General features: G+C 42.8%; 3 protein-coding genes across 5 annotated transcripts; 1 reads left to right on the top strand and 2 right to left on the bottom strand.

Annotated features, from left to right (window-relative positions):
- Positions 1-16,525: 16,525 nt before the first annotated feature.
- nptxra (neuronal pentraxin receptor a) lies at positions 16,526-24,282 on the bottom strand (the record flags this gene model as incomplete). Its single annotated transcript, XM_079177092.1, has 5 exons — positions 16,526-16,756; positions 17,229-17,408; positions 18,497-18,738; positions 19,136-19,418; positions 23,569-24,282. 5 exons carry the CDS (start codon positions 24,280-24,282, stop codon positions 16,526-16,528), a joined length of 1,650 nt encoding a protein of 549 aa, XP_079033218.1.
- A 5,124-nt stretch (positions 24,283-29,406) lies between these two features.
- On the top strand, positions 29,407-42,324 carry baiap2l2a (BAR/IMD domain containing adaptor protein 2 like 2a). Of its 3 annotated transcripts, none has more exons than XM_079177776.1 (14): positions 29,407-29,607; positions 30,116-30,191; positions 31,789-31,875; positions 33,759-33,817; positions 33,927-33,998; positions 34,217-34,297; positions 34,430-34,561; positions 35,666-35,764; positions 36,766-36,835; positions 37,520-37,703; positions 38,405-38,470; positions 39,655-39,841; positions 41,349-41,389; positions 41,775-42,324. In XM_079177776.1, exons 1-14 carry the CDS (start codon positions 29,554-29,556, stop codon positions 41,854-41,856), a joined length of 1,290 nt encoding a protein of 429 aa, XP_079033902.1. In that variant the 5' UTR covers positions 29,407-29,553; the 3' UTR covers positions 41,857-42,324. The 3 variants fall into 3 exon arrangements, with proteins under 3 accessions (XP_079033902.1, XP_079033901.1, XP_079033900.1); XM_079177775.1 differs by having other exon boundaries at positions 33,756-33,817; positions 39,658-39,841; XM_079177774.1 differs by having other exon boundaries at positions 29,408-29,607; positions 33,756-33,817.
- A 1,209-nt stretch (positions 42,325-43,533) lies between these two features.
- On the bottom strand, positions 43,534-52,798 carry pvalb6 (parvalbumin 6). Its single transcript, XM_079177169.1, has 5 exons — positions 52,739-52,798; positions 45,638-45,703; positions 45,070-45,202; positions 44,844-44,953; positions 43,534-44,291 (listed from the first exon to the last, which is right to left on the bottom strand). Exons 2-5 carry the CDS (start codon positions 45,696-45,698, stop codon positions 44,266-44,268), a joined length of 330 nt encoding a protein of 109 aa, XP_079033295.1. The 5' UTR covers positions 45,699-45,703; positions 52,739-52,798; the 3' UTR covers positions 43,534-44,265.
- Positions 52,799-72,089: the final 19,291 nt, after the last annotated feature.

The following is a 72,089-nucleotide window of genomic DNA, read 5'->3' as shown; positions in this document are numbered from 1 at the left end:
ACCCTTCAATCGTGATCATGATGAAACATTTTCTGGTCATTGCCTTCCACTCACACAGACATACAGGAGTGGACAGAATAAGAAACATACCACTTTGAAGTCACTCAATTGCTCTCAAAGGCAGCAGTATAAAAGTAAATTCCAATTGATGATTTTCAGACACATTTGGTAAGCGGAACAGAGCCATGCTAGCAGCCCTGTGAGACTGAACATGAGCTTACTGCTTCAGCATGCTAACATGCTAACATGTTATAGCATGTATAATGTTAGCCAACTCAGTGAGGCCCTGCTCAGACAGAGCAGGTTTTAGGCAGCTTTTTGTTTTGCTGAGTGCCTCGCGTTTTACACGAGTGTTGAAAAGTTCATGGTTTCTGTTGCGCTAACACCTGTTATCAGTTGCCAAGAAACATTTTTTTGTAAAAGACGCAGCAAGCTGCAAAGAAACGCTCTGTTTGATCAGGTGCCTCGTGTTTTCCACCTGCAAAATGCTCACTGTCTGAACAGGGCCTTGGCATGCTAACATTTATTTAATACAAATAACGGCTGAGGCTGTTGGGAATGTCGCCAGTTTTAAACAAATAACCTGATAATGACGTTACATGAAAGTTAAGGGATCACCAAACTTTTGGACCAAAGTGGTGGTCAGACCGACCAACCGACAGACAGACACTGAGCTTTGCTGCTAGCATAAAACTTCAAAACCACAGAATAAACATTCACAACCTTTGTGACACAGTCCTAACAAGCTGTCTTTGTTGAACATCCGTGGAAAAGAATGTGGGGCGCATGGTATTGTAAATTTCTTATGGAATGCAAGATTTGAAAGTCAGCGAGATCCAAATGGTGCATGTGAAGATCACTAGCTGTTTTCAGTGCTTAAAAACGTTTAGCATGGTAGCCACGTTAGTGCTTAGCTCACTAAATGTGTGGATGGGTGTTTACAGTAACAGTTATAACACGCTAGCTCCGTTCACAAAACCCAATGACGCGAAGGTTGTGGTGCGAACGCAGCTCCCACGCTGCCACAGTTACATCCCACTTTTAAAGAAATTCAGCGGCACTTAAACATCTGCTATGCCCCCTCAGTTTAAACATAGGCTAATGGAGACTTTATGGGATGTTTAGGAACACAAATGTTAAGTTCAATTCTGCATCCTTTATTCCTCAGTAAACTGGAGGTATGTCTCTAGAGGTAACTCTACAAGAATGGATCACCCTAATTAATCTATAACTGCAGCTGTTCGTATAGTTGCCCTTCACTTTATCATCTTTATTTTACACATACATCATATTATGTGTTGAAAGGCAGTTATTCTCTGCTAAACTCTCCCCACCCTGTACCAAAGGCAAACACACACACACACACAAACGCACTCAGGAGCAAACATTTAGAGGATTTAACTCTCCACTGATTTATTTACATGGTCAGACAGACAGGCACCCATACATTCACACTGCACAGATTAAGCCAAAAAAGAAGAAAAAAACTGTAAGATAACCATTTACATCAAATCCTCTAAAGAAAGAAAAGATCATTAAGAAAATCAATACATTAATGAACAACTCACTGGTCCGCGTGGACCATCAGGCTGGATTACTTACATCTCTCTCTTTTCTTCTTCTCCCCCTCTCTATTCTGCTCCTCTTCCTCTGTTAATGAGGTAGATATCCAGAGTTCGGTGACATTTCTACCCCTTTTTTTTTATCCTGTTCTTTCCCAGGAAGAGCTTTATTGTGCGGCCACTGCAATCCAAACAGCAGTAACAGGACTGGCGCGTTGCGGTTGCAGTGACCTGTGTGTCGACGTGACCCACAGTTAAGAGGAATGGAATCACAACACAGTGCCAAATGATCTTTTAGTCTGCCTGGATCAATGCAGGGTGGGTGATCATGGCGGTGCTACACAGCAGTGTGCAAAGGGCTGACACAGTATCACTGACTCACAAGAGTAATATCAGCACAGGTGTGGTAGGGTCAATGGAGTAGCCCTGGGAAAAGAAATGCTTAACTTTGAATTTCACCTTTAACATCCTATCTCTAAAGCAACAGTTTGACATTTTGGGAAATATTCTGAGCAAGCCAAGAGTTTGAGGATGTTTGACATGAAGCTATACTGTTAGCAACTGGTTAGCTTAGCTTAGAATAAAGACAGCAAGCCAGGCTCTGTCCAAAGCAAACACAATTCACCTCACAGCACTTTTAAAGCTCACAAGCTGTTTGTAGATCGGCTGAAAATTCACCACCGCAGGCAATCACATCAAAATATAATCAAACACATAAACAGTTGATTCAACAAATGTAATGGAGCTAAACACTGCTTGTATCTGGTTTCACTTGGTTACAAACTGCTACAATTATGTAACAAATAAAGGAGCTACTTTAGTCCGGGACCCCACTGACTCTCTTACATCCCCGCACAACTCTTCACTTCAAATATACACATGACACTTTAATAACTGACTCATTTTAACATGTTAACTTGATTGCTAGTTTAATCTATTGTACATTTTCATATTAAAATTGTTTAAATATGTCTTATACTGTTTGCACTGTGTTTATTGTTATGCACCAATCACAAAGCCAAATTCCTTATAATGTACTTGATTGATTCAGATTCTTAATCTAGTGAGACCACAAGGTCAGCACCAAGGCCTAAATACCATGAGAGGCTCGTGGTTTCCCTCTGGTTTGTATTCGTTATGCTAAGCTAAGATAACTTGTTGTCATAGTAGCTTCATGTTTACAGTACAGACATGAGTGTGGAATCCATCTTCTGATGTAAATCCCAGTAAGAGAGCAAAATGTCAAACGATTCCTTTGTTGTCCACATTTTGTTCTCCTTTAGCCTCGTGTTGTGTTCATTGAGACTCTTTTTCATTGAGCACAATGGATTCCTTTGATAGTCTCGACTGCTCTACTCAATGAAAATGTAGCTGATGTCGAAAGCAGTGAGCTGGCTCGCATTAACACAGAGAAACATGCAGAGTAATGAATTCATATTCTAAAGGAGCACAGATTAAATCTAATATTCATCTCTTTCAGACAGTCTGTCTTTTTCAACCTGTCCCCTCTTCTTTTCTCTCTCATTGGTTATACCTCCTGCTATGACTTTAAATCCTTCTCTCTGACATGCAGTGCTTTCTGTCCTCTTAGGGTTGTTTGGCATACGGCTAATTAACCAACTATAGGTTTCTGTTAATTAGCTAGCTTTACTTCAAGAGAGAATGCATTATGTATGTTTTGCAGCAGGTCCCAGTAGAGCAGGCTGATGTTTTTCAAAACTGGGGCAATATGCTGTGGTATTGTATGCAGCCTCAGAAAGTGTTTCATTACATGTAAACAACTGTTGAATGTCACAAGTGAGGTAATAACATACAGCAAATTTGGATAAATCTAAATGCATGACAACAGACAATTTATTGTAATTATTCATCATGAATGATATTACCCTTGCAATCATAAATCGGAATAGTGTAACTGGGACTGTATAGTTCAGGGTTATGAATCACTAAACTCAGGGTCTGATACGTCACAGTGGTGTCATTGTTCAATACAGCAAATCAATGTATTTGGATGTATTACATTGTATTGTGTTTGGAATAGAGTTTTGCATATTGTGTGTACTGTATATTGTATAATATCGTATGATATTAGGCAGTGATGTACAATAGTACAAGACTACAGCCACGCTTGGTCCAGAGACTGTTTAAAACATGGACATCGTCTCTGTGTAATCACCCATCAGGTTTCTGAAGAGCTCAAAGTGGGTGAAGTCCGCCGTCGCTGCATCTTCACAGTGACCGCAGTCTTACTCTGGATGTGGGCAAAGAGGTGTATCATCTGTGAAGCCGAGGCAGGCATATCACATATGACATATTTCTTTTATTGTCGAGAAATCCCATGAAGCCACCAAAAACCAACTGGTGTGTTAGTCTGTCAACACGTACTGGTTTCCCTACTCTGTCTCTCAGCACCAAGCCCACTGGTTCCTACTGCACATCTAAATCTGTCAAAACATGCTACAAATAGCTTCATCTTTGGAAAAGAATAATTCCCCAAATCAGCTGGGGCACTGTAGTTTTCAGCCAAGTTCACACAAATTGGAGTAAATAGTGTACTTGCTGGGGACTTTTTTTCAGCTGTGGACTGATATGAATTAGTGAGTATTTACAGCAGCAGGGGCTGTGAGAGGACTGACCCAAAATAAAAAGGTAATGGAGGGAATATGTCACAGTCACCTTTTGACTTTAAAAACCATGGGAGGATGAGCAGTGCCAGCAAAGAGCATTTAACAGGCCTCAGCTAAGTGACAGGCATCAACAGTTGGTCTGTAATACTGAGTGGATGACATAGGGTTACATATAGGGCACTGGCATAATGAGAGCTCACATAGAGTAGTGCATCAGTGCAAGATATACAGTATGATTAACTGTAGCGTTATGTAATGGTCGCCGTCTCTTTACTGGTTTCTTCCTCCAGAGGGAGATCCGATGTCACTTTGGGGTCAGCTGCTCAACAACAGGAAGGATCAATGAAGGCACAATCCTACTGTACATCCAGTGAATCTGCTATCTCAGTGCTCTGATCACACACACACACACACACACACACACACACACACACACACACGCATCAAACATGCTCAGCCACTTGCATTCAAACGGCGAAAAACATCCTTCAAAAGCTTTGAAGCCTTGTTTCCCTCACAGCAGTTGCAGCTTAATGTAGGTTGCTTGGAAACAACCCAGAATTTTTGGCGCCTAATTGGAGCGTGCGTGTGCTTTATCCAGCAGGCAGGCGGATGGCGACCCTGATGTGCAAACTCAGGATAAAAGACAAAGTGAATTTAGGACCACATCTGCCACATTAGAGGGCGAACGAGCCGCAGAGGGCCTATCGGATCATGTGGCGGGTTGACCGCCGAAAGCCTCGGAGGCTCTAATGTGCGTGTGTCTGCATGCATTGCGCTTGTTTAGAGAGCGAGTGTGTGTGTGTGTGTGTGTGTGTGTGTGTTCTGTCCTGAACATGTCGTTTGTGCGCGCTTGTGCCTGGATGTAAAAATTGCTTAAACAGCCTTATGAGCACCCACGGGTGTTAGTTCTTTTTTTTTTTGGCGCGTGCGAGTGTGGAATACAAAGAGAGCGACGTGTTTAATCGTGTCGGCTGATGTTTGAAGGGCTGGAGGCGCCGTATCTCGGTGGTTTTCTTTCTCTTTGTGTTTAACCTACAGTATGTGTCTGCAGGTGTGTGTGTGTGTGTGTGTGTAAATGTGTAGGTGTGTGTGTGTGGGAAAGAGAGAAATGCACAAGGAGCGTTTCATCATGTGTTGCCTGGTGTTTGATGTGATGGAGGGGCTCACTGGTCTCTCACTCATCTCCCTCTTCCTCCTCCTCTTCCATTCTCACTCCATCACAGCTCATCTCTCCATTCCTTTCTCTCACCTGCTCTCTTCTGCCTCCACCTCCTCGCTCGTTTTCCTCCCACTTCCTCTAGTCCTCCCCCACAACCTCTCTCTCTCTCTCTCTCTCTCTCTCTGAAAGGCCTGAAGTCTTTGAAAGCATTGACTCCTGTGGCTCCTGCTGCTGCTGCTGCAGCGGCTGCTGCTGCTGCTATCCCCGTATAGATGGGCATGAATATTTCATCTAGAGAGAGAGAGCGAGGAGAGAAATAAGTGGGAGACGAAAGAGAAAGTAAAGAGGGTTAGACAGAAGTGATGGAACGTAACAGGTGAGAGGAACAAATAAAGGCAAAGAGGAACAATTGCAAATGGTGGTGAGGGGGGAGAGATGTGGAGACTGTGAGGAGAGAACTTGCATGGAATACACACTACAGTTAGAGAAACAATGTGTAAGATACACAGTTTATATTAGGGTGACACATTTACTCCTCTGTGAACACACACACTGCATAACTCACAAAACACATATACAAGTAGAAAATCATAAACATTTGCCTCTGCAAACCAGCCCTCTTGTATTCATAGTAGAGTCGTTTTAATCTTTCCCTTGGTCTATACATTCCTTCACTCCATCCATCTTTCATAACCTTGTGTATCTCTCTCTCTCTCTCTCTCTCTCTCTCTCTCTCTGGTCGTAAATTTCAAAAGGTGACAGCTTGTGGGATAATCTAATCAAGCGTCTCTACTCATGGAACAATCATTCATCGGCCGTGGACCTGTGTTGTATATACGTGCGTGTGCGCGGGGCATTTAGGAAAGAAGGGCAGAGAGAAAGAAGAAGAATGAAAGAGTACAACCCCAGCATGACTTCGGACTAAGACTAAGACACACAAATTACGTTAAGACTATTCATTTACGTACAATTTTGACAAGAAACGTCTTGTGCACCGGTGTAGATGTGTGATACAGTAATGTGTGATGGTTGTGGCTGATAAGCAGCGCTCCACACAAATATGGTGAATTCATAAACTAGCCAGCCGTGATGCTGAAATAACTGTTTGAATGATTTATAAGGTGTTGGGTCCGTACATATATGCTGTTCCTGTACGGGGAGGCCTACATATTTTCATATTAGTGTACACGTTTTATCGTTTTCACTAAGCCAAATGTGGAGAGGCGATATGAAAGTAACACTTTTCAGATCAACTTCATTTTAAGAGACAACATTACCGACAGAAACACGCTTTTTGTTGTGATCGACAGCTCACGTGTGTGTTCTGTCAATACCAGGTGTTGTTATTTGGCGTTATTTGACTTTTAACGTACGTTGACATTTTTACTTTCGACCCCGTCACTCTGAATGAAAGTTACACAACAGCAAAACAGCTTGAATTGTCATTAATTCAGCTACGTATACACTGGAAGCCAGTGGGTCCAGAAAGTTCCTGCTATGAAGTAAAGCCCAGAAATCCAGCGACATTATATCGCTCTGCTTTCACTGCCACTTCAAGAGTCCAAGCTGTTAAAGAGTGCTGCCAGACCTAATGGTTTTCTTCTGTAATGTACTCCAAGCTGCAACATATTACGCAATCACAAACTCAATTTGAATGCACCTTTCGCTTAGATCTGTGCTGTTTTATCTTTACAGGTGCTTTTAATGGCGTCAGTCTGCCCGTGTGCCTCAGCGAACCAGCTCACATGCTAACTGCGCCGTGCTTGACTGAACCTGCGGTATTAGATTAGTGCCATTACAGCTGCTCCAAGTGCGGCATCTCTTTCGTTCTATTGCATTCTGTCTCAAATGTCACTTAATGTCAGGACGAATACACAGCCGAGCTCCGGTCCTGGGGGCTTGTTTCCCAGCAGAGCGCTGTGGGGTTGTATTGAGATTAATTCCACAGAGAGGTCAGAGGTCATCACAGCTTACAAACACCAGCATCAGGTGGTTTGTGATGAAGCAGCGCGTATGACTTTGAGGTGGACGGCTTACAGCAGCACGACACAGTTAGTATGAGGATGGCACTGGGACACGGCATCCCACGCTGGTAATGACTCTTTTCTACTTCACACAGCCGTCAGCCGTGATTGTTTACTACACACTCGCCTTGAATACCGTCTCAGAAATGTGATGACAGCTCTTTCAACTTTACAACGTGTGGAGGGAGAGAGACAGAAAACAAAACACACTCGTCAGGAGTGACTCAGAGAGCTGCGCCACGGTCGTGCTGCTGATACACGCTCGTGGTTCTTAATTGATGAGTTTCATTCAGTGATTGCGTGGGGAGGAGGATTCATTACTCACGCAGTCAGACTGAAGACGTGGGGTGTTGGTTTATTTGCCTGACTGGCGTTATTAAATACTGGAGAGGAGAGAGCTGAGGGGATACATGGAGAGAGAGAGAGAGAGAGAGAGAGAGAGAGAGAGACCTTGATTTTCTCCAGATAAGGTTGTCAGCAAAAATCCAAGATTGTAAATTGTGTGTAAGTGTAGGGGTGTGTGTGTGTGTGTGTGTGTGTGTGTGTGTGTGTGTGTGTGTGTGTGTGTGTGTGTCTTTCTCCCCAGCAGAAAATTGATTTCCAGCAGATTGCATGAAAAGCCCTCCGAGGACACGAGTGTGCGCTCGCTCAGGAAATATTTGAAGGACAAAACACAAAGACGAGTGCCTTTTTGAACAGTCCATTCAGACGAACACATGCTGCACGTTGAAATGCAGCAGGGAGATTGGAGGGTGACAGAGTGCACAACACACTTCTACGTTTTAGTTCTCGTCAGCTGCTCGTGCACACTGATCACTGTGTTGTTTGCATACACAGCTAACAGGTTGATGGCAGTCTACTGCACACATGCTCATTGTTATGTTCTAATGATACTGCACTTATAGAGACGGGCTCACAAACAGATTTGATTTGCTGTTAATAGTTTCAACTTCCCTCTTCGTTCCTCCTTATTCTTTGTGTGCGTGTGAACGATTGTTATGAAATTGGACACTATCGACAGTCGCATAGTTGTTCTGCTCCTCTCACCCTTCATCATGCCCACCCTCCTCTCAGATTCTCACATTTGTTTACCTTCACAACACACTTTTACTCTCCAATTCCTTCCTTTTATTGTGGTTTATGCAGAAAAGAATGTCTCTCACGAACGAAAAGAGCGAAAAAGGTGTGGACGTTGAATATAAATGCTATAGATTGATTGATTTGCACAGTGCATCAGCTCCAAACATTGAACTGTTTATCATGAAGATAAAAACAAATACCGGACAGCTTCCTTCCTTTTAGTTCAAAATCCATATCATTTGGGATAATGTGTTTCATAGATGAATGAAGACACAAAGGGACAGCCATGACCAAGAACCAAGCATGCTGCGTTTGCACAGCCTTACACACACACACACACACACACACACACACACACACACACACACACACACACACACACACACACACACACACACACACACACACACACACTAGCCAAAGCCCTCTCTGAACTGAACTGTGCTTCAGTAATTACCATGCATCTCTTCAACCCAGCACAGAGGAATTGGAAGAAGTGAGAGACGAAAAGGTTGAGAACGCTACAGAGATGTAAATTAGACACCATTAGAGGAAGTGAATGAGGGAGATTTGGAGGGAAACGTCAGGATGAGATTAATGGGGCAATAAGGGATCCAGATGTTGTCTGCTTATTAAACATATCAAACACATTCTAACTAATGTTTTGATGAAGCAGGTGTACAGTATGCAGAGTGAGGTTGCCACTATGCAACATTTGTATCAGAAAGACTGCATGTGTGTTGGTGTGTAAATTAGTGTAGAGGCTGTTGTATAAACTTTAATAAATTATAGATGGATAAATATAATGACATTATATGTTAGTTGTTCAGTCTTTTTGCAACCTAATGTGTCCCACGTCGTCATAATAACAAAGACTGTGAACGTTCATACTATGTGTAACCTACACTACACTATTTCTTTGTAAGTTATGTGAAACAGGAATGGTTCCAGGTATTGCATGCACGACCTAATTCAGTTTTAATGTCAAAATAAGATTATCAACGAAATGAAAATGCATTCACAATATTTATTCATGCAGCAGTATTGTCACCCAAAACATGACTATTCCCTCATGGACCGTGGGAAAACGTGTGAACTAAAGCTTTTTTTTTTCCAAAATGTAACAAAATCCTGACTGAGAAACATGGCTTACACAGCCACAGGTGAGTCAAGACTGCTGCAATATTAGTTTTACCAATATACGGCATCATCCCATGAAACAAAGCCACATCACACCAAATAACCAGAACCTCTGTGATTTTCTGAAACAAACAATTTGGTTTATTTATCACCAAATATGCCCTTTGGGGTGAAGCTCTCAAGTACCATGAGTGTATACATTTTTAACACAAGCGGTCTCAGAGGAAGCTAAACCATTGATGTTATTTTCTATTACAGCTTTGCCTTGTCCAGGGAGTTACACAAGGCCACCTACCTTCACTTGAAAGAATATTGTATGAAACCAGGGAGGATCAGCGAGGGTGGGAGGGAGGGATACGAGATGCAAAGTGGGAGACAAAGACGGAGGATGAGCAAAGCGTGTTCCTGTCCAGATGGAGCCTCAGTGGGGATTTTGGACCGTGTGTGTGTTTGTGTGTGTGTTTCTGTGTGTGTGTTTGTGTGTGCGTGTGTGTAGGAGTGTGTGTGTGTGGGTGTATGAAGTGTAATGATTCTGGTACACCGCCATGTAGAGGCTGAGTAGGTGGATTACCTGCTCTGGTTCAAAAGGGAAAGTGATGAGTGGGTGGATTTAAGGATTTTTTAGAAGGGAGTTATCTCACTGACCGCAAAGTGCCAAAAGGCCTCCGCTTGGTGTGAAAACCAATGACCCAAATATTAAAGTTACAAGCCGTCAGATTTTTAACAATGAACATTGACAGTATTTACATTCTGTATTTACCACTGGCGGAGTCCGCCATTCCTGTGCAGGATTCAAATGAACTTTGTGGAAAAAGACATGGGACGATGCATGTGATTCAGTATTGATTTTCACACGTGTTGTTAACCAGCAGTAACCACGGGTGTCACCAAATCAACAATGGCTAAAATCTTGAGGACCACAGCTTTAAAGAGTAAGTTAACAGCACCCACTGAAAGCCTTGTTTCTGCTGAGCTCCACTCACTTTGCTGCTTCGTAAGTGTCCTCCAGTACCCGGTGACATCACTGTGTGTTGTAGAAATTGTATATAGTACATTTTTTAAAGATTCAATATACCAGTATTTGATTTACAATGAAAAAGCAGCATATATCTTATTGAGCATTTAAAACCCAATGAGTTTCATTTACACAGCTTTGAGTCATAAAATCCCTCATACCCAGAGAAGAGCCAACCCATTTGGTCTCTAATCCACCGTCAAGGAAGCTTGAACACACACTTTAACAGCCAAGGACAGCCAGGACAGCAAGGACACTTTCAGTGACATAATAAACTGTGGACTAATGGACTGTGAGAGATCATTTAGTATGAGGCAAACTCTCCGTTTGATGGGCCATCCGATTCATGGATTACATGGGATTAAAATCTGTCCATTCCTAGATGGAATAATATGGATTAGATCGGGATTGATAATCCAGCAGGGAATATCCTCCCATGGCTGTGGGTGATATGTGTTGAAGGTGGTCAGCCTGGTGGTCAGAGAGGTTTAACTCCTGCTACAGTATCAGAGCGTCCTCCAACGGAGCTGCAGGCTGTTGAGTGAGGAATACAAAGATGCCAATTCCCATATCTTTGTTTGAGGCGCTAACACTGAAAAGAATAATCTGAGAAGAGATTTGATTTCATGTGTACGAATCACACATTGAATTTGTGCCTCCTCCCACGTCTCCGTGCCGCTTGCTGCCTCAGAGAAGCGTTGAGAGCGCAGAGAAATGCATTAACACCCGACAGGCTGCCACGAGCCGTTACAAGCCAGCGGTGGCAGGCAATCCTGTTAAAGCCACAGCACCATAGCAGGTGGGAGACATGAAGCAAAAACAACAAAAAAAGCCTGTAAGCCTGTTGCATATTGCATATGTGAACACTGTTCAGATATGTCAGCAAGATGCTCCACAGCCACGCAACTTGAATGCCTTTTGTATTGGAACAAGTTTTAGCCTCTTCAGCCTCAACAGGTAGATCCATCACAACATGCATAGAGACAGTTTCATATTTCACTCAATAAAAATAACTTGTAATGTCAGCGTTCAAGGGGTTAAAACTCTGCCAACATCAGTTTCTCACACACAGCATGGCTTCACCAACCCGGTAACGAGATTAAGGGGACTTTGGCTCGGTTTAGATGTAAATTGTGTGACACCAGCGGGCTGAGTGTGACTCTCTTGCACGAGCAGCAGAGTGACGGACTTAAGCTGTAAGTCCGTGAGCAAAAGTGAGGAGTGCACGAGCAAGCAACGCTCAGTGGCGTGTTATCCACTGGAACGGTTGAACAGATTGACTCATTCCAATTAAGGGATTGCAGATATTGCTGTAGCGTAGCATCTGTTAGCTGCTGGCATCGTGCTCGTTTGCGTTTCAGTGAAAAAGTTTCACTATTAGCCACGTAACGGTTTATCACATCATATTGTGTTTGTAGCCTGCACAGGCCCAAGAGAAAATCAAGAACGTCTTGCATGATTTATGCCTTGAGGTGTAGAGGTGTATATAAATGTATTTGCTCCCTACTCATACAGATGCGTTTTTACAAATCTCTTGTATGCTTGCTCTCTCCAATTTCCCAAGATATCTGTTAAAATGACAGTTTTGTGACAGAGGATACGACTGTGTCTCTCTTTTGTTTTTGTCAGCAGACTGGCGCAGGATATTTTGGCAGAAGAAGAAATGGGACATGAGGAATGCAGAGACTGAGCAAAGAGCAGGCGGCAGGCGACAGAGAGCAAAAGAGGACGCCGGGTCCACTGGGAGGCGGAGAGGGGGAGGTGAGGATGAAGGATGATAGAGAGGTGGGGAGAATAATTGCAGAGTGAGAATTGAAAATGTGTTTTTTGATATATACAAAATGGAGACATGGAGATTGAGCACTAGTGGCATGAAGGGATACTATAACCTGTAGGATTCAGTAAGATAGACCTGCAGGTTTTCTAAGCGTATGTGTTTTGATGGTATGGGAGCTCAAGTAAGACAAACATTTTTAAAGGGATAGTCCAACATTTTGGGGAACATCCCTAATCGCTTTCTTGCCATGACTTAGGTGAGAAGTCTGATACGATTCTCATATCTGTTCCTTTAGATATAAGGCGTTGGCTAAAGCAGCCAGTTAGCTTAGCTTAGCATAAAGACTGGAAATAGAGGGAAACAGCTAGCCTGGCTGTGTTCGAAGATTAAAATAAGTAAGCGAGGAGAGGATATAGGCTGTTTGTCAACAATGATGGCGTACGTAATTGGGCGCCCAAAGTTTGGCAACGTAAGTACGGCAGAGCGCAATGGCTTGTCAAGCTGTGCAAGGTCATTACCCACTTAAAGATTGCTAACGCAACCAAAACAAACTGACTATATCAGCAAGTGGCCCAGTATTTAGTGGCCTGATATTTACATGTATTGCTGGAGAAACCTAGCGTGTAATGTTACATCAACGAGAAATTAAGAGCATACAAGTCACTAGATGCTACCACCTTTATCTACGGTCATGTACAGAACGTCAAATACCATGACATAGACTGTCTTCATTCAGTTTTCAAATATGGGCGCCACACAGACAAGCATCTGTTCAGTGGTAGTCGCCACGTTTAATAGCTTACATAGCAGCCATGGAGGTGTTTCGGTTTAATTAGTGACCGTTTTAACTGGCGACTCTCAGCCCGAACATGCGTTAGAGTTGCTAAGCTAAGCTAACCGGCTGTTGACTGAAGCTCTCAGCAAGAAAGCGAAAAAGAGTATTTCAAAAAATGTCAAACTATTTGTTGAAATAGTTTTTGTCAAAAACTGTTTCTATTAGGCTATGTCTTGAATGAATGACTTGACTGCATAAATAATAAATACATATACAGTCACTGTTTATGTGCAGAATATTGTCTATGTACCGTGTGCTTCATGTGTGCTGTCCATTTTAGACTTTCACTGAATGTGAGGTCTTGAACCCATTATGCCTTTATAAAATGCATGGCTACTGAAATAGAACATCTAGATGTGTAGTTCTCAGAAACAACAGATGAGTCACTGGGTCTCCCAAATCCTAAATTTACTCTTAACTCACATCTGTACCTGCTGCTCCCAAGGGAGATGGCTCTGGGCTTTTCTCTTTAAAACTCTCGCCTTTAATTCGCCTGGGAGGAGAATGAACAAGGAGAGCAAAGAAATATATGGTTTTTTTCCGTCAAGTATTTTTCCTGTGGAGCCTGGCGTCGGAGGCTCTCACAGCCGCTGCCCTTGAATCACAAGTGTGTGCGCGCGTCCTTGGATAAGAGAGCTGACAGAATCACTTATAGACTTAATCAACTTCACTCCTTTTCTGAAGTGGACATGATATATGATACTGTGAGAATAATGACATTCTTTTGATCTGAAAAGTAGGACTTTAATAAAGATTTTGAGGTTTGTACACAGCAAATATGCAGAACAATACAACACCATACAAGACGTGGACATACAGTATTTATACAAACTACAACATGAAAATAGACAAATACCAATGCATACAGTGGAAAGAAAATGATTTCATGTAAGAAAAACATTGCCAATAGAGTTAAAAAGTGTTCAATTCCAATAACTGTAAAGAGAATAATGCCACATCACCATCAAAAAGCCTAAAAAATAAAAGAAGCTCTGAAACAAGCTGAACAGACACCAGGCATAATAATATTAATAACACAGCAGACTGAGAGGCATCATCAAAGACACTATTAGGCACAGTAAGATGATTTTGACCTGATTTAGCATCAGTTTGGCGGAACTGCAAAAAAGTTCTGGGTTTTCAAATGTTTTATCAAACCTCTTAAATCTTAAAAATCCACCAGGGAGTTCACAGAAACACTGATGCTTAATTAGCTCAAAATACCTCGCAGTGTGAATCTTCCATCAGGACGTTAAATTACATGATTTGTTTACATGGGTTCGAACACCCGGACAGGCACTTTCCACTAAGGATATTTTTTTTATGCTATAGGGAGAGCCAGTTTTTTATAGAAATGGTGAAATGGACAATCTGCATTTAACATCGCGTCTCACACAACAGTGACGAATAACCATCAAAGAGATCAGAGATGGATCTTCAGAAACATGGATGCACCGAGGCATATAACAAACATACAGTACAACTCATGCATGGAATGTCGGAAGGTTGGAAGAGTTGGAGGTTGCAGGTTGTTAATTCATCAAACCACATTATTGAGTGGCTGCGTGTATAAAATGGCAAAGAAGAAACAGTCAGCATCCAGGAATGTTAAAATGACTGTGAGTGCATAATGTAAATCTGAATGTTGTGTCTTTTTTTTTAAAAAGAACTAAAAGAGTGCAAGCTGAAGCACCGACACATGACATAAATGGGGCAAAGGCTTTTCAGAAATATATATAAAATGCCCCTCCCCAACAAAGAGTAACATTCTGCTAGCGGTGGTGAGTTCCTTCGGGAATACGACTTTATTTAGAGACCCTTGGGCCTTAATAGACAAAGACAGCCACCTAGCAGCCATGGATGCAGGAGGCACTGTGCAGTGGCAAGACATCACAGGTATATGAATACATCATGCAGAGGTGAAAACAATGTGGCATCACGTCTTAAAAGTGCCCAATCCCCCCCCCTTCTCCTTTCCCTTCTCTTTCATCATCCATCCCTTGGTGCCATCTACTACTTAATATTCCCGCCACTTTCTCCACCACTTTTCATCACCTTACCTTGACTCCCTCCTCTAAAGCTGTCACAGCTCTTAATTAACTCCACCCAGACCCAGGCTGCACTCATGGAGGGATCTCAGAGGTTTTACACGAGGTCTGGCCGCCTTAGTGGAGGTCAACAACTCTCATTCTACAGCAGCTGTGAACGACCCGTTGAAGTTCTCCCAGCTCGGCCGTCTCAAAGGAATAAAATAGATAGTGGGCATGTTTGCACAGTTTTCTCAGCTCCTCTAATCTGATTCAACATTTCTGTTCAACATTTCGGGAAGTACACTTATTTGCGTTCTTGAGAGTCTTTCTTGAGCGTTTGGTCAGAAGAGTCACTCACATGCAGCTATGCACGCCAGCAGGAAGCCACCAGCAGCAGCAGCAGCAGGCTAACTGTGCTTAGCATAAAGACTGGTAACAGGTGGGAAAAGCTAGCATGGCTTTGTCCAAACGTAACACATTTCGCCTAAAGCTCACAAATGAACGTGTTTGTGCGAAACGACAAAGTCTTAAAACGACTAATTTTAATAAATATTTGTGCTGATTAAACAAACAAACTATAACGTGTTAATTGGTGAGCTTTAGAGATGCTGGTAGGTAGATCTCGTTACTTTTGGACGGAGCCAGGCGAACATTTCCGCCCTTTTTTTTTTAGTCTTCATCCTAAGCTAAGTTAGCTGGCTGCTGATTTACTGTACAGACATGAGCAAGAAAGCAAATAGGCATATTTTCCAGAACGTTCACAATTCCTTTAAAAGGTTAAAAAACAGTTTGTTACCTAATCAAACTACCTTCGGTCAGCTGAGCATCACTGTGTCGTTGCTTTTCCATTTTCTCACAAATGAATAACCAGCAGAAGGTTCAATTGCGTCCTAGTATTCACGTAGTTAACGTTGACATTAGTTGCTTACATTAGCTTGGACCAATGACAAAATAGTTTAGTGTGGCCTGAATCTGGACATGAATCTAATAAGCTTTATTTATGAGGAATCTCATCTTGTATTGCACAATTTTCCAGTGGGCCCCCATTGATTACTAGACGTGTGGTAGAGTAACTGCAAACCGTCTTCTACTCACGTCATATAGATATGCATACCATACATTTTCAATTTTTTACAAACTTGTCAGTCCATGCCACACATAGATGTTTAAAAAATGTTGTAGCAGTGCTATTAATGTGCAGAATCCTACTTTCTTGAAAGGGCTACAACTTTACCCCTCCCTTCTTTCTGTCCCTTCCCCTTTGCCCCATCGGTCATTGAGAACTCCTGTTGTGTTTACTACAAGGCTCTCCCGGGTCCTTGGTTGCTCCACCGTAAACCTCAACTCCGTTCTCGGTCCAGGGGGCCACACTGCCCTGGGTCACCCTGCCACAGCGGGCCAAGCTGGCCACCTGGTTAGCAGACAGGACCCGGTCCCAAAGACCCACCTGGGACAACTCCCCAACCAGGGCCTGGGATGAGTCAAACCCTCCGCCCAGAGAATCCTGGAGAAAAAGAAGAGTCACGTTACAGAGAGAGGTGTGATTGAAGACAGAAACACTTCTACTTAAAAACAGACAAAGGCTCAGCTTAGACTGTTCTGCTGCCTTGGGCATGAATGTGGACTTGCTTGTGAGCAAGATGAAGGAATTGTGATAAAAAAACCCCACAACTGAACAAATACGCCATGCGAGAGGGGTTCTCCTGGATCTGGATGAGGGCCCCCTATAGGCTGTTAACCGTGATGCTTCGGACCATTATGCAGACACACAACCTTATCCACCCAACACTACAACAGCACACCTCTTTGTTTCGCAGTATACTCCAAACCAAACTGAAATTAGCTTGCAGCGCTGTAGTCAGCAGAAGCCTGAAGGGCATTCTAAACTAGATTTATTTTGGAGTAAGCATTACCTGCATCCATGCACTGAATACGTCATTCATTCAGTCTTTCACTCCCTCATTTCATGCACTCACCTGCTCCTGCCCCAGTATGAGCACTCCTCCAGGTCGGACGTGATGTCCGGCTGCCAGCCCGTGGCCCTCGCCCCGCAGCTTTCCCCCCTGGTAGGCCTGCCAGGCTCCTCCCCTCTGGCTCCAGCTCACGCAGATGTGCTGCCAGCTGCCCCTGGAGAGGTTTAGAGGCAACTGCGCCACCTAGCAACGGGGGAGAGCAAGAGGGCAGCTCAGGAGAAGTCTCCCCCATTTGGAGGTGAGACAGGAAGTAGCTGTATAGCTGTGTGACGTCCCTCTGTTATCTTATGTCTCTCCTGTTTCCTCTGTTGCCTGTTGTGCAGTATTCCCTAAGTCCCAAAGACACCCGGCTACCTCCAAGGACACAAAACCTTCCCCCAGGGCATCGATTACCATAATGACTTCATTGAATTATACTAGTCACTGCACTGCACTACACCACCCTGCAGTGCTGTCAATGTGGTGCATTAATGTGTCATTTAAACACATGAATGAGGCTGTTTAGCTTGTCTGCTAAATTGGCTCTGCCGTTTGATGTGTTCCACTCATTTGCATGCTAGTACCGTGCACTACTTCTTCTGTAGGAGACATTAAAGATTCTAATCAAGACTATAATGCTGTTTATATACAGCGCAGTGATGCTGGTAACATTCCAAAAAGTGGGTGAGCCGAGTAGAAAGCAGTAGTGGGTGATAGTGGGGGGGATCCAGTTACTAACAGGCAAAGCTATTAACAGGTAGTGTTCTCTGTTTGAAATTAGTTTTTTTATCCTTTATGTTTTTTATTCAAAAGGCACGGACATATTATTAAAGAAAACCTGTGTATGTTAAAATCGGTATTTGTTTGGATAGAGTACGCCACATATGTTTACTAAGTAATAGGTAGTAATGCATGCACACTTCATGTCAATCTTAATCTATTTATCTCGCAACAATTGAGCAATTTATCCTGGCACTATGGTGTTTAATATATTATAAAATGATTGTCAATAATTACGGTAATATATGTTTATGTCGGTGTATGCAGTTTCTATATCCCTTTGCATTCATTGAAATAAAGTTCTGCAGAAAATGGACTCATAATGATGTGCTCTCTACAGACTGTAGAGGGTTTGTGTCGACTTAATAATACTTATATCAATCAATACATAGTTTGAAACATTACCCACTAACCGTGACATAAATCTCCTCGGGAAAATGAATTGCTGTCAAGCAGTGGACAGGTCAGTTCAGATATACAGCGGAGGCTCAGCCTCTTGACCGATGGCGTACCTTGTCGTTGATGAGCAGCTCAGTGGGGGTATGCAGGCCTTGCAGCAGCACCAGTTCGTTGGGTTGCTCGGAAACAGCGTAAGACAGAGGCGTCCCGATGCCTCCCTCCGCGGGCCGCAGCCACAGGCAGACGGTGAAGGCCCGCAGCGCCGGGATGGAGTGTTTCACAACAGCGTACATGTAGTTTGTCCGGGTTGGGAAGGACAGCCTGTAGCCCTCTGGGAAGGAATGCCCTGACACACCTGAGAGTACGGATACAACATAGAGAAATCAATTTAATCATCTATCTGGGAAAATAGATTTCCTGCTAATCTCATAGACTCCACTCCTTCATGTGATCTGAAAATGTTAGGCAGGGCATGGATTTGATAGTCTTTTAGATTTTCTTTCCCTATTTTTCCAGCAGTTAAACATCATTTATTTATCAAATAGAAACCCTGATTTGGCCTGATTTGATTAAGAGTAATACAAAAATAAAACATAGGAGGTAACTTTCATGCCAAATTATTTCTCATTAGTGAATTGAGTCATTCTGCGAGTGATTCATTACAGTCACTTATGCATGTCTCCCTTCCTTCTGTTATTGTATTTTCATTTACACATCATTTCCTTCTTTTCCTCCCCTCTGTCAATACCGACCTCCCTCCAGCCCTGAGAGTCGATGGTGGAGCTTGTTGATGCCCCGGTCGATTTCCTGCCTGTGCTTCTCTGTTTCCAGCCTCATGGTTTTTCTCTCTTTCTCCAGCAGCTCCACCTTCTTCTCCAGCTCCCCCTCCAAGTCTTCCATCCTCCAGGGCCTGTCCGCACCGGCCCTGTGCCCGGGATCGGCCAACCTTTCCGGGCCGCCCGACACGCCGCCTTCCACTGGCGCTCCTGAGGTGCTGCTGTCCGTCTGGTTGTGAGGAAATGGGCCGATGTCTGACTGCAGAGGAGGGATACAGTGGGTGAAAACTGGTTCACAGGTATTATGTATTTACTACTATAGCAGTGAATCTCAACATTAGCTCGGTTGCATGAAAGGAAAAGTTATTACACCCAGTTAATAACTGAGACATTACATCACAGCTGGCTATACAACGGGGCTCATTTATTAAGGTTTCACTTTGCTGTAGTTAATGTTTTGTCCTTACAGAGTAGTTCAACATTTCTTTAAGGAGATTTTTGCTAGATACCCTGCCAAGAAATAGTCCTGAACATAACCCAGTAAAATCACAAATCCCAACATTACCTCCTATAAAAGCAACAGTGTTGTTTTTACTAATTGTTTTTTTGTACAGATTACTCAAATTAGGCTTAACGGCTTAATTAGAGAACTTCTTGATTTTTTTTTCACCTTCAGAGAGAGCCGTGCTTGGTGTTTCCCGCCGTTTCCATGTCTTTATGCTAAGCTAAGCTAACTGAATGCCGGCTGCAGCTGCTTTTGCAGATTTACTTAGAGTTGATTCTGGGTTTTATTTGTTGATGTTTTCATATTACCGTGGGATTTCTGGCATGCACCTTTAAGCTCTTTTGCGACAAAGACTTTCACAGAGAAGCATAACAAAACTGTCTGTATCCAAGTGAGACACGGGAAGTTCAGCCAAGACAACTATTTCCGTCAACAACAAAATTACCAGGCTCCCTTGCATAATGGTGCCCCGAAATAAATAGCCAAACCACAAGAGAGGGAATGTGGGAAATACAGACGCTGTAAGATTTCTAAAACCTGCGTGGTCCAGTATATCCACTGAGCATTGTGTTACAGTGTACTGTAGAAATACAGAGGCACCACAAAGGAATTAACATAGATAGATAGATACTTTATTCATCCCCAGGGGGAAATTTGTTAAATAACACAGAATAGATTGAGTGTGCTCAGTGCTTACATGTAGCTATGAGATACGATACAGGTAAAGTAAAGACTTGGAGGAGAGCTAATCCCTACAATGACAACTACGATGTGAAAATCATAGTAAAGTATATCTAAAGATAATAAAGTATCCTGCTTCATCAGGATGGATGGGTCCTCAGATCATCATATTTGACATCTATCCTTGACTATCCTTAAATACCTATCTAAGGATAGAGCAAAATAAATGTCCTTATTGTAAATGTTCCTACCATGAAGTCATAAAACATAATTAAGTACCAACACATTTGAGGTAGTAATTATTTTAAAACTGGACCTTGTTATGCACTGTATACTATATGATGCATTTGCTTTCTCAGAGTCTTGCCATGATAGGTGATCTACTCTCAATGTACAATAGTTATTTTATCGAGCACAGGACGAGGCTATAATGCAGGTGCAGATGTCAAACATTTCTAGAGAATATGATCAACATTGCAATATCTTCTGGGAAGAAAATGTATTATAGATTTGCTCAAGTGTGGCGCAGGCATTGTTGGACATGAATGCACTAGACTCGACTCGTTGGATACGAGCACAGAAGGAGAAGAGGTCAGCTTGTTTCATTCATGCAGAGCTGTTTCATTTTCAAAGGAAGATCTCACATCAATTCTTCGGTCACTTCTGTGTGAGTGGTTTTAGCTCTGCAAAGGGACAACAGACTCATTACAAATAGAAATCCTCTCTACGGATATTGTGCGGGTAACGTGAATCAAAGCAAGGAAGAAGTCAACAAATTGACAGGAAGCACACATCATGGCTGAGGTCAAAAAAAGTGGGAGCAAAGGGAAGCCAGCGTATAAACCTCTCATTGAGTGGAAGTGATTGCACCTGAAGGGGGGCAGTTCATTTCCACACAGGAGCGTTTGTTTTATCCTCCCTGTCTCAGGTGTGGTCATGAGATCTCTTTCTGGGGACTTTTTACAGGCATCATTATTGTTCTTAAGACATAAAATAGTGAACACACCTACACATACCTCACACTGACTTCACAACCATGTTGCCTCTTGTATTTTTATCAGCCACACATTATCATGTTTCATGCAGCGTTTCCACTAATAGAACTTCAAGCTTCCTTGATGAGTTTATTTATTAAGGTATACTCAAGATAAAACGGTAATTGTCACTTCCATTTCAGGAAAGCTGCCATTTCTGCACGTTTGCCAGATTTTTTAAAGTGCTAAAACGTTGGCAGAGCATCACAGCAATGAAGCATTTTGGAATTCGATATGCATAAATGTCAAACTGTCAGCGTCCATATGAACATTGAAAGTGCTACAGTGACTTAACACCCATCCATGCTGCCTGTTAACGAGCCAGATGCAAAACATCCGCATGAAAACAAGAGCCAATACTAAAGGTAAAGCTCAGTGCCAAAGATCTCCACACTGGAGCCGCATCAGTGCAGTATTACAGAGTGCTTACTGTTGTTGAGCAGCTGGTTATGATGGAAATCGTAATGATTTTGTGGAAAGAAAATTCACAATTGGTCAAACTGTTATCAGAAACTGTGGTACTGAGTGTACTGGTAGGTACGCTGGAAATGGAAAAGCATTCCAGCAACTGCACAGTCACACCATTTGCAGCCATATCACCTTGTGTGCTTCATGTGGTCTGGTCTTGAATGCTAATGGTAATAGGAATTTAACATACTGTGCGCTCCAATACCCATACAAGCATACAATTTAGTGTGCCAGAAAGATATTTAGCATGTCCTCATACATAGTATGACAAATGCAGTATGACAAAAATACCGGGATGCAGCCGGTCGCTTTTTGCAGTATGCAAGCCAGCATATCTCTACTCTGACCCACAATCCTCTGTGCAGCGGATATATAAGGAAGAGGGTCAAAGTTCAATGTGCAATGTTATGAGGAAGTACAGTAGGTCCCAACTGAAAGCATAGAGCATGCAACAATGCGGACTTTGAAAGGGCAGCTGCAGTACGTGCTAAAAGTTAAAGGAAAACGTATCCGATTTGGAATATTATTTGACCTGACTAATCCCAGATGAGGGCTCTTCTTCTATATTCGCCATAGCATCCGATGTAAACACCACAATGTGCTACTGAAGTATAGCCCATGTAGCTCCTGTACTCGGAAACGTGACTTGGATGGTAAAAGACACACACGCGCTACAGGATCGTGTTTTAGGTTGAACTACAAAAGACCTGTGAAATCCACTCAGATCTCATTCTGTCAAAAGGGAAATGTGTTCTTGAAAAGTGTAAAACATGGTGATTATTCAACCCTTTTGCTTTCTAGAGGATTCCATCTGTCAGCGGCCATATAGAATAACAAAGTGTTTATAATCCACAAAGAAAATGACCCACGCAGACATGTCCTACATACGCTAGCACAGAGTGAGTATACTACACTGCAGAGAATCACTTTAAGTCTGAGCTTTCTACAAATATAGGCAACTCATACATTATGTATGGTATGTCTTTAGCCAAAATTGAGGTTATACATCATCGGATTCTGGCCAGATGAGAGCGTGTTTCATGTTACTCTGCTATACTCTCTCCTCCACCTCCTCCTGCTGCTCCTTTTTTTCCTCCTCCCCCTTTATCCTCATCTCGCCTCTCTCCCCTTCTTTTGACTTTAAATCTCATTCTGTTTACTTGGCGTTAAAAATGAGCATCCGCCGTGCCAAAGCAATCAATTCATGTATTATTAATGACATAAACAGATGGTTATGATCATACGAAATCATTAAATGTTGATGTTATCAGCAATTAACATCGATATCATTTTAAAATGATGCAGTTGATCATATTATGTGGTAAGTAATAAAATAGATGGTCTCATATTGTTTCTTTATATGGCTGCCAATATCCCATATCACACACAAAAGCTTTTGGATAACTCACTTGTTCTCATTCAATATTGAAACCCCTTGTTTTCATAAACCAGGCATGCATGCCCAATTGTCCTAAAGGGTATTATAAGAGTGGAGAAAAGACAAAAATAGCTATGCTCAACTCTGACCATCACTTATTACAACAAAATGTAGCTAGAGTTTGAGTTATAGACTACAATAATGATTAAAAAAATAGAGGGACCCTGATTTATGGCCTCAAAATCCAATCATGTGGGACCCAAAACTGCTTCCCAAGAATTGTTTTAGCGGCATGCAGGAGATGATTTACGTGGAGGGGTAATTTCCTTCAAACTCTACCTACCTCCAGTTTCTCTATGCGGTCTTTGAGCTGAGTGATAGCCTGCTCCAGCTCATCCACAGCCCGAACGGTGAGCAGGTGAACGCTGTCGGGCGTCGAACCCGGGCTGTCCCGCACCATGATCCGCTCCAGGTGCGTCTCCTCCTCCGTGCTTTTGCCCCCCCACAGCCCCGCAGCGCTCCGCCGTCTGTCCGCGCCGCTGCTCCTTCCGTCCAGCCCCTTCTCGCACTCGGATAGTTTCCCCGTCAGCTCCCTGATGGTCCGCTGGTCCGTTAATATCTGGTCCTTTTGCTGCAGAACGGTCTGCCGGAGCTCTTCCGCGGTGGTGCGGAGGTAGCCCCAGTCTTCCCCCGCGTACAGCGACGGGTCTTCCGCTTGTTGCTGAAAGTTCTTCGGGTTGCACTCCCCGGCAGGGATCGGCGTGCAGATGAGTCGACTGACCGTCGGGTCGTGACCCGTGAGTCCAGAGACCCCGTCCAGCCCGCTGAGCCCGATGTTGAAGGTCGGTGATTCCGAATCGGGCGTTTCAGAACCATGGAGAGCGCCCAAAGATCCGGCCCGGGCCACGGAGCCCGCTGCAGCGGGGCTCTGCGCCACCGCGTCCGGATACAGCGAGTGGTTGTCGGTGGTTGGTTGCTGTTGTGCCGCGGCAGCCCTGGAGGAACCGGTGTGGACGGCTGCGATGATGCAGATTACCGCTCCGATGAAGGCCACCATCCCGGCGGCCAAGATAACAACAATGAACTTCAGGGTGGCGGCGGGGGAGATCGATTATTAGAAAAATCTAATAATAATAACTCTGACTCCGTAAGAAACCCAAAGCTCCAAAACAACAAACGCGTCAATTTATTTTCATGTCTGTAAATGTTGGAGAAAAAATAAAAAAAACTCCTCACTTTTTCTCTTTTCCACAAGAACAGGCGATCAGAAAATGAGAGTTCTGCACCATAATTGAGTCAACACAGAACATCAGAAACAGTCTGCGATAGACCTCCTCCCCCCTGTTCAGCGCGCATGTCCTCATACAGGCAGAATCCAGCCTGTTAATACTGAAGCAGAATGAGGAGGGGGAGTGAGAGAGAGAGAGAAAGAGAGAGAGAGAGAGAGAGAGGGGGGGGGGGGGGGGGGGTCCATGTAGCACATTTTTTTTATCCATTTGATCTTTTTAGCATGTGCCTAACTTTCCCGGCTGTGTTTAAAGTATAATCTGTGATAGGTATATCCTATCAAATATCTTGTTGCTGTTAGAAGCCACATTGTAGAGAGAAGAGGGTGCATTTGTGTCTCCTTTGTCACTTTTCTTTTCTACTCAAGCTTTCATTGAAGATGCAAATTCTAAATTGGATCTCCTCGGCATGCATAATAATCGGCCTCATATCAGGAAATTGTCCCCCCCCCCCCCCCCCTCTCCCTTGGGCTGAATATTTTCTTGCTCAGCAACACATTACAGACCTACTGTAATGCAATGTGTGGATGGCCATAAGTCAGCCTAAAAGCCCCCTGTAGAACAGCTCTACAGCAGCAGAGATGACGGAATGATGGCCCTATAGCTGGGGGTTTATGTGCTTGTGTGTGTGTGTGTGTGTGTGTGTGTGTGTGTGTGTAGGTGTGTGTAGGTGTGTGTGTGTGTGTGTGTGTGTGTGTGTGTGTCACAGAGCACGATGCAGCCCTGCTGATATTAGGGTACATCTCATTACGCCATGCTTGGCAGTAAAAAATACATTTTAATCTCAATGTGATGCACATGCACACACACGTAATTGAAAAAACATATTTATCAGCATGCGTGAGAGAAACTGAGTGAGGGAAAATGAATCACACACACACACACACACACACACACACAGACAGGAGTGAGAAAACTCTTCGACCGTGTGTGCAAAGTGAGTGTGTGATGTGCATTCTCACACAAGTATTAAGTGGGATTTAAGCTAAGACTTCTCAAAGTCCCAGGCGCTGAGAGCTCTAATAGAAGACGGGTGAGGGGAGACGGCGTGAGACGGCGTGAGACGGCGTGAGATGTGTCTGCAGCAAAAAATAGCTGGGGACTCTCAGTCTGCACTGGAACACTAGAATAGTAAAGTAGATTGTTGAGTACTCCTGCAGAGATGGAGACAAGAGCCCGGGGAAAGCAAATACAAAACAATCACTTCTCGCACAAAAGCAAGACTGATTGCTGAGCTCCCCACTTGTGTATTCAGCGTGCACACTAAATGTCACTGGTGGCACTTTTGGCTGCGTTGCAGCAGTAGTGTGGGTTCTTATTGCAGTCATTTCCGCCCCATGCTCGTCGCTGTGTTACATCTAATGATGGTCGTGGCGATGCTTGTAGCTTTAAATGGTTTTTATTTCAGGGTTTTAGTGTGATGAAGGTGTAAACACCGGCTCTGTACATGAATGCATTTGGGGATTACAGTATAAACTTATGTTTTATTTCGCTGCAGAGGGGGTACGAGTGCATTAGGAAGGCCAGCGTGGGTGAAGCAGTCTGGACACCGCTGCCCAGTTAATGATGGCAATATACTGCTGATCTTTTATGTCTATAAAAGCCTCCGTGAGAGACTCTGTGGCCAGTAAGTCTGAGCTTGAATTATCATAAGTCGCCCATGACCTTTATGCTGTATGCTGCAGTGGCGTTGGAGCTTTTAAAGTTTCTCTTGCTGGGAATTTTTCATTGTGTTAATGCACTTTTTCCACAGGATTTGATCCATAAGCTGTGATGGGGATTTAGTCAGAGCCGCTACTCCGAGAGTCTAAAAACATCGTGGGACCTTTTCTCCGTTGACTTCTTCGTAAGCGGGGGACTTAACCTCTTTAGGGGGATGGGAAACAAAATGAATTGTGGCAGTGAAAAAGGTTTTTTTATACATATTTGAAGGTTTTCAGTGTGATTGTTTTGTATGTGAATGTTGTTTTTCCTTCTTCTGATGTATTTGCTGCCTCTGCTGCTTGATTGTTGCAGCTGTAATTAAATAAGCTATATTTAAATGTCTACTGTGTCAGCGGAATGAAGAGTACATCAGAGAGCCACTAATGGTCTGCAGTGGTGGAAAGTACCAAAGTATATTTACTTAAGCACTGTGCTGAAGTATAATTTTGGGGTACTTGTACTTTTCTTGGGTATTATCTTGTATTCATTTCATGATACGTTATACTTCTATACTCACATCAGAGAGAAATACCGTACTCTTTTAGCATTTAGCTCATTGTTACTGGGCAGATAAAGAGACACAAAACATGTGATCAGTTAATAACATACAATGAACTGTTATAGATTAAACAGTATTGTGAATAGTGTAAAATAGCTACTTCTTACTCACTGCATTCAAATATTAACGCATATTTAATATTTTTTTTATTCTATACTTTTGCCCCCCCCACCCCACACGACTGGTGATCCGATATATACTACTACCAACACTCAGTATGTGGCACTAAATCCATAGAAGTCAGCTTCTTGTGTAACAAATTGTTAGTATTCAGAGTGGGTTTATGTGCTAACACCTGAAATATTGAAGAAAAGTTTTTACTTCATGAGGAGAAAAGATGAGGGAAGAAGAAAGAGATTAAATCAGGGGTGTTATAAAGCTGTTTAAAATTCAAGTCATGTGTCCAGTAAGTTTATGGTGCCATCTAGTGTACAAGGCTCTCTCTCTCTCTCTCTCTCTCTCTCTCTCTCTCTCTCTCTCTCTCTCTCGCTCTCGCTCTCTCGCGCTCCCTGTCTCTCTGCCAGGGCCTTCAGTAATCTATTAAACTATGAACAACTAACCCAAGAAGGTTTCCCAGTTTACTCTTTATTTCCTGTGTGGATTCTCTCACACACATGCATCTAATAGAATAAAATACAATCAATCCTCGTACCACATCATCCTACACGCCTTCACAATAGGAATACGTGACCATCCATGTGACACCTGCACATCTCCTGGAGGAGTTCATGGGGAGTTCACTGCCTCTGACATGTCAAAGACAGAATAAATCGGCTGTTTGAGAACAAAATGAGTCCGTCAGAGCTTTGGGGCCGAGTGCAGCTCGCGGCCTTGCGTGTGTTTCAGCTTGGCAACAGGAGGTATTGGGCCGAATGCCAAAATATGATGGTTGAAGTAAGAACATAAATCAATAAGTTTCTCTGCACTGATCTGGGGTTTTGTTCAAATATCGCAGAGAAACTGTCTCTCTGTCTTTTAGTTTTGGTCACTGGTAGAAGAAGAGAATGTTTTCTCTCAGTGATGAATATTTCTTCTGGTTCAGTGTCCTACTGAGGCTCATTAAAACAGAAAATTATGACCAATTATCAAGATACATTCAATTAACATGTTTTATTACATTTTTTGTACAAAAATGTTGGGACACCACTGTTCTTTTTTTCCCTTGCAGTCGGTGCAAGTGGGATTTTGACATCCGAAGTGATTAAAGTACAAGGATTATAGGATTTCTAGCACATATGACCACTGAATTCTGCATTAACCAATCAAAAAGGAGAACTATCAGTGGTGTTATTGTATTAAAGGATTGGGATCACAGATTTCAAAAAATGCTTGAATTACAAATTCACTTTGTGACATTTTTATAGAAGTCACTTTCATTTATGTAGCCCAGAATCCCGTCGACATGTGCTAGAACACACATGTTTTACTTTTGTAAACCGAACACCAAATATGTTACGGTGAACATGAGCACTGTAGTTTATTTTATGTCAGTCTCACTGACGCCATCCTGCTGCTGTAAATACTCACAAGTGCAACAAATGTTGTACTTGTGAGTATTATATCGTGTTAATCCGCACCTGAAAATAGTCCCTAAAATGTACAACATTTCCTCATGTTTGAGCAGTACAGTGCAGTACGAATAAAAACAATACAAGACATGAATTTCACATTGTATAATCACAAATTTAATTAAATAAGGATTTTGATGAATACATATTAATTTAAATATTAGTAATGATAGATCCTAATCACATGTGGCTGTTGTCATACATCCAAATACTTCTAACAATCAGGTAATCACATCTGTGAGGGGTTAAGGCTGTTATCATTGACCATTCACAAAGTCCAGTTTTCTTTTCCTATTTCTGAGCTTATTTCTCCTCTTGGTTAATGAGGGACCATCTCTCATATACTACAGTTCCCAGCTGACCAAACCATACGTTCACTGGGGGCAAAGCTTAGCTCTGAATAGTAGATTTGATTTATAACCTCAAACTGGACCAGCCTAATCTCCCTGGACATTTTCTTTCAATTCCTTACGATTTCTATCCACGCCTCCTCAGAAAATGAAAACCCTTTTGAGTCTATTTCCCATGTCGCTTTAAGATTAGATGACTTTGTAAATGAGTGATTCAGAAGCATGGGGCAGTATTTCCCTTTCCAAATAAAGCCAGAATAGAAAAGGGAGTGTTTGAGTATTTGAGCTTCACTAAAAGGTGTCTCATTTGAACCTTCAAAACTGATGTCAGGGTATTTCAAACTGCTATTGTAGAGCTGTGAATGACTTCACATTAACCCCCTTCCAAGACGAGGATGCCCCTCTCCACCCAGAGCTTCCAAGTACATGTTTTTTTTTTAGATGTTAAGCTCAGGATTCAGCCAAATACCTAAAGACAGATCTATGGATATTAATGACTCATTTCTACAGATATACCTGTAATGATTTCATGAAAACAGATCCCTGTTATAGTCTTAAATAAAACATGAAATGTGGCAGGTACACAAACACACACGCGCAGGCCTGTCAGGGTTTACAGCATATGTCAGTGTGTTTTATGGTTGAGCCTTGTTTAATTATTTACTCCAGTCTTTCTCAGGCCACAGTGGTGTCAGTTACCAACACACTCACCCACCGCCTCCTCTCCTCAGCTCCAAGTCCAGTTCAATGCTATCAACTCTTTGCTTTTCTAACAGAGGCTTTGGAACATTTGCTGGATGCGTTAAGACCCGGAGAGCCTCTTGAGGTTTCACAGACGGTTGCACTGTTTCGGATACAAACATGTCGGGGATGAATAGTGATCAGCTGCATCGCTCCACCCTGAGGATTTACTCGGTAAGCAACAGATTCTCTTTGTGAGGGCTCAAACTGGACAACAACCTGTGAGACAGACGGAGTGGCCCGCCATGTTTTGTTGTTGCTTTTCAAGTGACAAGCTTCCGGAAAGTTTCTGGAAAACATAGAAATATGTCCTGGTTACTGAGGAGTGAAGCTCAGTTAAACCTTCTTTCTTTTTTTTTTATCTGAATTCTGCCGAGTGAACACGATGTGAATGCACAAAGTCATTTTCAAATTCAAGGAGTATTTCCTCTGCTTGAGTGTGAGGTTGTCTGTGCTCCGGTGTTGGGAGAGGGGGGGGGGGGGTTGTACTCATAAATACAGATTAAATTAAAGATGGATTTGATTGATTCTCCTTTAGGCGGGTCTTAAAGTTCCTGTGACTTTCGAAAACTCAACAGAAATTGTGATGTGCTGTGTGTGTGTGTGTGTGTGTGTGTGTGTGTGTGTGTGTGTGTGTGTGTGTGTGTGTGTGTGTGTGTGTGTGTGTGTGTTTTCCAAACAGAGCTTGATGGATGAGTTCAACCCAAGCCTACAGAAACTGGTCTCACTGGGTAACAGCTACGCGCATGCTTTCCAGGGTAAGATTAAAAAAAGACACAATGTGCTGAAAGAGACTCTCCCTATTAGGTAATTTGTGTGCGACGTCCACACAGCCACCTTTACGAGCGCAATAAACTAAACAAACTCTGATTGCTTTCCATGCAATATGGGAGCTGTCTGGCATCTATCTCACTAGACCTAATTCTAAAGTCCATATGCTTTGGGGATGTCCTGGTGCCATTATAGCCTTGATTATGGGCCTGTAACCAAGGCCTGCAGAGGCTGTGATTATGCCAACACAGCTACACATTTCCATATACAGAGGCAGGGATTTAGGATACTGTATGTCGCCTTGAATTTTATTTCTACGCTCTTTATCTGACTGTGTGTCATTTAAGCCCTGTGAGGAAGAGGAGAGGTCAGGACGAAGCTTTTAATTTGAATCCGAAAGCGCAGTAATTGCGTCTATATTTTATGTCTCGGTTATCCACATCATAATCACCTCTAATCCCCGTGCAATGCATTAAATGTGAAAGGCTGACATGCAAATGAAATTCAGCAACGGAGGCGGTTTTGCACGGTGATGCTTTCACACGTTGTTTTCCATTATAGGTGTTTGTTTAATATATGCGAGAACAGTAAGGCTACATCCACAGCAGCTGATTCATAGTTGCAACCAAAAGCTCCTACAAAAGCACTGCGGACTTAAAAAAAGAGTATTATGTCTTCTATTGCCCACCTTCACAGAGGCTGTTAGTTCACTCTGTGTGTTCAGGGCAATAACCTCATGACATGTTTATGAGCTCAAAGGGCAAAAACAAATGTGACGTATAGATTCCACTGACGCAGCTTCTCCATAATATACATTTTTAAAATCAAATTCAAATAAGTACTGGATGCAGCTCAGACTCTACATGCATCCATTGTTATTAAAGCACCGTCTCGTTCACTATTGAAATCAGTTTGTCTCGCAGCCTCTGGGATTGCGTTGTCTGATTGGTTAGCTCCCAAAAACTAGTTATTCTCACCTGCCGGGAAAATAAAAGACCAGAAGGACTCCACACAGGGATCTCATTACGTGCTCAAATTACTGAGGCAACACCAGGATGCAGATTTAATTGGGGTCAAGCTGTGATTTGACCACTTTTGACTCTGACTGCCCTACAGAGGCAGATAGCAGTAACAAGAGAAAGGCTGAGAAAGAAAAAGGGATTAAAGTTTCAAACTGAACAAACTGTAGCTTTCATCTACCGTTCGTTAAAAATCCCCTTTAAATCAATACGATAATGTTATTTACAATTTAGTACATTAAAATGTAATCATGAATTCCACCAGAGTTCAACCTGAGATTTACTGCAGTAGAAACAAAGCAGTAACAATAGCTGGTAATAGACTTCATGGTTACTGTTAGTTAAGAAAAATTTGATTTCCCTGTGAAAGTATGCTTACTTTTTTAAGTGAACATATTTCCATTTGATTACAGAAAGATAATTGTGTGTATGGAAATTTGAATTTTTCAATAATTTTCTTTTTTGGGGTAATTAATTAGCCTGTTTACCGGCGCTTGTAGTTCCATGCCAGGGAGATGAATTGCACCAAAATCAATCTTTGTTTGTTGTGTTTGTGTTGTTTCAGCTCTTGCTGTAACAAGTGAGGCCTACTTTAGCGCACTTTCAAAGATCGGAGAAAATGCTTTCCACACCATATCTTCGCGCTCCCTAGGTAGGTATGAACACACGCATGAAAGCCGAGTGGCAACACTTAGAAGTTATTGCTGTGTCGACAATCCAGGATGTGAGCGTTTTGTCTTTGATGTGTTCATGGTCATTTATTAAACTAATTCAACAGTATTCTTCAGCGTCATGAAGACCAAAGTTTACCCTCTGGCAGCGCTTTATTACTCGTTTCACAATTACTAGGACATAGTGCATGTGTAGCGAGAGAGAGAGTGTGTGTGTGTGTTTGTGTGTAATTAACATAGTCTTTGATGTTTAAGTGTGTTAAACATAGCCTGCTTTCATAAGCTGAATTAGTGTATTTTACAGTGCTTTTAAAGACTTAAAACTTTAACCTGACTCGAGGCCTGTATTGGGCTGAAGTCAAGTCAAGAGTTTGGCAGAACTAACTAATTAGATTTCTACTTACAGTACGACAACAGTAGGGTTCAAACACATGTATCTTTAAGTCTGTTTTTCTGTGAGTTTAAGCCAAGAAGTGTTGCCAGGGTAGGTATCAGATGCCGGCTGGGAACATGAATAATTGACGACGACAGGCAGCGGGCCGTGCTCCGCTCACTTTCAGCCGCTCTAAAGGGGAGTCGTGTTAGCTTTAGTGGCTGGAGTTAAAGATACTGTCCAAACTGGATCATTAGTCTGCTCTCGCTGCACTGTTTCCTCAGTGAGGATACGACTCCCAGCATGCATTTCAGGGACGATGACAAGCCAATCTAAACAAGTGCCACTCTCCAGAATACAATGTTATGGCATGATGAAACCTGATATTCAAACTGCTTTTGGAAATGGTTTGGAGCTTGCCCCTAGCCATACAGCTCAGCACAGTTTTAATAAAGGTTTAAGACAGCAGTCGGCCTTTTACTGGAGGCAACTGTGCAACTGTCACAACAACATTTGGCGGCTAATTCAATGACAGCGATCACAGCAGAAAACAGTGAACATGAACATCGTCACAGGTTCAGAATCATCAACGCAGACGAAAGGTGTTATAAAATCAATTGGCACAGTAACAAGGAAACTGGATGAAAGCAAATATAGATTAACTGTCAAGTCTGTTATCTTGGCCTTCTACTCAGGAAGCAACAAGTATCACTAGTGACACATTATTGTTCCAGAGATTCATCTAGTAAACAACGCACATAGAGTCCACGAGAGGAAACAGGAAAACACTTGACAGTTGGCCGTGGCTAGCACAGTGGCTAGCACAGTGGCTAGCTACGTAAACAAAGATTCAAAAACAGTTAACTGTTATAAAAGAGAACCTTCAGTTTGTGCCTCTCGTGTCCTGCATAACATTTGAGTCATAGTTCTGGTCTTCTAACCATCAGCATGAAAAGATGTTCAGTCTGCTGCACGATAACAAATATTTTTAACAAAGCAGTTATATTTATAGTAGGAATGAATCCCAATAGTGGCACAGATGGTCCAAAAATGCCTTCGCAAGACTCTCTGACTTTGCTCTGCTTCACTTTATTAGCACCAGTCTGTGCACAGCTAATGTTCAGATGTTGTGATGTGATTTGCTAGAGGTTTGTGCTGAAACTCATTTATGACTTTCTCCATCTTCATTTACATATACCCAGTCAGATACATAGCAATGCTTACAACTCAGCAGAAATCTCACAGGCGTTAACGTTATGATGATATAAAACAGACCTCGTAGTTGCAGAGATACACTTCATACATTTTGGGCACGCCATTTTCAAGCAGGGGCCTCAGCCAGAGGCCTCGTGTTCAAGAGGTTACTGAGTAGATAGAAGTGAACAAAGGGGATGGATTTAATCACCACAGCGGCATTTTATTGTTTTATAGTTGTATATTAAGTAATGATAATAATGTGACATGTAGCCTGATGCACTTGTGTTTAAGGAGATGTCCTGATTCGGATCTCTGAGAGCCAACGGCGACTCACGGTGGAGCTAGATGGAGTCGTAAGTTACATCGACGCACGTCTCCGTTCATCACAACCTTTAAATGTGTGACCTAACTCGTACGTGCTCCTTTTTCTCTTGCGTTTAATATGATGTTGTCCCTTTCCAGTTCCGCTGGTTCAGTTTGGAGGTGCTTCAGGAGATGGACACTAACATTAGACTGGACAAAGATTACATATCAGTGAGTGAAGGGCCAAAGCAGGGGCACGACAAGGTCAAAACGGGTTATCTCATCATCATTCCCAGGATGTAATGTAAAATCAATAACTGCGGGCTATCATGGGAATCTGTCATTAGTGAGAAAGACCTCTTCATTTTAATTTCCACTGGATTGCTAATATTTACCTGGATGACTGAAATGATTTTGCACAGACGTGATGTGAATTGTCTCTCCTACAGGGCAGCAGGAAGCACTACGAGATGGAAGTCCACGAGCAGTCAGCAGCTCTGGAGAGGCAGCTGAGGAGAAGAGACAACCAGGTTTCTCTCCGTCTCTACATTCTGCACCTTGGAGCAAAAAAAATTCAGCACCACTGTATATGAGTATGTCCCTGTACAGTGCACACATATATATATATATATATATGAACTGTCAATCATGTGTATCCGCAGGATTGTAGCGAGTATATGCAGTTCCTCAGGGAGAGCCACAATGAGGCTCTGAAGGAGGAGGAGAGGCGATACCGCTTCCTGTCGGAGAAGCACTGCGGCCTGATACAATCCATCGCCCACCTCATGAATAAGGTGTACAACTTTCTGCGAATAGCATTTGTGATCTCAATATTTTATGGTTTGTTTTGGCTTATTGACCACAAGTGCCAAATGGGTCGGGTTTGTCTCGCAACTCATTGCAATGGATCTCAGAGGAGCAATGACGGGAAGGCACTCAAAAGAGACTTCTCAATAATCTGTAATGATTATAAGACTTTATTGGTCGCTGTGGGGGAAATTCCTCTCCTTTATAACAAAGTCCAACCACAGAACAGCAGATACACATTCCAGTTGTTCAGCAGGACTCATGCCACACTAACAGCACTTTGTAACTGTGTGTTTAAAAAAATGCTGTGTAAATTAATGTATTATTACAATAGCAGGGAGTCTGTTGAACTCTGGACTCCCTGCTACATTTTTATGATACCACTCTATTGAGCTAATTAAACACCTTAAGTGCTGTAAACCTAACCTCAGTCATCACAATGAGGCCACAAAGCCCCTTGAGACTGTACCAGCGGTTCAGGACTGTTCTGACACGTGTTCCTGTTTGTTTCTCGTTGTTCTCTGCGGCTTATTAGCAGCCAATATGTGGCCCCCGAACAAAACCTTCAGTTCATACTTAACAGAATTTATTAACAATGTAAATACAGGGCTTAAGTCAAAAAATTATGACATAAAAAGAATCATAAAAAAGAAAAGATCAGTAATCAAGAAAGAAATCAATTATGAGATAAAACATTCTAAATGGTGACATAAAAATCTAAATTATGAGATTAAAAGTCAGAATTTTGACTTAGTAAGTAGTTTCGTCTCAGTCAAAAATGTATAAGTTATATTAAGTCTAAATTAAAAGATAAAAACATCTTTTACTTTTTTATCTGGTGTAAATGAGCTTCCATTATTCTCACAGTTTTCATTTTTTAACTTGTTGATCAGACAGACAAACACAAAGAGACGGCATTCTGATAGAAATTGCACACTGACGACTTCTTTCATCCAACATTTAAACACAAACATAGCGCACTGTTGTTTATCATATGTAGATAAACTGTTTCCGTCTCTTCCCTTGTTGTGCGGCGCTGAACCTGAACTTATTCTATGCATCTGTGTGTGTTTGTGTGTGCGGCGTGGCAGACAGGAGGATCCCTCCAGCAGACAGCTGATGCCTGGACTGAGGAGGTCGATGCTACCAGAGGACCCGAGGCCCGGCGACCCACAGCTGTAGTCAACTCTGTGAGTTCAGTTTATCGAAATTATTCAAGCACGGTGAGAGCTGGATTTTGCATTGGAATCATTCAAAACTCCAAGAATATGCTGCTGGTGTGAGATATAATAAAAGAAACGACTGAGGGAAGATCCGTTTGATTCAAAATGTTAAATTTTTTTTGTCTCAATTTGTGCAACAAAGACAATGGACAATACTCAGCCACTAATGTGTGTTGTAGGTAAACCAGTAAATCATTCCAATGATATTCTTGTTACTAGGGGGCCCTCTAGTGGTTGGAGCCTGATTACATTTGAAATGAGTTTCTTGTTATAGAGGAAAGCTTTCTGAGGAGGATTAAACCTGTAGCTGAAACAACAGGACAGAGATTACATATTGTCTGGCATTAAATAAATGAATGTGTGATTGTGATAGACTACATTTTTCTGTCTACACACTAACTTTAGTCAACATCTGAACCTCATATATCGTCTGAATAAACGCATGAGTGCTTGAGTTACAGCCACATCTCAATGCAGTGGGATTAGCACGGATAATTCACAAACTGAAACCACACGATTCTCTGCATGAAGGCTGAAATCACCATTCAAGTAAACAACAGAGATAAACCCTGTCGGTTTCAGTCGGTTCCTCGTTGGAAGTCGACATACCGACGAACCCCACAGATCCCACATCCTACCGTAATAACAATCGCAGGATTAACGTGGATTCTGCGTTTGTTTTGGTTTGACGTGGGAATTATCCTTCGCTTGTAACAGAGAGAGAAGCCTGTGAGCCTGAGAAGCCGCTTAGGACACATATTTGAGATGTGCTTCTAGTCACGACATATATTACTCATTGTAACATTAAGAATATCCGTCACGTCCTTCTTTTCTTTATTCTTTTGTTTGTTCACATAATGAAATGTGCCATTGTGACTGCAGAACTTCCTGGGGTTTACAAGATATATCAGCATCAAGAAAAGATTACTGACGAGTTGTCTTTACCCGTGCATGTGATTGTTGCACAGATGGGGATGAAGGAGGAGGAGATGAGAAGGAGCAGAGAGGAGGTGCCGCTCGGCAACGTCCCGTCAAGGGGTGAGCGCTTGATATGTCAACCTTTTAGCTGTTCAAGTGCTCAAAACACCTGATTCTGGTTTTACTTTAGTGCCACATAGGTTATGTTTTTTCCTGCCCCTACTGCCTCCGCCAGTGCTCATTTTGATTTCCCTCCACCACCCGCTTTATCTTTCTTTAAGCCTTTTATCTGTGTTTCTCTCGCTCTCTCTCGTTCATCTTTCTCTCCCTCTTCATAATTTTGCACATCACACACTTTCATATCTCCCCATTTGTAAGTTCCTGTGCATAAAGTCTGTCTAATTACTTGGCTCGCCTATCTAGTGTAAAAATAGATAAAGCAACGACGTATCAGAAACAGACAACAGATAATTGCCAGAATATTAAATAGCAACTCATCTAAATTGTGCTCTTCTGATTATGTGCAGCAGGCTTGTTTGCCACCCTCTTTGGTATAATTCATTGAAATGCATCCCCTGTCCCTGAAATGATTTTACATAGAGAAAGATATTCAGTAGTCTGCTCACCCTTTGAGTTATCATTTCCAGGGCCATAATTAAATAAATAAATCATTTTCGCTCATAGTTTTTAATTAATCATCTCACCAGAGATCCTTCTTGGCAATTTACACTTGTTTATCATCTAACTTGTGCTTTAACAAACTGTCCTCAGTGCACTTAAGTGTTTAATTTGTCATCTCTCCAGCTCCGTCTCCCCAGGGAAGCATTTCTCGCCCTACAGGAGGCAGATCCACGAGGGCCCGGGTGGCCCACCAGCCTGGTGGATCCAACCCCACCCTGCTGCCCTTCACCAAGGGAGAGATGATAACCGTGCTGGTCCAACAGCCCAGAAACGGTTGGCTGTATGGACGTGCTGACAGCAGTTCACGGTGAGTGTGTGCGTGTCCGTCAAGGTTGGTTAACCACTGTCTATCTGTACCCATTGTTAATGTCGGTTACAGTACAAAACTGTAAACCAGCCTACTTTATTTTGCTGTACTTTCTGCTTCTCGCTGTTATGGTTCTGTAAGTCTACTGAGAAATATTTTACATTTGTTGTTGTATCCCTTTATAAGGAAAAATGTAATGGTGAGAAAATGTTATCGGAGCAAACATTTGTAAGGAGTAAGAAACAGCGACAGAATGACTGGAGAGACATTTAAAGAAGAATAACATATTAAAGGCTAAAAGGAGAAAAAGAAAAGCAAAAGAAAACATTCTATGGCAACGCAGCTGCTCTGGGATGCTGTACTGAAGCACAAGGGTTATTGAGCTAAATGCTAACATCAGTGTGCTAATATGCTTACAATGATAATGCTAACATGCTAATATTTAGCATAATGCTCTCTCGTGTTAGCCTGCCACATTTTCTAATTAGCGCTAAACCCAAAGTGCTGATGTCATTAATTTAGCAAGTGTCTGATGATAAACCAAGTATATTATCAGTATATGAACCAACCAGTATTGGACACATTCAAATTTTGACCTCAAGTTAATTAGGATTCATCCTCTGGGGACCGTGAATATCTGTACAAAATGTCATTGCCATAAACTGCCACTGCCGTTTACTTTCTCTCTATTTTGTTTTCAGTGAAGGATGGTTTCCAGTCACCTATGTGGAAGCATTGGATGATCCTCCAAAGACAACCAGCTCTGGGTAAACATCCAATAAAATGTATTCAACAAGTATGACTGTCAAATAACAATAATGTCGCGCGAATGACAAGCTGTTAGAGAAATTATTGACATATCTTGACAATGTTTTAACATTCTGTCAATATAAAGCTACAGCCTACCGCCGGTTAGCTTAGCGAAAAGACTGGAAACGAACAGCTAGCCTGGCTCAGTAGAACGGTAACAAAGTTTGCGTATCAGGAACTCTAAAGCTAACTAATCGACATGGGGTTACGTCCGAAGCTTAAAAACAGTCCATTGTGGTTTTATGGAGGTTTGCTGGACTATTTCTTTGCCGGGCTCCGTTATTTACGGGAGTCTTGTCGTCACCGTTAGGTTGTCAGACAACCAGCGTAGAATTTAGGAAATTACTAAAGTGACTAGGTATATTATTTGCTGTCGAAATAGTACTTTAATAGCCCCAGTCACATTACGGAGGATCTTTTGAGTATTCACGATTTTAATAGTGGGATTCATTGTATATTGGCCATACCTGGTTACTCTGATAAGCTAGTTACTAGTCATGCATTTCAGAACTACAAACAGATTTACAGCGGCTCCCATGTTACTCTTCGTAATGAATTTACTTGAAAATCATCTATTTGTGTTGTGATTTTTGAAGTGTTTGAAATGCTGCTTGTCTTGGTCCCACAGGGTTCAGCATCATATTTGTATGTCTTACCTCCCACAATTCTTTATTTGCAGCCATTAAGACTAGATGGAGAAACTTAAAAGCCCAACATTTTCTGCACAATGTTTGCCTTTCAAACCTGATCCAGGACATATTTGCAGCTCCCGCAGGCTGTCCTTATTGTTTTATGGGCCCAAAACTTTTAAAAGAGGGTCAGTATGATGCTCAGATATGTAATAATAACTTTAACTCTTTGAGATATTTGGGTGACCCATTGCTGTGAGCTAAACCAATACGAAGTTTAAACTAAAATGTCAGTCACTGTGGACACACGCCACATCTAAAAGCTTAAAATGTGAACAGCTTATGAATTTGACGTATTTCATATACTTCAAAAGGGAAAACAAGATTTAACTCAAATGTACTGTGTTCATATCTAATATATATTTAAGTATGAAAGACAATTATCATTTCAAGAGGAACGAGTGAAAAAAAATCACTATACTAGATAACTGATTTGACTTTTGTCATTTCAGTAGCTCCTCTCTCCGAAGCAGCAGCAGCATGAGCAACCTGCTCGACCAACCAGGAAGCAGCGGCTACAGCGGAGCCCCGCCCCCTCCGCCTCCACCTCCACCTCCACCACCTTCATATAAACAGCATGAGATGCGACCGATCACACCGACAGCTAACAAAAGGGCCGAGTCTAAATCAGAAAACAAGGTACATCAATGTCAATCATTTTTCTCTCTTTCCCTTTTTATCAAAAGACCAGCAGTATTTTTTCAAACATAGTCTACGACAATGTGATGTTGTGTCTTCTTCTGTGGTCTTTTTTAAAAGCCTTTTGGGGCTACTTTTTAACGAGACACCTTTTCTATATCGTTTGTATGATGTAACTAATGTCTTTATCAGTGGTTAATAAATCTTTTATCAATAGGTTTTAAATTAGCCATTGATAAGAACAACTTTCTACTTGGTAATAATACAGTTTGAAACATTGGTAATTGATTTATAAGTACTAATGGGTTTCCACTTTCTTATCAAACAATGTCAATAAGTAATGCGTCATAAATATAGGAGTTTGATCCATCAAGTCTGCAGTTGTAGTGTTTATAAGCTGTTAATAAAAATAAGTTATCACATGGTTTAGATTTTTACCAACCCTAAAGTTTCTCATTATCATTTTATTTTTATTTGACCTATAAAGCATCAGTGAGTGATTCCCTTTAGAGAAGGTGCCTTATAAGAGAGTGCTACTGTACCACATCGATTTGTACTTCATTGACAAATGGCGGCATAAAGGGGGACAGCTCTGATAACACATCGTTTTTACATCTTTGGTGGTGTTTGCCAGTCTGTCCAGCAGGGGCACTGTGGCAAGGTGCTGTTCTCCACGGCTCCACACCCGTATTTCTGGTGGATGCAGGGAGGAAGCTCCAGCTGCTGATGGTGTATGGGCGAGGAGGTTGTGTGCACGTCTGTGCGTGTGTGTGTGTGTGTGTGTGTGTGTGCTCTTGTTTTTGCATGCTGTAACTTGAGACTATTAGACTGAGGACCCATTTGAAGTACTGGTGACTAAACAGGTCTGATATATAACCTTTGGGTTGCTGCAGTGTGATAATACTTTTTTAATGTGTTTTCTCTGCGGTGATAATCAAGCACACTGTGGTTTGAATAGCATTTCTGTTTCTGTCGGGGACCTGCAGACAGCTCAAGGTATAACTGGTCCTCTTCAACTGGGATATTTTGTTTTATAAAAACGACTGATATTAATAACAAATCACATCATACCAGTATTCCAAGAATGGTTGGTATATTTAAGGGACAACAAGTGAGATATTTTCTTCACAATCGCTCAGGATGACCCCAAATATTTGGTCATTGGTCAAAGCACATTGATTATATTTCACTGTGACTGATGCATTTTCCTTGATGTCTCTGCATGGTCTCCTCTGTCGCTCCGTTGTCAATCTCTGTTGTAAAAATATGATTTAGCAGTGTGTGTCAACTGGACACACTCTGAGGTGTGTGTGAGTGTGTGTGTGTGTGTGTGTGGAGCTTACAGGCACAACACATCAATGAGCAGCTTGTGGGAGGACCGACTGAAAGCAGAAGGGCGAAGGGGTCGAGGGCCGGAGCCTGCCGAGCCTCCATTAGCGCGTCTATGTTTTTTACGGCTTGGATTGGCCTTCACTCACCCATACCTTTCTCATATTTCTTTCCGCAGAGATCAAAACCACATGGATCACAGCCAGAACTCTTCCCGAGGTAACATTAATGTACCTGTGGCTCTCACTCTCTCTCGGGTTGTAATATGTGTAAATGGAACTCGTGTTCTCTTCTGCAGAAAATAATGACATTTTTGAAGTATATCATGAACCCATTAGGATTGCTTTTCCTTCCATTAGAGTTTGAAGTGCAGTTTAGTGCTGAAGCCATTTCAGTCACGGCCATGTGGGAACCATGACTATCACTCTCACTATCACTTCAGGTGCACAGTTTGCTGGATGAGGCTTGAACAGTGTAAAATGACGTTCTCATTTCTCTTGCTGTAACCTTCACCGTGAGGCTCAAAGATGCTTTTCTCCACCCTGCCTGTTGTCTTTTCGTCCTCCTCCAACATGTGTTTCCCTCTCTCCGTTTCATTTTGAAGGGGCACCAACCCGTTTGCCACAGTTAAGCTGAAGCCCACGTCCACCGATGACAGATCGGCCCCAAGTGCATATCGACGATGACTTCTTCACCCCGAAACAAAATGCTTTCGTCGAGCTTGACAGTTTATTCTTGACCTTCGAAATGGAGTATATATGTGAGTGGAGGCTGTCTAGTGTTTTCTTACTTTCTAACAACACTCGGTTTGCTAAGAGACACACACAGCTGGAGAAGGAGGACAGAAAAATGTATGAATATTTTATAATTTTTGGGTTCGCACAAGGACTGTTGATGTATATTTTTAGATCTTGGTAAATTACAACAGACATTGTGTTTTTCTAGGCTATAATGGTTTTGTCTTGTTGACTTTTTCATAATAGGCTCTGGTTTTAACGTTAGTATGAAAGTAAGACTGAATCACTATGAAACAATGTGTTCATGTAACATAAACTAATTGACTTTAAACCATCGTTCCTTCTCTGTGTTTTCTGACATTCTGACAATAAAAGATATGAGAATGACTTATATGTTGCATTTGGAAATAAATGATTACCGTCTACGATGTGTTAGTGTACTGTTGATGTTACGAGTCAGTGCTGAGAGATATGTCCTTTGTAGCTCAGCGATGGATGCGTGACGGATAATCTTTGTCATTGTATTGCATCTCCACCATTTTTCTCTGCATGGTCCGCATTAATACATATTAATTGCATTACTAATTTACTTTGAAAAATGGCTTTTTTAAAAATGTAACCTCTGGCAGATAATGTATTATGTTAATTTTTTTTTTTAGAGGACTAAAATGTAGTCTGAGCCAGAAACAGATGAAATGTGTTCATGGATAATGTAATACCGTCTTTATAACATCATATAATTACATTAAACCATTCATTTAGCTTTTTCAGGTGACATTTTATACTGATGGCATAAGGATGATATTGATTAATCAAACATTAAAAATACTTAATCAAAAATAGTGACATTAAAACATCAGTTAAAGCCCCTGGCGACTTCATTTCAAATATTTAGTATTTTTTCTAAAACTAAATAAGCGACTAAGTTAAAGTTCAGTTAAAAAAACAACTTGTACTTGTCTTTCTTGGGAACGACACCGACCTCAGCAGTCTAGTGCCGTTCCGAGCTTAACGGTCTTTTAAGTGATAGCCTCTAAGCTTCAGATGTGTGTTTATTTGCTCCGGCAGTAAAATGGCCTACTAAAGAGGATTCCCGCGTTGCCTGTTTGGGTCCTCCGCCGGGGATACTTAACCCAAATTGAACCTCCGCTTGAATCCAATTCTGCTAATGGCTTGACAGCACGGCTCGGCTAAACTAGCACAGCGCTTCTCAATAAAGACTCTTTGGCGAGTGGAATAATGTGGCCTCAGCCTCCTTTTCTTCATTCAGCGAAGTGACATTCATAATGTAACATAGAGTGCAGAAAGATGCTCCTCAGTGATCTGTGATTGTCCCTCCTGTCACTGCTTCCACGACACAGCCGATGCTGATGAATACTAACAAATGATGCCGGAGGGTAATTCTGACCTTCTTTAAGTACACCCCCTTTATACATTACTGGGTTGCTGTCAAGATATGCTTCGCTTGCTCCGCTTGATGCAAGTGACAGAGAAATAGAGAGAGATGGAGAGCTGGATCGAGAGTGTAGAATCAGATAAGAGCGTCACATCAAAGAAGGGAATTAACAGAGGAGTCGGTGTTCTCAAGGCTTTGTTTTTTTCTCTCATTTAATTTTTATTCTTTCACAGCTTGACCTCTTTCTTCTTTTGCTATGTTTTACAACAGCTCATTACCAGAGGAGAAAGGGATGGAAAGATAGATAGATGGATGGGTGGAGGGGGGTGGTGGGGTGGGAGGGAGAGAGGGAGAGAGGGAGAGAGGGTAGCGAATGCAGGAAGGGAACAGTGCAAGGAGTGAAATCGACAGAGAGAAAAGAAAGACAGAAAAATGGGAAAGAAAGAAAGAGGGGAAGTGAGAGGAAGAGTAGGATAAGAAAAGAAAGAAGTTGAAGTCAGAAATACAGAAGGACATTAGGGTCTTCCTTTGTTAATCTCTATTCTCTTTAAATATCTACTTTATGCTTTAAAATGTGAGGTTTATTCCTGCAGGCATGTTTCATATCTATACATGAACAGAAACAAGAGCAGTTTGTATAAAAAAAGGGTCAAATAAATAGGATGAATAAAGCTGCGGGGACATCTGAAGAGGAGCGTGGCACACCACAGCTTACTTCCTATGGTGCAGCATTGCATTTCTAGCAAAGACAGCCGGGGGGTGGGGTGGGGTGGGTGGGGTGGGGGGGGTTGGGAAGAGGAGTGTGTGTAGCAGGAGTCGGCTGCAGTCTTGTCGGCTGGGAGCCAGGCTGGGGTGGTGAGGCCCGGGTGCAGGGGAGGAAGGGGGGGGCCAGCGGGTGTCGGGATGTAGCGGTGGCTGGGAGGTGATCTTGGGAGTGCTAGTCAGTCACACTGGGTGACTATTTATTCTTTCACCATGGCAGCGAACTCTGCAAGAAAGGAAGAAAAACAACACAAGATTTGTTAGGATTAGTTATTTTCGCTTTATATTAAAAGAAAATGTACAATAAAAATGGTGTTCACATTATGTCAAGTCTTACAATTGTATCCAAAAGTTACTGATGCTTTCGCAGTCACAGTCACGTTAACTTTATTCTGATCTATAATGAATGTAAACCTATCATAAAGAGTTAAACCTTTAATGTAATGCATGTCGGTTACAACCCGACCAGTTGTTCTACTAATGGGTGAAGTGAAAGCATTGCAACGCTGCTGCCCCATTAGCTCATTCAGTGACGGTGGAGAGCAGCTGCGATGAAGAGGATGCACCACTTGTTATTTTTACGATCATTTTGTCTGTTGCTAATTTCACTCCTAATGTTTGACCCCTCCCAACCCCGGTCATTTGTGGATAGTCCCTTAATGGGTCGACTCGTGCCATCGTGTATGTGTGCGTATGTGTGTGTTCTCGCCACAATCATTTTGCTTGGCGTCTGTTTTGTGTGACCTGGTGACGCTCCCACTAATAGAACAATGTTTACCATCGACTCCAATCTTGCCGTCACCATCCTTGTCGGCTGCACTTAAAAATTCTTTGGTTTCCTTGTCTGTCAGGTCCCGGCCATCTTTGGCGAAACCCTGCAGGACGAATCTAAGCAGGGACAGAAAAGCAGAAAGGATACATGTCCCAGAACATTTGTTGAATCCTTTGGGTTTATATGCATGTGTGCGTGTGTGTGTGTGTGTGTGTGTGTGTGCTTGTCTCACTTGAGCTCCTCCTCCTCTATGAAGCCGCTGTTGTCGGCGTCCAGCACCAAGAAGACCTTCTTCACTTCGTCAAAAGACTTGGCCTTCAGACCGACCATCTCGAAAAACTTCTTATGGTCAAAGGAGCCAGCAACTGCACACACACACACACACACACACACACACACACACACACACACACACACACAGAGGCACACAAGCATACAAACACAAAGATGCAAAATGTCAATACTTTACAAACATTTCTTTACATTTCACAAAAACTTTTTTTTGCATTGAAAGGGTTTTAATGTTAGTAATGCAAAAACACAGATTTTCTATCGGATATCAAAATGCTTGAAATGACAAAACATGATTTCTCCAAAGTGCAATTTAAATAATTGACACTGTTGGCCATGACATAAACCCATATGGTTGTTATAGTACCTAAGAGAGTCATGTATTTATTTGTTCTATAACAATAAGGACATTGTATAATAGAAGAAATGATAATGGGAATACAGTTTGGGGCTAAAAAAACCACTTCTAGAACCAGCTGCCATTGGCCAGATCTGGACATTGCTTTTACCTGCAAATGCATCGAGAGATTTCTTGATGTCATCAGCGTTGAGAATGCTGCTCATTGCCATCTCAGCTGTTGAAGAAAATTGAGATGAGAATAAAAAGACAGAGGAGAGGGCGACAGAGAAGGAAGAGAAGGACAGAGGTTAAAAACGAGGTCGATGGAGAGCAGAGCGATAGCTCAGAGACTTTCTCCTGTTACACTGGTGACATTGTAGAAATGGAGCAGGAAACCAGGACATGTGAGGTGGCAAGTGACAGACTGAATCAGCGACTGTCGAAGAGGAGTGACAAAGGGAGAGAGGGGAATATATACCCGAGCAGGAGTTGAGAGCAGGAGGGGGAGGAGGTTTGGTTGTGGTGCTATGGGACGTGTCAAAATTAAGATATGACGGAACCAGAACAACCAGGTTGGTGTCCTTGTCGGTGTCTTGATATCAGAGCCTCTGATATCGATGTGCTCTTAAAGATGAAAGCAGGGCACAGAGTCAGCTGTGTCTGAAATACCATAGGAGAATCCAGTTTGTCAGCCCGGTCCAGGGGGAGAACCGTCTTGTACCTCACACTATGAAAGGTGAACCCAGCACTAAGCGGCCCTTTGGCTTTTTACTCCGTGCGTGTGACCGAACCCGATCGCTGCATATGAAGTTGTCACCTTCCCCCCCCCCGACTTTGACCGACGCCCTCCTCTCCTACTGCAAACGCACGGCGACTTGGCGCTGAACACAGAGATGGAGAAACACAAAGAATCTACCGAGGTGCTGAGTAGGAGTGAGCGACATGTGGATTAGAGGATGCGGTGCTCTGATTTCACTTCGCTGATTGCGGTCTGGCAAACCTTAATAAGGATTTGTTTGGGACACACATTATTTCAAGTACGCTGTTCGACAGATGATTGACACTTCACTCAGACTTCCACACAAACCTCACCTGCACCAAACTCAACACACACACAACTTGTTGAGCAGTCAGCCGTGTTTGCTTTCAGCAACAACAATAAAAACTCTTTCTTGGAAGTCAAATTTTGCTCAAACTAAACATGCAAAGAGAGACATCTTCATATAAAAAGCCTGCTTCTTGGTCCAGCAGCCAGCTTCCAGGCTCAATGGACCTTTTCCAGACTAAAATCTCTTGTTGACAAGACTAGAACTCCGCATCTAAAGCGTGACTTCAGCGACACATGAGCTGTACTGAAGCATCAAGTCCTTTCAACAAACTCTGACTTAAATTTGGCCGCCATTTTCCTCAGAATGGGTCGCTGACAGCTGCCAGCCACACTGTCTTCAACAGACGGACTAACATCAGACATTTATTGGTTTTTAAGTAGGCTCCATGAGGAGTATACAGGAACAGAACTGTGTCACATAGCGAGCATAAAAAGACGAGGGTTCTCAGTGTGAGTGTGGATGGATACTTTGATAGCATATCTCTTCTGTGAGTTGGGAGATTGACGGACATCAAAAACACTTCTAAAAATGATTTTTGTTTGGGTTTTTCCCCTCAGATATTTTGGTGTCTACAAAGTGATACACTGACAGACATTGCCATCCCCAGAGCCATGAAGCCAGCATCGCTAAAAACCTGTACTTGTGAGATGTGGTCTGGCTTTTCAAGGGGATCCTGTGTAGGAGAACGTATCGTAAACCCCTGAGCCATAGAAATAGAATAGGAGTAGAACAGACATTGAATTGTTCTCTTCGCTGAGTAGACTAGAACAACAACAAAAAAGGCAATTGGTTGTTAGTTGTTGCGGTGACAACACAGGTCAGTGGGGCTTTAAAGTGTTGACGCAACTCGCCGGGAAGAGAGCGGACGCAGCTTCGGAGACGGATGGCTGGCTAGTTAGCTACGTAGCTTGACCTTCTCCGTGGTGGCGGGGAGTGAGGCGGAGGGACCGTTAGACCCAGCGCTGCCGCTGGCCACCAGCTGTTCGGTTCATTTCCTGTAACCAATGGAGCATTAAAGCAGGGTGGAATTAGCACGTTAACTAGCTAGCTTGCTGATTCCATCGTTAGCATTAAAACATGGTGGAACTAGCAGTTTGTAATTCCACCCTGCGTTGCCCACCACTCTGTCAAGCAGGGTGGACTGATGTCTCATAGAAAGATCACAGTAATGGCAGGGTATCAGCATCATCCTTGTACCGTCATCACCATCACTATGCTCCCCGTGTGCGGCCTATAATGCTGAGCTGGCCAATATCAATATGTCCTTCTCAGTGGAAATACAGTCTGAGTCGCCTGTACATTTCCCTGCGTTTTGCTGCATCACGCCTCAAGCAGTCCAACTATTGTAATAACATCTGCTTCGTAGTCTGCAACACTGTGGATTTATGAGGCTAATAATCACAGAAACACAATGTTATTCATGTGGGTTACATTCTGAAACTGTAAAATATTTACCACAGTGTGGGGAAATCAACAGCAATTAAGACATAACCTAGAGGATGGTAAATATGTTACATACAAATTAGATGTATCCTGGCTCGATCTTTAAGTGTTTTTGATATTAGCTACTAACAGCTAAATGCAGTGTTACTATTAGAAGTAGTTCAATGTTCTCTTCCATTGGTGTCACACTCCACTTCAGTGATGTACGAGCTTCTTGGCGTTATCTAGTTCAGTAACATACTGCTGCACACACAGATCAATACTGAACACTGCTTAACTTGTGTGGCCACACAGCCAATCTTTTATCATTATAAAAGCACAACCTCCTTCTGACCTTTACCACAAAGGTGTCCGCGGGGAAAAAAGACAATTCGCCGTGAAATGAGGAGGATAAGATTGATTTACTGAGCTATCTCAGTGTAGTGTGCTGCCAGTGGAACTGTCCAACATACACCACATTGATTTATTTAAAGGAAATGAAGTATCAGTTGTGTCTTCTTCAATGGTTCAGCTAGTCCACCTGCTAAATTCAGCGTCATGTTTCATTCAGTAGAACTCTGATTTGACATATCAGCAGTCACAAACATAACGTTCACTCACTTTACATGGAGCTAAAATTCATACCGAAGTATGTTAAATCATGTTGGCCGAATGAGTCAGTGTCTGTTTAAGCTTGAGTAGATGTTTACCAGTAAGCTTGGCTTCGTTCAATTTAACATATTTTCCCCAACAGAAGGGACTGTTGAACACTTTATTTGCCTCATTGTCATGCATTTAAAATGTTAATTAACTTAAACAGACTTTTCACAATTCACTTCGTGTGATAAATTTGTCTTCACAAAGCAGAATTCTGATTTAATGAAATCACGTGTTATAAAGATTGCGAAGTCGTGCTGACTGCTGGTGTTTCGAGATGTTTGTAGAGGAGTAACGTTACAAATCTTAAGTTTATTTAACTTAGTTAACGGAAGAGCTGTTAAAGGTAAATATATAGGAGTTGTACAAAGTTCTATGCTATGATTGAGGAGTGACACAGGGACACGGGGACCCCAGATCTGTTAAATTGAGCAATATGTTAATGGTTTCTAGCAGTCACTGGACTCCAAAAACTCCAGACAGGAAGTGAGAGAGGAGGAGGTGAGTATCAAAATTAGACAGGAAACATTGAAACATTGAACTGCGTGGGTTGATTGTGTCAACATGCGTATGTTTGTATATTTCAGAGGATGGCTCAACAGACATACGGGTGTGTTTACATGACTCTATACACTGCGTCCTTTTCTAAAAAATATTGCTGTGAATATTTTTACAGCCACAGATAATTTCATCTTCAAAGATTATTTTATAAGTTTGAGCTGTGAAGATGATTCAAACAATGTTCTTTCATTTTCATAATCAGACTCGACCAAGGTTGAAGTCTGCTGCGCTGCACCGCTGATATGATGAATTTATTGTGTACAGTCGTTGTCTCCAAGAACCATCTAGAATGTTTCTAAACGTGAATTGTACTGGATGACCTTGCTTTCTTTTTTCCTTCGCTCTTTACTGCACTGACTTCTTCAGTCTTGAAAGCCTGCCCCTGAGGTGTGTTGTTTACTTCTACTTTAAACTCACAAGAAGTCAACATTGTCATTGCTGAAGCAGAAAGCTGAGGCGATAAGATATATTGCCTGCTCAGAAGTCTCAATACAAAAGGGGGAAAAAAAGCATAAAACAAAGCTTGAGCTGAACCAAACTCTGGATTCTTCAATTTGGTCAAACTGGTTTTTATTAGTATTACTCTTTATTAGTCATACATTTTCATTAGACAACAGCAAGGAAATATCTGACCATGGAACTGCCATTTTAGAGGGGTCATGTATGTGCTTCATAGCGTATGGAGAAAAAAAGGGAAGTAAGCGAACAATGCGTGACATGAAAAAGGAGTTTTAAAGGTTTCTGCAGGATACTGATCTCCTTCATGAGGCCTGTGAATGTACAGTATGTGAAACTGGGGTTTCCTTTGTGTGGGAAGTCCCATCACCCTGATGGCCTCATAAGTGTGGGAAACCTAACCTAACCTAAGCATGCTGGGCTGCCAACTGTAACAGCTGCATGAACGTGTGAATGTGTGTGTGTGTGTTTATGTGTGTCACAGAGGATGCCAAGCAGGCTAGGATGAAGAGGTGCAAGGCTTAAAGAAGAATGTACTTGCATTTCAAGAAATCTGAGCCCCTTGTGTTCATTCGACTGTTGTGTGTATGTTTGTCAAAAGCAGAGGCAAGGAGAAAAGGAGAAGGGAAAAATAATAATATGCGTCCTCAGTATCGTATCAGTTTGTGAACTAGAAGTGAACTCTTGTCCTCTACATGAATAGGCTTTGAAGGTATTATGTGTGTGTGTGTGTGTGTTTTTCTCCCTTTATGCTGCTGCGTCAGTGTACTGCAATGAGGCGTTTAACAATGAGCATTGTGTTGTGGTTTGTACACCACTGGAGCTTTTATGCCGCTTTAAGCTTAAATTGAGGTCACCAATATTGGGATGTCTTTGTGATGAATGGCTGGATAAGAACGGCTGTTCCTCTCCATGTGTGTCTTTGGTTACTAATATAAAAACACTTTGCCTGGATACAATATTTAGAGATATGACAGAATTCAGATTATTACAATATTGGTGATCTCCATCAGAAATGGGGCTCCATGACTTGAGCCACTTGGGGTTCAGGGTCTCGCTCAAGGACACTTTGACATGCGGTCAGTCAGAGCCAGGAATCAAACCCCGCTCTCTCCACTGAGCCACAGCCACCACATCAAAGGTTTCCCTGTGACTTTCTTCCTCCATAAAAGCTTTTTATCTAAATTGCTACTAATCTGCACAGTTGATCTTCAAATAAACCCGATGGTTGAATGGGTTGAATGTAGCGAGAGCTACCTTTTCAGTGTGCACTACATTGTCTATTGATTTTATAGGGCTGTTGATAAAGTACAATGGTGTTCATTCAAAAGCACACACACACACACACACACACACACACACACACAGCAAGGCGGACTGTGGATTGGATTTGATAAAAGTAGTACAGAGGCCTGAGGATCATCTGGCTATTATCACCACTGTCCACTGGCTAATCCTCTGGCAGGCACAGAACAGGATTAACTGCACAGTTAGAGTTTGGCAACAACCGTAGTCCTGTGTGTGTGTGTGTGTGTGTGTGTGTGTGTGTGTGTGTGCGTGCGTGCGTGCATGTAAGTGTGTGTGTGTAGGTGTGTGTGCGTTCATAACTGCACAGTACTTAATTGCCTTCCTGATTGACTGAATGTAAATTAGGTAGTATAGGATTCATTTGTGTAACAATCTTCTTTTTCTGGCCCCTCTCCTTCACATGATCATAGTTACATGGTTGTAATAAACTGTAACTTGTTATGTATTTTAGTATTGCCAAACGGAAAACACTCGGCTGCTAATATTTCGCGTCCAAACTATTCGTACTGGCAGCGAAGCGAATTTGCATTTACACTTTTTCAATAAAAGGCTGGAATAGATTCAGGCAGGCAGAGGACCAACTACCGGGATCTTACTGACCCAGAGCAGCGTCTGGCAGTCTGTCTGAGGTAAATGGTTGTATAGCCTAAGCTACTGTAAGATATCTAATCGAGTTTACCTTCAGCAAAATGCTACCACTACATTTGAGTTCCTTCTGGTAAACATATTATGCAAAGTTTATGTCTGGGGTTTTTTTAATTGTGAAAGGTAAGAACAAAGTGTGCATGTGCTTTTTTGCCGTGCAACTTTCTCCCCCCCACGCCCCGTTATGTAAAGGCCTTAAGAGTCTACAGCCATGGCGGACTCTCTGTGTTCTCACAGCAGTGCTAGTTGCTAACAATGACGATGCTAAGATTCTGCAGGTATTTGCAATGGCAATCCATCATTTGTATATGCAAGAAGCCTTGCCATGGCTACTCACTGCCACTTAGCATACTGTAGGCACCACTAAGATTAATAATCGAATAAAATCACAAACTCTAATGAAGTGATTTTGCAAAACACATAAGCTTTGCGATGACAGCGTGCATGACAGCGTGCATGACAGCGTGCAGACTCGATAAACATTTGCATAAAATATTACGAAACACATTAAAGATGTAAATTCCATTTAATCTGCCATTAAAAGGAACAGCGTCGAGAGTTTTTAAAAAAAAGCATACATATTTCATTCTGACACACAAACAAAATATTATGCGTCCTAATTAACTGAGACCGCATGCACTTAAGTGTCTTATGAATATTCATCGTATATAATGCGTCTGCTGTACGAGTACATGCAGGATTTTTTTTTTTAAATCTCTGTGATCAGCCGTTGAATCACAAATTAATTCTCAAGAGGAGCTTCATGCCTTTCACTGCATCAGCATTTTGACAAAGTTTCAAAGCACTTTCCTGGAGCACGGGTGGAGACTGTATTCAATCTCATTAGGTGTAATTAAAATTTGACCTTGAACGGTATCGCAAAGCAAGCCCTGCAACTAAATGGTCTCTTATTTTAGCAGCAAACGGCTGCTATCAGAAAGTTATTCCCTAGTTGATTTACTGTCTCTATCTAAACTCAAACTATAAAAGGAGCCTGTAAAAGAAGGTAAATTACATTTCTTCACACATTTCTCTATCCTAGCCTCTCCTATTGGTTTCATCCATCACTGCATTTGATCACAAATGATATCTCATGTACATCTTCGTCTTACCAGGTCACGTGATGACTGATGTTGAGGTGGGAAGAAGGGCCAGATAGGTGCAGGAGGGACGTCCAGTAAAAAAAAAAGGAGGCTCTGCTCTCTCTGTTTTATACGTATGTTCTCCAACTATTTTGGGATGAAAAATGGGCGTCCAGTTCAGCACGGGGTCAGTGATGATCGGCTGCTCAGGCCGGACCCCGTATCGCTTTCCTCACTGCACTCGTGCTAATCAAACATTACTATTAATAATCATCACTCTCCACCTCTCATGCCAGCCACTCTTCTTTTCTTATGCTCGCCCCTCCCTTTCTCCAACACTCCCTCCACCTCCCACCCGAGGGACACTCCCTCTGTCCTCCAATCCCCCTCTGATCTGTTTCTCCTCCCTTCTCTTTCTCTCTCTTCTCTCAAACTTTTCATTTTCACTTTTAATTCTCATTAACCACTTCCTCCTCTAAGGCATTCAGTATCGTCAGTGACGCATTATGAGGCCCAGACCTCCTCTACCTTTATCACTAGTGGGTTTTTTTTCTCTTACCCGTATCAGATATATTAGATATATGATCATTTTTACAGTGTCCGGTGCTGTTTTGGCAGAAACATTAGCTGATACAAAAGCGGTATGTATTTATATAATTACATTAAAGATTTGTTTTCATTAGTGCAATTATATGTTCACTAAGCCATTCCATTCTTGTATGTCATACATGACGTTTACAGTGAAAACGAGGGGAAATGTCCCTCTCTCAATTCTTTCATACTTCTTGAAACACTGGGTCTTTACTTTCAAGATGTCAATAGCTGAAATGATAATTGTTGCTGGTAGATTTGATCAGCAGTAGCTAGTTTGACTAAGATCAACCGAGACCCAGAACAACTCCACAGTCCATTATGCAGGACGTAGTGACTCTGCAGAGAACCTAAACAATAAAACACTTTGACATTGCCAGGCTATACATCCCTCTGGGACAGTGCAGCACTCCTCCCCGAGGGTTCACTTATAGACGTGAAGTGATTATAGATCGCAGCAAACATCAGCTGTTTTCCACCAGCGGTATTACAGAAGAGCCTCTCACGCTGACCTTTAGGAAGGGTTGGTCGGGAGAGGCGGATGCGAGACTTGAGGGCTACTGTCCCGTACGTGAAAGCCATAAACGGGTTGTCTTGGGAGACGCGGGTTTATATTGATTCTCTGTGTTGTTGCTGGGAATGTTTGTGTGCCTTGTACTGCGGGGAATGGCGTGAGCCATTAATATAGGAACGGGTGTTCTCCGCTGTGGAGCGACTTTCAACAACGGGATTATCTCAATTACTGTCAAGGTATTATTTCATGAGACGGCCATCAATTTTATGATCGACGTTGTGTTGATGTTGGACGATTTATTGTTCTCCAGAAGCTCTTTATGCCAGGGACTGTCCCCGCCAGTCAAGATGAGTCATTTGATCAACTACTTTAAATGACTTGTGTTTACTGGCAAAGACCGTTTTAATGGTGTTTGGCTTCTCTCGGGTATCTGGACAACAAAACCGTATTTTGTAAAACAATCGCATGGGTCGATCTGCACAGCTCTATGAAACTTGCCATTTACTCTCTCTTTCTCTTTCTCGGTCTCTTTCTGTCCTCTGCTCTGTATTCCCTTTGGCACAACTGTGCAGGGACATCACTCCCAATCCAATTCACAAACCTTCCCCTCAAAGTCCTAAATCTTTTTAACCATTAGATGCCCTCTCTCTTTCATCTCGTACTTACTTTTGGTGCAGCTTTTTCTCTCGGCTCTTTCTATTGCTATATATCAAGTTGCTGCTAGACCCCTTTAAATGTATGGGAGGGGGTCGCCTTGATCCCACGAGGGTGCGTGTTGCAGCTCTCTCTGGGATCAGTAGGGGGGGACAGGAGGAAGGGGGGGAATGAAAGGAGAAAGGTGTGTACTGACAAGTGAAGCCGGCAGGGAGATAGAAGTAGATGATGAAAGAGGAGGAATGAAAAGAGGGAAGGCAAGGGAGAAAGTCAAAGGGAAATGCAGACGGAGCAAAAAGAGAGAAGTAAAAAGGGAGGGTTGAGACCAGTGAAGTGGCAGAGGGCGAGAGGTTGACAATGGCTCTCACCGGGGAATGCCGGTGTTAGATGACGCATGGACGGGATGGAGGGCAGGGAAGAGAGAGAAAGCCAAATGACAGAAAATAAGGAAGAGAAATTCACATCATGGGTAAGGCTTTATCTCACCCAAAGCCCGCACAGCTATGGCCTGACTAAGAAAACCATCAGGGGGGGGGGGGGTTCACTATTCTCACAAAACACAAAAGAGCATCAGAACAGTTGTCCCACTGCTTCAGATGATTAGACTATCCCAAAATACTTTACATGGTAAACAAAGGTCTGGTCTCACCTTTTCATGCTCAGGTTTTGAGTAACACGTCAGATTACATTCATATTACATTCTGTAACTTTGAAGAAAGGAGAGGTATTCTCTGGATCAACTAGGATAAAGCAAAGTCCCGGGAGGAGAAGATGAGAGAACAAGTGATGGGAATAAGAAAAGGTAGACAGGAGAGAGAGAGAAAGGGAGCGAGTGAGAGAGAGGGAGAGATGCTTTTGAACCTGAGTCCAGGTAAGCCAACATAATGCAGACACATTGGGAAGCTACTTTGAGGGTAGCATCAAGAGACGGAGAGAGGAGTGTGATTCCAGCTATCTAATTTCTGCACACTCTTTTTTTATTTCATTACAATGTGTAAAAACAACTAGACCTAAGTTGTGTATTTGTTGAGTTGTGTACTTACATTATCTCAAATGTTGCTAACAAACCCAGAGACCTATAAGTAACTCATATTTTATTCAAGGTAACGGTGCGTTTCATTTGCTCGCCCTGCAATGGGGTCATATTCCCTTTGTACATGCGGCGGCGTTGTGGTCGTCTTCCAGAAGTTGACAAAAGTGAACTTTTATATGTTTGCTTTAGAGAGAAAAAAAACCCCTCTGAGGATAGAAAATGACATGTGCGTTTATGTCATGGGTCTTTTACAATCAGAGCAACCACGTTTTGTAGAATGTGTGTCTTTCTTTACTACATATGCTCTCCATGAGGGGTTCAAATCCTTGCTTACCCCTGTTCTCAATATAAACCAGGGCCCTTGACATAACGTCTCAAGAATCATCCTACCATGTTGTTGTCATCTGTCTAGTTCCATCTTTGTAGATGATATTCTTGTAGGTTTTACGAGCCACTGTCCTGCTATGCAGATGATGCTCAATTATATTTCCTCCATTCTATATTCTGCTATTATTGGAGTTATCTTTGACAATCATGTTAATGCATCATAAGAATTAAGGTTAATTATCTTAAGGAATAGATTGTCGCATCAAAGATCTTTTTTTTCAGAATCCTGAACAGAATTACTAAAACAAGCTCAACAAATAGTCGTCTAACTCAGTAGTAGACTACATTTTCTCCACACCTTGTGTTTGGTTGCTATACACACACACACACACACACACACACACACACACACACACATTAGTGAGGGAACTGGACCAGAGTCACTGGATAACAACATGTGCTAAATGCCCAAATAGCAAATAATGGGAACTGATGTTGCGGGTCTTTGACTTCACTTGTCCTCAACACTGAGCAGGTTGTCTCCACACAGCAGGAAGGCTTTCTTTGTCTAACATCTGATCAAATGATGCTTTTAGAACAAAGTCGGCATCTTTCTAACAAGCGGTTTGCATTCAGAGAAAGTCAGTCTGTTTGATTTATTTAGTTCAGAATGCCGAAGCTTGTGCAAAGTGACAGGTTTCATAGACGCAGACATGCTGGAGGGAGGAGGACATGATAAAAGAAAACGATTGCCTGGAACAAATGCTGACGTAGAGTCTGACTTCAGCATAAGTGCATCTCACCCGCAACAACAGCAAACTACTTCTGAAGCAAAAATAATTTTGATTTGATGATGCTTGTAGGTAAATAATGTCATGGGCCATTTTGGGATGCTTCAGTATGCCAATCAACAAATCAACTCTATGTGTCGTGTCAGCCATTACAAGGACCATAAAATCCATAAAAAAACTCAAGGTATACGTGAAGGTTCAATACATGAAGGCACACTTTTTCCAAAATGTATCATGACTCACAGTCACGTGTTTGTGAGAGCGACACAGAGAGAAAAGAGCTGTTCTATGGCATCATCTCCGTCCTCCACGAGCACTATTATACTGCTCTGTCCCAGCAGTTATTTCTCCATCTGTCTCGCTCACTCTGAAAAGGGTGCAGATTGAAAAGAAATTGAGTGGAATAAGAAAGGCAGAGAAAAGTGAATAAGATGACAAATGCTGAGCAAGGAGGATGGATGGATGGGTAGATAGATAGGGGGGTGACCCGATACTTGACAGCAAGAATGAGAATGAGACGGGAGAGGAGAGGAATGAGTTTCCTGTTAATAGGAAATCCAATCCAATCTCGTCTGCTGTCTGTTTCTGTGTAAGTGTGTCCAATGTGTGTATGTTTGCCGGATGCTCGTGCAGCAGGATCCACCTGCTTGAACATTGTTCTTTCTGCATAAAGATTAGGGCATCTCGACAGATACCCCCCCCCCCCCCCACCCTCTTACACCGTATAATCACATCCTTTAGATGCAAAAGAGGCCGTCCTCGCTGCAGAGCCGGCAGATATCAGATGTACGAAGACACCAAGAGACTCGGAGGACAGGAAGACGGATTGACCTGTCCGTATACACACAGAGGAGTGACGCATGGAAAGAGAGAAGATGGGAAAAGAGGGGGCAAAAGGCTGCACAGAGGGAGAGAAGATTTGTCGAAAGTGGTTTAGGGAGGAAGACGTATGAGCATTGTGACAGAAGAGTGTCAGGCATCTTTCTTTGCGTCTGTCCGTTTCTCTGGATGATGAGATCTCTATCAAAGCCATCAACAGCACCTTTTATCACTTCAATCTTCATCCCCATCATCACTTCATCTCCGCTGTGATCATTGATGCGATGCTGGATTAGCAGGCCGAGTCTGCGGACTGCACACGTAATAATGAATATTAACATCACTAGAAGATGGAGAGCTTCCCATTAAAGAGACTTGTTTTACAACTTATATTGGCTCATGTTTTATACATTTTACCATCTGTCTTAATGTGCTGTTGAGTTCTAGCGATGTGGTGACACTGGTACATACATGTTACACTCTAAGGCGAAAAGTCAGATCCAATCATTTAAATAGGTCTTCAATTTAATATGCAAGCTCAATCATGTCCATTCAGGTGGAAATCTTTAATAAGCATGTCTACAGCCATTAGCGGCCCTGTGAGGCTAGCACCTTGAGCTAAATGCTATTTCTTTGCCATAGCAGGCATAATGTTTGCGAGGCCGTTAGTATGCTGATTAGTACAACAGAGACTATAATGGGCATGTGATTGGTTTGCAGGTGTTTTGTCATAAACCCCAGATTAAAATGTCTGACCTGAAGATTTCATACAGAGGGCGATATGAACGTGTGTACCAAATTCCACGGCAATCTATCGAATAGTTGTCAACACATTTCACTCAGAACCACCAATGTCAACCTAGTGATGGCGGTTATCCAAAACAAGAGCAAAAAAAAAAGATAATGAGCTGAAAAACACAGTCATGATGACATGAATAAATCTAGAAATCACCATCCAAACGTGCCGACACATACACATGGACAAACACGCACACACACCAGGAATGGTGAGGGGAGCTGCTGCAGCCTGTGAAGTGCAGGATCGAGATGAGAAATGGGGAGGAGGGGGGGGGATTGTGTTATTCACACAGTATCTGGTGCCGGCCTTGGCTATCAGAACAGTGTGAACCCCGACAACAGGTGTCAGAGAATAGTTGAGACTGACTTCAGAAGCAATATGAGGCTCCAGCACCTTGTGATGAGAGTTGATGAGTATATTCAAAGAGAGGAGAAGAGATACACTCAACTTTTTAACCAAGTTTCAGAAAAGTCAAGTTTTCCACCAAAGTAATACATAACGTTAGAGTTAAGGTTGGGTTATATATAGCATTGGATGAATTGATGTTGATGATAAATATCAATATGATAATACACTTAATACATTCCTTCAACGTCTTCACTACATAAATGGCTATATTTGTGCCTCTAAAGGGAGGAAATGCTTCTGAAAGATACGATGAGATTTGAGAGATAAAAGTGAAAGGAGTTTATCGGCGGACATTTTTCAAACCTAGAATTTAAAGGCATACCATGCAGCAATTGTTGCTTATACTGTTAGACCAGAACACAGCCCCGTGTACCACCTGCAGCATCACATACGGCAGCGATCTCATTTTGGAGCCAACTTAGTTTCTGCTTGGCGTTTCACCTCACAATATTTGCATTTTATTCGGCGCCGTGTCCGCCATTTTTGTCTTGGATACATGAACTTACTGACTCGGTCTCAAAAAGGCAGATGCCCAGAAATGTCCCAAAAAGCAAAAGAAGAAGAAAAGAAGAAAATACAGGCAGAGGGCATTTCTAGTGGGTCATAAGTGATGATTAAGAGGGATGACTTTATACTTTGTTTGTTTTTTTTTCGGAAAATCCTGCATAGTATACCTTTAACTGTGGAAATAATTGATTGATTTTCATAATTCAGATCACATTTACTAAATAGGCTAATGTCCGTTGTGCAAAGACAATGTAAATTCTGTTGAGTCGATGTGAGAGAGCTGTACAGAAGTCACGTATTGTGGCTTTAGTGTTTGAGTTATGGTTCAGCCCATCATCCAATATGTAACCGGAGGATAACATTGATCTGTTTTCACATGTGAATTGATCTAAATGGCAGTAAATGTAGCATAGTCACAGATTTTATGTTTGTTTCCTTCATGTTTACAAGCAACTGTCCGGCATGGAGCTTTACAGCAGCTAAAGAAAGATAGCCGATGGGGGGAAGGAACGCGCACATGCAACACACACTGACAAACTCTGCATACATGCAGCACTGAACTCCCCTCCTTCTCTCAGTTGTAAACACCTACACAACATATACGTGCAAGTATGCAAATATGCACATATACCATAGAACCACACGCAAGCTACACACGCATTTATTCTAAAAATGAACGAGAGCGTTTGACCTTGAAGTTCGGTGTGCACAGGGAAATATTGTTGCCATGGTATGTGTGGGATGTGAGCAGTAAAGTATATTGAATTCCAACAAATAGCTAGTGTCAGGCAATGAAAAAAGGGAAAATCTCTTAAGATTATTCCACCCTTAAATCCTCTCACGCTTGAATCACACCAGCGGCACGTGGCCACATCTGCACACTATGATAAAAAGCAACGGCGTCTGTCTGTCACAGACGGCCTGATGTTTACGCGTTCCTTTGGTTAATCCAAGGGCGACTCTGTGTCAACACTGCTAAATGCTGCACATTATAAAAACATTAGGGCGCGATAACAAGACCGGCGTTCGAAAACAGCACCTGCTCTGCTCTCTCATCCTGCAGACGTCTGACTTTATTTGCTCTTTTATGGCCAGAATAGGTTTAAGAGTCATTCCTAAGTGGATGGGCCATTAACACACATTATGCTAACTGGCTAACCGTGTGCTGTGACAGCCAGCCGCATTGCAGTTGAAATCTAATTTAAGTCAAGGACTCGCTCGAGTGAAGGATTCTCCCGGACAACACTCTGCCAGTAGCGAGACAGAGAGAAGGGTCCTCTATCATTATATCCATCAATCAGTTAAACAGCAGATTAAAGCCATCAGTGAACATTAAATGAGGGTTATGTGTGTGTGTGTGTGTGTGTGTGTGTGTGTGTGTTTTGTGCGTGTGTCTTCAGATTATTCTGAGCTCATTTATTCACGTCCATAAGGCGCTTCTTCAACACATGTGTGTGTTTCTGTTAATGTCCTCGTTCTCTGGCTCATTTACATTTAATAGATGACCACTCTGGATTTGGCTATTCATGGTTACAACTTGTAGGACCTAATGGTTTAGATAAGGGCTATTTAAGTGTTCCTATTTGGAAGTTGGTTCTAATTTACAGACGACTCTTTCCCAATGCAAGTCTATGGGAAAAAATCATTTTGGGCCCAATATGCCTTCACATGACGGACCCAGAAGATGTTAGATTCCAATGTTTGCTCAGAACGAAAATGAAATGTTACTTCGAAGCCCGGTGCTCTTCCTGTCTTGGTTCATATTACTACCATACCATAATACTGTTGAGCTTTCTGTTGTTTTATTGCCTTGCTTTGGCTGCTTTGTCTGTCAAAGCACTTTGTAAACTCTGTTTTTAAAGGTGCTATATAAATAAAGTGGTTATTATTAATATTACAACGTTTAGGCAGTTAGTTTCTGTTAGCTCGAGCAAAAAAAACAAATAAAACTTGTCTTTTTGGTCGCTCCAGCCAACAGGAGCTAGAGAACACTGCTAACTATGACACAAAGAGGAGAAGCCTGTCATAGATATGAATGGGATGACATTGCAATTCAACTGCACCACAAACTCTCACCTAGAAAATGAACATAACGTTAATTCAACGCCTGTAAAACTGAGCAGTACAACAATGACTGCATTAGTGTTAGCTATGCATAGACCTATACGTGTACCCGTGTGTTACAGGGAGTGAAGAGGTTGGATTTGACCCTTGAGAGACACGATGATTAAGTCGAGTTAATGCACTGGCACATGTGCATCGATCCGCCCGCTGCTAATGTCCCATCGCGGCTTGACTTGTTGGACCTATTAAGTGCACACCTACAACCACAGTATGATCCGATTAGATCGGCTCAGAGGGCGTCCACCCGACCTGCACGCTGAGTCATTGGTGCTGTCGTTGAATACAGCAGCAGCAGCAACATTAAAGACGGTTTTAATGAAGTCACGCAAATGATGGATTTTTGTTATAACTGTGCAGCCCAGGAATGCAAAGTCTTCTTATCTTAGTGTAGCGAGAAAACGCCACACGGTGTTTCATTTTATAGTCCGCGAAATAAGAAATTGGTTTCATTTTAATTCCTAGATTAGAATGAGTTCATCCACAACTAGCTGCGGTGTGTTTTATGGAGGAGATAGAAGCAGAGTGGCGTTGTAATCGAGCAGTTCGGGTGGAGTGTCTCCAACCCTTTGAACAAACTGCGTCGTTCATGACTTCTCGGGAAACAGACGTAATAAATATTTCGAAGAATGGCTTTTTTCTCGTTGTTCCACCTGCAGAAATACATCACCACTCACCTGCATCATCTTGGATTTTATTTAATATTAGTTCACGAATAAGTTAACTTCAGGCTCAGTTATTACGGTGGCTCCAGAGTTTTGGTCGCCACACTAAGTGGTTAGTGTTGATGCCACTGATGTTTTACAGCTAATGGAAAGTTTTAAAATCCCCAAGGAACAAGTCGGCCAGTGGACACGTTAAATATTTATCCAATGGCGTATGTTTTGATAGAAATGTAACTACTTATCTAATTTAATTTAGTAGAAGAAGAAGAAGAAGAAAAGAGGAGAGAAAACTGCTTGACCTTCTCTCTGAAAAATCATCAACAACCTCAGGGTTCAACTGCATGTTCAGCTTCTCTTCTCATGCTCCAATGCTGAGCTTGCTTTGGATCAAACAGCCTCCTCCAAACACGACTTTATCTGCTGCTGGCTTGTTCCCTCCTCCAAACACACACACACACACACACACTCACACACACACACACACACACCTATTATACTTTTGCATTAACCTCTCTGACCTGCAAGCTGCAATATCACAGCAGTAGACACAAATAAAAACAGCCACAAACAAAGTAACCATCCAGGAACTCGGGGAAGCATTACATAATGTACATCATATAGGGTTTGAGTGTTCATGTGTAGGCATGTATGTATGAACATACTCATGTGAGTGGGATTTGTTTGTGCATATTTCATGTGTAGGCTGAACATTATCGTTATTGGAGTCCATCACTGTATAGCCCAAAGTGCAACGATAACGTAGGAGTGTTTCTCAGTCAGCAGAGCTCCGTAACATCACACCACGGTCCTTCCCCTATAGGGGGAGGAATGTGTGTATGTGTGTGTTTGTAAGCGGGGAGAAAAACAAAACTATTTGTTCACTAACTCACAGAGCTCGTGAGAATGAATAATGATCAATACTTTGACCTTTGCTGTTGCCACCTGAAGGGTAGCTGCCGCACCCACGGGAGCCAGCGCTCAGCGGCCTGCGTCAAAAACCTAAACGCCTCACTACCGCGTGTCAGCATGTCAGTGTGTGTGTGTGTGTGTTTAGATGCAGCACACATACAGCTGCAGGGGTTACAGTGCTTCCTACATACTGCACAGTATTCCAAAGATTCTTAACTCTTTACTTCTGTCAACTCGCAGAACATAAAGACATGGAGGGAAGGTAGACGCAATGAGATGATGCGTGAAAGAGAGAGAGAGAGAGAGAGAGAGAGAGAGAGAGAGAGAGAGAGAGAGAGAGAGAGAGAGAGAGAGTAAAGGGAGTGAATGGCAGAAAGAGAAGGAGCAGAAGGTGTGTTTGAGTGATTTCCTCCAGTCCCCTCGCTGGGCTTTGGTTTATCATTCGTTCAACAGCGGTTTGTGTGTCTCCCCCTGCGTGCTTCGCAACATTAACAACACCTGCCAGGAGTCGGGACACACACACACACACACACGCATCAGGTCACCCTCTCTCAAATCACATCACACACACTCACACACACACACCCGCCGCACACACAGAGGATTTCTCGGTTGTAGTAGTTGTTGAACCGGGCCTGTCAATAAATGCTGCTGACATGGAATCAGAGGCGACAGACGAGGCAGGTGAGTTGGCGAGCGCGGGGAGGTGGGGGGAGATAAGGAGACGGACGGGGGGGAGTAATTAGGAGAGGCATGCAAGGAGACTGTAGAGATGAGACGGATAGCTGAGAGGGGAAAGGTGGGCTGAAGGAGGGACTCCAACAGGATTGACGTCCCCCCCATCCAGTGGAGAGTGTGATTCAACTGCTGTGATGAGACGGATGAGGGGCCAAACTATTGATGGCGGGGACGGTCAGTTGACCGGTGTACCACTTTGGGCCGGACTTAAATGTCTCAACAGCTACTGGATAGATTAACAACACATTCTCACTCCCAACACGACGAATACCGACTCTTTGTGTCTCCTTAGTCAATTTTGAGTCTCTTTGTAGTTGCTGTGTGTCTCTTTGTAGTTGCTTCGTGTCTCTTTGTAGTTGCTTCGTGTCTCTTTGTATGTCTTTGTGTTTTTTTGCCTCTTTACATTTACATTTTTGCATTTCTTTGTAGTTGTTTTGGTCTCTTTATGGTCCTTTTGTGTCTCTTTGTTGTCGTTTGGTGTTACTTTGTGGTCATTTTGAATCTCTTCCTTGTTGGAGCGTATGTCTTTGACATTTTGGAGGTGAAGGCCAGGGTGGCCAGTTAAACTTAGGGCCCCTGGGCCTGTACCCAGTAGGCCTGTTCAATAATCCATCCATGGTCCTATAGTTCAAACTATGACTGACGTTCTTAGGTACCCATGCAGTGTCCGTTTTGGACGTGGTGTCACTTTCCGAGCGGAAACGCACATGCACAATAAACATAGGTTTACTCTTATCGGCTGTTTTTCTTCCATCCCGTGTCTTCTCCTCTCTTCTTTTCTCGTCACGGTAACATCTGATTCCAGGCCACAAGAATGCGTTCTTTCTTTCCGTCCTTCTGGGTGAAACATCTGTCTCTCAGCTGAGTGCTGCCATCTTTCAGTTTCATTCAGCGTTTAAAGGGAGTCTGGTGAAGATTGGGTCACAAATTGGTGTGGTTGAACAAACTGTACACCCCTCTGCTCACTCCTCCCTTTACAAGACTGCGGTAACTTGAGCCACTGAGTGCAAAACAGTGAAAAAGCCTTTGCCTGGCTCAGAAGCCATCCTTATCATTACAACGCTACTTAAAGAGCAACGGAAGTCAGGCAGCGGCTTGCACTCCGCAGTTTCCCAAGCGTGCTGGAGAACTACGGTGGCCTTCAGGTAACATCAAATTGCAAAAGTCTCTCACTTGAACCAGTGTTTGGCTTGGCTGTTGTGGGCTCCTGTAGAAACACGGACTCCGTGACTTCTCCTCGTGTGCATATGAAGGGCTCATTGGAGAATTATCCGGGCTGATGCACGCGTCCTCATGAACAGGTGACATTCATCAGGTTGGAACAAGCACTTTACTTGCGCAGTTAAGAGAATTTGGTAAAAAATGTGCTCTTTTAAAACAGAATTTTACTTTAACCTTGTATCTCACACTTCATTCGTTTCCATTTCACGCCAAAGCAAAAGAACCAACCTGAGGAAAAACTTTCAACAAAAGTCTTTTCATGGGTTGCGTATTACAGAGTAATTACACACTGCGGCAGCCTGTCTCTGCCAGCTTCACATTTTAAAAGATGCTTATTTAGGGTGAGTGAGTTTGTGAGTGGGGGAGGGGGGAGGGGGAGGTGTCCTTGGAGCTTACTTTTATTCATTTAAAGCCAGAGTGATGATAGAGTATAGCTCCAAAGTAGAGCTCTGAAATCAAATTGGGACTGGAGCCAGATTGGACAGCAGAGCTAAACTCTGACGAGCAACACTACGATGCTTTCCTACCTCCTGTTCTCTCTATTGTCTCTTTTGTATCTTATTTCAATTTCAGTGTGCTCTCCTCTTCTCCTCCATTCTTGGTTTTTGCGTAGTTGGTTTTCTTTCTTTTATTTATTTCATTTCCCCTCATTTGTCTGTGTGGCTCCTCTCCATCCTCTTGAAGCTGCCGAGACAATGTGTCCCTGCAACCCGAATTAACACGGCCATCTATCTCGTTGCCTCACTCTCACTCTCACACACCTTTCTATCTCCCCTACACTTTTATTTGTCTCTTACCAACACACATCTATGTGGTCGCATCCTCCTCCTCCCCTGGCACATTGTGCATCCCCCACTCTCTCACCCTTAAATCCTTGATTTTCCCTCCCCCTCCCCCTTGTTTATCTCTCTCCTTCCATTCCTGTGTCCCTCCACTCGTCTGGCAGGATCATTTGCCCGCAGCAGAGGGGCTCTTGTGCTCCAGGTGTGGTGCATTGAATGATGACCACAGGAGGAGCAGGATGTGGCACACACACACACACACACACACACACACACACACACACACACACACACACACACACACACACACACACACACACACACAGTGAGCAGCCAGTGGCTCCATCATTGCAGTAACCATCATTTCTCCTTTTTTCTTTCTTCTCTTTCCAGGAAATCTATCTGTTATGTTTTGCCAGTCAGCCTTTTGCTTTAATGCCTGATTCAGATACTGGTGTTGTCACACTGTGACTAATACATGGGCTTATATAATATATAACTATATATATTTAGTGTGTCAATAAGCGTGGTCCAGTCCTTTTGAGGTCTGAGTCTCCGTGGGACAAATGTGTCTTCCACGCCATCTCCTCATCCACAGGGTCTATAGTCCAGACCATTACTCTCTCCTCTCCTCTCTCTTTCCACTCTCATTCCAAATGGATTAATTCATCCAGCCGATTAAATAGGCTATATCAATAGTTTTCAAGACTGCGCTATCATAATTTTGCCTCGAGGCTCAATGAGGTGTAGAAATGTCTATTCTAACTTGTTGGGAGAGACAGAAGAGTCATTGTATCTCGATGGGAGTTTGTGAATGGAAGTCATCGTTCATGGTAGAAATCAGCAAGACATTTGCAACAGCCGGGGAGAATTTCTGAATTAATTACTTTTCGTAGTGAGGGACAGATTTGAGGGACAGATTTATGCAGTTTCTGCATTCATCAACACAAATGGAAATAGCTCCATTGTTGGTAAGCTCCATCAGGCAAAGTAGATAAAAGGGTTTGAAATGCAGCAAAACAATGCGGACATGATGAATTAAATGTCTAATTAACCAGTCAACACTGCTGCTACAAAACATTTGTACTCACAACAGCCTGTGTCAAGTATACAAGCTGTTATTGCATCAAGTTATTTGGTATTCAAGAGAAGATTGTACTTAACTAGCAGTGCAAGGAAGCTCTGTTTGTGTCGTAGCATACACTTGCACTGGCCTTTTACTTTAGGGTGAACAACGAGAGAGATGGGCTCTTCTCTTGCTCCACCAAGCAGAAAAGAGAACAAGTTGAGGGCGTACTGTGTGTGTGAAGTTGACAAGGTTGAGAACGTTCTAGGGAATAGTACACCACGACCTCATCTCCTCCCCTACAAATGTTTTAATAATAGAAGTCATTACATTTTGAACCTGTTTTTATTTGCCTATTTGCATGTTGCAGTTGTTGGAAAAGATATGCTGCTGAGGGTGAGTCTCTGCAAATTCTCAAAGGGTATGTAGATCATTAAACAGTTTTTTACAGAGTTGGGTTTCATCCATCTTTTGTACTCGCTTCAGTCCTTTCAGGGTCGCAGGGGGGGCTGGAGCCAATCCCAGCATGCATCGGGCGAGAGGCAAATGATCCCGGACAGGCTGAGAGTCCATTTTTGGACTGTGGAAGGAAACCCACTCTGACCCGGGGGGATACCACTAAACAACATCAAGTCATTAACCTTGCATTTGGTTTCCCATTTTGAACATTGAACCGAATATGAGCCCACTGAGAGCAGGATGTGATGTTTTCCCGACAGAATTTGAATGATACACACGCCCTTGACTTTGACTTCTCCGTTTCTAACTTCTCGGTGATCTGTGTGAGCGTCCCGCACGCTCTTCCCTGCGCCGCCTCATCGTTTATTTGTTCTCTTGTTTTATTCGTCAGCATTGCGAGACAGAGAGCCTGAAGACCAGGGTGCTGCCATAATACACACACACACACACACACACACACACACACACCTCAATCCACCCACATGCATGCACCCTTACAGAGCAGGTGCTGCACAAGTGCACACATTTAAAAACACACTTCACAACCGGACGAGTTACTGACGGGAAGAGTCAAAGCACTGCCATACATACAAAGTTCATTTCAACATATCTTATCATCAAAATGTAGGATTTTTCTTTGACACTGAGGGATTCATGCAATGTAAAAAAAAAGAAAAACCAAAGCGTAAATTTAACCTTCACCAGAAGACATTCACGCTTTTACCTATTTCCTCACCAATTTACGCTCTACGAGATGAGAATCTTTGTCACGGAAGGTGTGGCATTATAGAGGGGGTGTTTACTGTAGTTTCTGAAAAGAGTGGCGGGGCCATAGTGTGTGTGTGTTTGTGTGAGTTTGTGTCTACCCTGGCTGAAAATGCTGCAGTCTTCGTCATGCCTGGCTGGCTCACAGCAGTGTGATGTAAGGGCATATTCTCTCTTTGGCTGCTTTAAAGTGATGGAGTCCAGTTGCGCTGTGCTTTGTTTAGGGAAGAGACTAAATCAAACTAGACAGACATTGATCGTGTGTGTGTGTGTGTGTGTGTGTGTTGCTGTGACACTTAGGACAATACAACACAAAAAGTGTTTGAGCCCTGAGAAAATAGGGAGCGTCCAATGTCTCCTTCTTTAAACATTCACTGGTCTACACACACACACACAATATGAAACACAGGCGTCCACAACCACACAAACAAAACACCCCTGGCCTTTTGGTGCCAATCCTCCCCTCCCTCCTCCTCCTCCTCTCCCTGCACCCGCTTTGTTTTCTCTAATGTAGTGATGTTGCTCTCTGCCAGCCGCCCCACGCTACAGAAAAGCCTGCGTGAAGCGTTGACAGTGTTAACCCTTCCATCGAGCAGACGGAGCGGGGGGGTCATACGTGGTGAGTGGCAGACAGCCTTGTCTGTTCTGTTGACAAACTCTGAGGTCTGACTCACTGCCGCCTGTGATGGCCACGGGACTACCTCGCCTGGTGAAGAGTAACGGTGGGAATATCCCAGGTCTCGTCCTTGTTCGGGATGAAAACGGACCCTTTTGGTGTGCTGCTCAGCGGCACTTGAGGCGGATGCTTGTTCGTGCAGAAGGACACTCACTATGCCCCACTGATGCCTCTACATCCTGCAGAGCTACACAGGGGTTACCTTCAAGTTCAGTTTGAGTTCTCTATTAGGTCACTGAAAGACACATTTGCATGGAGTTCAATTCACTCATCACCAGGAGTACTACTCAGCCAGGGAAAACCACCGGAGGTCACGTTTTCTGTGGCTCTGGAGAAAGCTTTCCAAAGTTTCAACTGGGTTATTTAAAAAATAAGGGGCATTTAGGTGGCAGGGTGGTAGTAATGAAAAAGTTATTGAGTGGCATTATGGGAAATCAGTGTTGCTGGAGCTTCACCCATTCTACAGCACAGCAACTGATATCTCGGCCTCTGCTGCTTCGAGTTTGACCCTTTCAAACAGTCTCTTGCCAACTTCAATTAAATTGAAGTACTTATCATGCTTTAATGTAGTTTTGAGCAGGCTTTGTAAAGCGTACAGTATACTCCTTGGAGTTGGTGGGGCAGGCAGAACATTTGTGGGGGCAATGCCATGCCTGGAACTGGCCTTGCTCAGGGGAACCTGAGGATCTGAGGTCCTGGCTGAATCTGCTTTAAAAAAATAAAAAAAAAAGGTCCGCATTAAGTCGAGGAAGCACCAGAATGACCTGGGTGTTTAATTCTCCACCTCTCTTAAGCCCTCAAGAAAGAGCGTCGTCACACTCTGATTGGCCAAGAGTCTAAAACGCACCAAGCTGCTCTCAATACTTAATTAGGAGCCAGTAATCACACTCTGCTCAACAGGTGATCTGAATAACCCTCCAATCAACTCAGGGGAATTGTGACGTTCAGCTCAAATTAATTGGGAAAAAGGGAAATGACAACAAGTACCAAAGAATGAGGGGCTGCTACAGCGTGACTGAGCTGCAATGTTTCTAAGAGTCTTCTTCATTTGTTGGGACTCATCACCTGTTCTTCTTTTGTCCCTGTCAGATATCTGTCCATTCTGTAAACCTACAGACCGTCTGTCTGAATAAACACCTTTAACATACTAATATAGACATATAGTGCATCCGTTAAGCTATCCGGGGTGAAATCTGACCCCAAACTCTAAATCTAAACCTGTGTCGTAGGCAGCTATGGTGGGACTCCTGTTGAGCCACTTGCACGAGCAGCGGTCTCGTGGGTGAAAGTCTCATGTCTGTTTGACCTTTCCATCTACGCCTCCTCTCCTCCCTCCGTGGACTTAAACAGACTTTGATGAGAAAGGTATTTCTGATACGTCGGGATAAAAAAATATATTTCCCTCGTTGTATGGGAATGTAATTTTAGGAAGCCAGACCGAAGAGCTTTTGAATGTCTGATCTGTGCTTTAAAAACTACCGAAGGGAAAAAATAAGTAGTTTGATTCTCTTTCTTAAGTTTGTATTTGTCCCAGGACACTGTTTCTCGTTGCCCTTTTGTTTTACACCACGAGCCACATCTGATATACCCCGTGCAAAGCAGACTCATTTAATCAGGCGGTACCCGATGTGTTGTATTATCTAACTGGGAAAACTCAAAGCTCCATCAATCGATATGTTTGATCTGATCATGGAATCAAAGGACTCGCTGTGTAACGTGAAAGGGCCCCCCCTGAGAATCAACTCCCCACTCTGCAGCATTATGCAGCTTTCGGCCAGTATTGGGGAGACTTTTGTTGTGGAATATTTCTATGCAGATGCGGGATAAGAGTTGGTTAAATAAACAGAGTCTGATGAATGCTCAAAGTAGTAAGAGTCAATTTATTTGCTTGCAAGCGGAGAACAGTTTCACAGATACGTATTGCAGAGTCTGTGGAAGTGACTTCAAAGAACAGTTACACATACAGAGTATTTATACACTTAGAGACCATGTCCAGCGCGTTTCGCTGCATCTAGGTTCCTTCCATCTCAAAGGTGTTATTTCCTGTTTTACCGAGGTGTTGTTTCTACAAGGCGCTGGTTCCATTTTTACCTCCTGCAAACTTTTATGTTTCTGATGAGTCATGTGTCTTACAAAGGACAGGTCATGGCGATTCATGTTAGGTGCACGAAAGCACACAAACATTGTCTTTACACTGTTATACGGGCCTAGCTGATTACATTGTTTGTTTAAAGGTTATACGCACATAAGCATATTTTTTACCATTACACTTTGTATCATCGTTGCTCGGAACAAACAATGAGCCTCATCTTTGAAGACTATCCAAGAGGCTGTCCTTTATCAAACACATCTCAAGTACAGCCTCCTTTGTCATCATGTTACCTTTTGTCTTTGTGTCTTTTCACCCTGTTCCCGTACCTTCCATTCATCTCTATATCTTCTCTCCCTCTCGGCGTGTCTCTATTTCTACCTCTCTTTGTCTTCTCGTCTTTTTGTCTGTCGAGCAGCTTTCCCGCCTCATTGTCGACCTCCCTTTTCTTGGGATACGCATACACTCCCCGTCTCCCATTCTCTCCTGGCCCACAGCATTATGGGCCACCCAAATAAAGAAAGGAAAACACAATTTGTATTCTGGGCCACGTCTGCGATGTGAGAGGAAAGCGGAGAGGGTGGGGGGCGAGGAGGGGAGGGAGTTGTTAAAGTCACAGTTTGAAGTTGGTTAAATTCATCGGACACAGAGTATCTGGGGGGCGTTAGCCTACATAGTTAGCAGATTTCTTTCTTCTTAAGGAGAGAAGTTTGACCTTGAGTCACCAAACGTCAAAAGTCACCCACTTTATATCATAACTATGAGTCCCACTTCTGCTGCTACTTGCAATTAGACACTCCTCTATTCGATTATTCATCCATCTAATTCTGTGCGGGATTACACAAGTGGTTTGTATATTGATACATGGCATGACTGCACTGCGCTTGGTGGTTGTGTAGCACTGTCTGAATATAGACGGAGTGCCCTCACAGTTGGATAACGATGCGTATGAGAGTCTGCGAGATCCGCACATCAACTCGAGCGCTCGGCAATACCCTGTTCCTCAGCGCTGCAACGCGACGTGGTGTGCGTATACATGCATTAGAATCTGCATTCGCTCCAGCGAGCAGCGCTGGGCCGCACGAACTAGTGTGCGCGCGGGTGCCAATTTATGCCAGTATGTGTGTGTGTGTGTGTGCTGCCCTGTATCCTTAACCCCGGCAGTGATGCCCGGTCAGCAGCAGCAGCAGCTGACACTCTCTTGTCACTGGCAGCAACTCCCGCAGTAAAAGAGAGGGATTGAGGAGGTGGGATGGGGATGGGTGGGGGTGGAGGATGGAGCTCCATTGACCTTGCAGCAGAAAAAACCCCAAACAGTCACAGCAGCAGAGGCACACTCTCGGCCGCTCACACACAAAGACAAGCGCTCCGAGAGGGGCGTGCACATCAACTCACGCTCTCGCCCTGTGTCTCATGTTCATCCTGGCACTCGGTCCACACTCTAGTG

The sequence above is a fragment of the Pholis gunnellus genome, assembly GCF_910591455.1.
Source record: "Pholis gunnellus genome assembly, chromosome: 17".
Classification (NCBI taxonomy): domain Eukaryota; kingdom Metazoa; phylum Chordata; class Actinopteri; order Perciformes; family Pholidae; genus Pholis; species Pholis gunnellus.
Note: the sequence above shows the minus strand (reverse complement) of the source record. Positions and strands in the feature narration are given on the sequence as shown.

Coding starts and splice junctions, on each gene's coding strand:
- baiap2l2a (XM_079177774.1), top strand. CDS start 29,554: ATGTCGGGGATGAATAGTGATCAGCTGCATCGCTCCACCCTGAGGATT. Junction 33,818..33,926: donor CGGTGGAGCTAGATGGAGTC/GTAAGTTACATC, acceptor GTCCCTTTCCAG/TTCCGCTGGTTCAGTTTGGA. Junction 35,765..36,765: donor CCACAGCTGTAGTCAACTCT/GTGAGTTCAGTT, acceptor ATTGTTGCACAG/ATGGGGATGAAGGAGGAGGA.
- pvalb6 (XM_079177169.1), bottom strand. CDS start 45,698: ATGGCAATGAGCAGCATTCTCAACGCTGATGACATCAAGAAATCTCTC. Junction 45,203..45,637: donor ATCTCTCGATGCATTTGCAG/GTAAAAGCAATG, acceptor GTGTGTGTGCAG/TTGCTGGCTCCTTTGACCAT. Junction 44,954..45,069: donor ATAGAGGAGGAGGAGCTCAA/GTGAGACAAGCA, acceptor GTCCCTGCTTAG/ATTCGTCCTGCAGGGTTTCG.